At 32.7% G+C, this 65,171-nt stretch overlaps 4 protein-coding genes across 4 annotated transcripts; all 4 read right to left on the bottom strand.

Moving 5' to 3' along the window:
- Window positions 1–19,233: 19,233 nt before the first annotated feature.
- LOC134691544 (uncharacterized) lies at window positions 19,234–22,721 on the bottom strand. Its single transcript, XM_063552111.1, has 2 exons — window positions 22,415–22,721; window positions 19,234–21,653 (listed from the first exon to the last, which is right to left on the bottom strand). Exons 1-2 carry the CDS (start codon window positions 22,719–22,721, stop codon window positions 19,669–19,671), a joined length of 2,292 nt encoding a protein of 763 aa, XP_063408181.1. The 3' UTR covers window positions 19,234–19,668.
- An 8,207-nt stretch (window positions 22,722–30,928) lies between these two features.
- On the bottom strand, window positions 30,929–32,379 carry LOC134691543 (uncharacterized). Its single transcript, XM_063552110.1, has 2 exons — window positions 31,866–32,379; window positions 30,929–31,697 (listed from the first exon to the last, which is right to left on the bottom strand). The coding sequence occupies exons 1-2, from the start codon at window positions 32,354–32,356 to the stop codon at window positions 31,040–31,042; spliced, it is 1,149 nt and encodes a 382-aa protein (XP_063408180.1). The 5' UTR covers window positions 32,357–32,379; the 3' UTR covers window positions 30,929–31,039.
- Window positions 32,380–32,516: 137 nt separating this feature from the next.
- Window positions 32,517–42,914, bottom strand: LOC134691542 (uncharacterized). The gene is made up of 4 exons (XM_063552109.1): window positions 42,828–42,914; window positions 33,758–34,080; window positions 32,685–33,015; window positions 32,517–32,616 (listed from the first exon to the last, which is right to left on the bottom strand). Exons 2-4 carry the CDS (start codon window positions 34,071–34,073, stop codon window positions 32,517–32,519), a joined length of 747 nt encoding a protein of 248 aa, XP_063408179.1. The 5' UTR covers window positions 34,074–34,080; window positions 42,828–42,914.
- A 12,387-nt stretch (window positions 42,915–55,301) lies between these two features.
- LOC134691541 (uncharacterized) lies at window positions 55,302–58,993 on the bottom strand. Its single transcript, XM_063552108.1, has 2 exons — window positions 58,924–58,993; window positions 55,302–57,271 (listed from the first exon to the last, which is right to left on the bottom strand). The coding sequence occupies exons 1-2, from the start codon at window positions 58,991–58,993 to the stop codon at window positions 55,302–55,304; spliced, it is 2,040 nt and encodes a 679-aa protein (XP_063408178.1).
- Between the last annotated feature and the right edge of the window lie 6,178 nt (window positions 58,994–65,171).

Genomic DNA, 65,171 nt, shown 5'->3' with positions numbered 1-65,171 from the left:
ATATATGTTGTGATGGTATGATACTAAAACCTAACGGGAAGGATTGTGCCTAATATTCATATGATAAAATCATAATCTATCAATCAGTGTAATTGAAGTCTGGAGCTGGCATGTCAGTTAACTGCTAGTAGTCTGTTGTTATTTATGTATTATTGTCATTTTGTTTATTTTCTTTGGTGACATCTTCTGACATCAGACTCGGACTTCTCTTGAACTGAATTTCAATATGCGTATTGTTATGCGTTTACTTTCTGCATTGGCTAGAGATATAGGCGGAGGGTTTAGATCTCATAAACATGTTTAATCCGCCGCATGTTTGCGTCTGTCCCAAGTCAGGAGCCTCTGGCCTTTGTTAGTCTTGTATTAGTTCAATTTAAGTTTCTTTTGTACAATTTGGAAATTTGTATAGCGTTCATTATCACTCAACTAGTATATATTTGGTTAGGGTCAAGCTGAAGGACGCCTCAGGGTGCGGGAATTTCTCGCAACATTGAAGACCTGTTATGGACCTTCTGATGTTGTTTTTTCTATGGTCGGGTTGTTTTCTCTTTGACACATTCCCCATTGCCATTATCAATTGTATTTGTCTATACTATCCAAAGTGTTATATGGAAATAAACTAGTGAGTATGGTTTTCAAAAAGAAATAAAAGAATTTGAAGATATTTTTCAGCAATTTTATTAAAATCATCAACAGAAATAATTTCTTTCCAATGCAATTGTTCTTTTGTTTTACCTCTTATAACAAATCTACAAATTTCTTACAATTCATGTGAAAGGAAACTATGTATTTGTATAAATAAAAGCAAATAAAATGACAGCCCAAAACATATAATTAGTACACGACACGTTCATTTAAAACAGGGACAGTTACAATAATAACATATAATATCGATTTAAAGATAAACTGTATCATAAAGCGAACGTAAAGCAACAAAATAAAACAATACAACCAAAGCAAAGCATACACTTTAAATAGAGAACAGCAGATATTCAATTGTCTATATGCGAGTTTTCTAACATGTGTACATACATAGAAAAACAACAGTTTGAAAGCAATTTGGAAAAACAACAAAATAGTCAATTAGTGCAATGTAAATAGAAACTTGGAATCAAAAGAAAAAAGAAGTGAAGAAAGAAGTTCACCAAAAAATACAAAAGGGGCTAGTATTGTACGAATACAACGGATTAGTTTATCACATATACATATATGAATATGTACACTCACATGTAAATGTCTATGTATTTAGACTTTCAAAAGATTTTGCCCATAGATTTAAGGAGAAACATTTTCTCATTCGATTTAAAAAATTCAATTCAAATTTGTGTATAGCCAACATACATCTCTTCTTCTTGTTCCACGTTGATCAGTACATCTTTATCTAATAAATGCCGGGTACAGACAAAACTCTACTACTATACTGTGAATAATATGATATCGCTATGACATAGAATGTAATACACATATAAGTTTATAAATTTAAATATTGGTTAAAACAAATATAGATATGGACCAATTCAAGGACACCTTATAGGGTGTGCTCGACTTAGGTGTTCAGAACGAGGTCATTTGGAATTTAAAGGTTGTCTAGAATTTTTTTGTAAACAATAAACGCTATATAAAGCACATCATTGAAAAACAAGTATTATCTATGTTAAAAAATTATAACAAAAATCTCTATATTAAAGTGGATGTTTTTACAAAAAAATTGGTTTTATTTTTACCAAATGCCATTTAACTATTAATGATAGTTTCCACTTGGTATATGTACAAAATAAGCGAACTCTAGTATTCATTATCTCTATTGTTTTGATACTATTGCTGTCTGGAAATATCGTTATTCACAGGTCATCGAAGATAAACATTAATAGATGATTGAGATATTATATTGCTTATTAAAGCCAACACACAGCGACTATACATTAAACTACACATAGTTTTCTTCTATTATTAGTTGCATCTGTAGTATTAAAACATCAGAACGAGGTTCATCCACTTCAACGTGAAGTTCGTCCTCGTCAGGGGATACTACATATTCATTAGGTGTGTTATTCAAGTCTTTATTTCCAGCAATTTAAAAATTCAGTTGGACATTGGCGTGTTTGAATTTGTGATGAACGCTTTCTTATTGAATTAATGATGACACGTACGAAAACCCCTGCAGAAAATAAAAAAGGACAACACAGGATACATAGCCTCTTCTTTCGATTGCCATATGTGATATCACTTGCTGTTTGTTGTGTAGAAGTGTTAATTCCTTCAAGAAAATCGGATGTGATTTGATCTTCTTGTATTTGAAGCGTTTTGTCAAAGTTAGAAGGATTGCAAAGTGTGTCTACTTAAAGTGCTGGTATTGCACCAGAGAAGAACATTGGGAGTAGGGAAGTTGTAAATGCATCATTTCCTGCTTTGTCCATGTTGTCTATACTACCAATAATGACATATATAATTACACTAGTGAGTATGATTTTCAAAAAGAAATACAAGAATTGATGTCAATAGGGAAGATATTTCACAGCAATTCTATCAAAATCATCAACAGATATAATTCTTGTATTTCTTTTTGAAAATCATACTCACTAGTGTAATTATATATGTCATTATTGGTAGTATAGACAACATGGACAAAGCAGGAAATGATGCATTTACAACTTCCCTACTCCCAATGTTCTTCTCTGGTGCAATACCAGCACTTTAAGTAGACACACTTTGCAATCCTTCTAACTTTGACAAAACGCTTCAAATACAAGAAGATCAAATCACATCCGATTTTCTTGAAGGAATTAACACTTCTACACAACAAACAGCAAGTGATATCACATATGGCAATCGAAAGAAGAGGCTATGTATCCTGTGTTGTCCTTTTTTATTTTCTGCAGGGGTTTTCGTACGTGTCATCATTAATTCAATAAGAAAGCGTTCATCACAAATTCAAACACGCCAATGTCCAACTGAATTTTTAAATTGCTGGAAATAAAGACTTGAATAACACACCTAATGAATATGTAGTATCCCCTGACGAGGACGAACTTCACGTTGAAGTGGATGAACCTCGTTCTGATGTTTTAATACTACAGATGCAACTAATAATAGAAGAAAACTATGTGTAGTTTAATGTATAGTCGCTGTGTGTTGGCTTTAATAAGCAATATAATATCTCAATCATCTATTAATGTTTATCTTCGATGACCTGTGAATAACGATATTTCCAGACAGCAATAGTATCAAAACAATAGAGATAATGAATACTAGAGTTCGCTTATTTTGTACATATACCAAGTGGAAACTATCATTAATAGTTAAATGGCATTTGGTGAAAATAAAACCAATTTTTTTGTAAAAACATCCACTTTAATATAGAGATTTTTGTTATAATTTTTTAACATAGATAATACTTGTTTTTCAATGATGTGCTTTATATAGCGTTTATTGTTTACAAAAAAATTCTAGACAACCTTTAAATTCCAAATGACCTCGTTCTGAACACCTAAGTCGAGCACACCCTATAAGGTGTCCTTGAATTGGTCCATATCTATATTTGTTTTAACCAATATTTAAATTTATAAACTTATATGTGTATTACATTCTATGTCATAGCGATATCATATTATTCACAGTATAGTAGTAGAGTTTTGTCTGTACCCGGCATTTATTAGATAAAGATGTACTGATCAACGTGGAACAAGAAGAAGAGATGTATGTTGGCTATACACAAATTTGAATTGAATTTTTTAAATCGAATGAGAAAATGTTTCTCCTTAAATCTATGGGCAAAATCTTTTGAAAGTCTAAATACATAGACATTTACATGTGAGTGTACATATTCATATATGTATATGTGATAAACTAATCCGTTGTATTCGTACAATACTAGCCCCTTTTGTATTTTTTGGTGAACTTCTTTCTTCACTTCTTTTTTCTTTTGATTCCAAGTTTCTATTTACATTGCACTAATTGACTATTTTGTTGTTTTTCCAAATTGCTTTCAAACTGTTGTTTTTCTATGTATGTACACATGTTAGAAAACTCGCATATAGACAATTGAATATCTGCTGTTCTCTATTTAAAGTGTATGCTTTGCTTTGGTTGTATTGTTTTATTTTGTTGCTTTACGTTCGCTTTATGATACAGTTTATCTTTAAATCGATATTATATGTTATTATTGTAACTGTCCCTGTTTTAAATGAACGTGTCGTGTACTAATTATATGTTTTGGGCTGTCATTTTATTTGCTTTTATTTATACAAATACATAGTTTCCTTTCACATGAATTGTAAGAAATTTGTAGATTTGTTATAAGAGGTAAAACAAAAGAACAATTGCATTGGAAAGAAATTATTTCTGTTGATGATTTTAATAAAATTGCTGAAAAATATCTTCAAATTCTTTTATTTCTTTTTGAAAACCATACTCACTAGTTTATTTCCATATAACACTTTGGATAGTATAGACAAATACAATTGATAATGGCAATGGGGAATGTGTCAAAGAGAAAACAACCCGACCATAGAAAAAACAACATCAGAAGGTCCATAACAGGTCTTCAATGTTGCGAGAAATTCCCGCACCCTGAGGCGTCCTTCAGCTTGACCCTAACCAAATATATACTAGTTGAGTGATAATGAACGCTATACAAATTTCCAAATTGTACAAAAGAAACTTAAATTGAACTAATACAAGACTAACAAAGGCCAGAGGCTCCTGACTTGGGACAGACGCAAACATGCGGCGGATTAAACATGTTTATGAGATCTAAACCCTCCGCCTATATCTCTAGCCAATGCAGAAAGTAAACGCATAACAATACGCATATTGAAATTCAGTTCAAGAGAAGTCCGAATCTGATGTCAGAAGATGTCACCAAAGAAAATAAACAAAATGACAATAATACATAAATAACAACAGACTACTAGCAGTTAACTGACATGCCAGCTCCAGACTTCAATTACACTGATTGATAGATTATGATTTTATCATATGAATATTAGGCACAATCCTTCCCGTTAGGTTTTAGTATCATACCATCACAACATATATGTGAAAAACATAACCTGTGTAATGCCAACAACTGGTTTTTGAATAAATGTTTAGTTCCGATGCAACGACCCTATAAGTGGATCAATATTAACACAAAATATGCAATCTTTAATGACCTTGTTAATAAGTCTATTTAAAGGTTTTGAGGTGAATACTGACATATTTGTGTTTTATACAGAATATTTCCATTAAACATAGGATGTAAAACACCTGAACGTATATGAAGTCTGCAAGTCGAGCTATATTTACGAATGATGTCCTTATAACGATGATAAAATTTAGTAAATGTTTTGACTAGTTTTTGATTTTTTTCAGTAATATATAAATTTCTCTCGTTAAAATCTTAAACAATGTTACATACACGAGCGAATCGTACAAGTTAAGATATATAAACACCGTAAGATGGTAACAAAGGAACGTCACCATCTAAAATTGGATAATTAACCATAAGAAATGAGAAATCATCTCTTTTATCAAACATTTTATAATTAAGCTTTCCGTTAGTGATACAGATATCAGGATCAAGGAAAGGGCAGTGGTCATTGTTAGTATAAGCTTTTTTTAAAGTAAGTTCAACAGGATAAATTTCTTTAGTATACATACTGAAGTCGTCATTATTGAGAGTTAATATATCATCCAAATATCTAAAAGTATTATTAAAATTGTTTATCAGATGTTGTTTCGATGGGTCTTTGCTGATTTTTGTAATAAATTGTAACGCATAGCAATACAAAAAACAGGTCCGCAATAAGTGGTCCACAGTTAGCCCTCTGGTGAATTCCGATAACATGACGATATACGGAATCTCCAAAGCGACGAAAATGTTTAGGAGGCAACAATTCAAGGGCAGATATAGTATCAAAGCATGTCCAATTGACATAGTTTTTCTGTTTATTGCTACAAAAAATAACATAAAAGAGTTTGAATATGATAAATTTACAACTTCCTTACTCCTTATGTTACTCACTGTTGCAATACCAGCACTTGTAGACACACTTTGCAATCCTTTTAACTTTGACAAAACGCTTCAAATACAAGAAAATCAAATCTGATTTTCTTAAAGGACTTTACCGTTCGGCACTATAAACAACAAGTGATATCACAGATGACAATCGAATAATGAGGCTAGGTATCCTTTTATATCCTTTTTTCTATTCTGTAAGAGTTTTCCTATGATTCATAAATAATTCCACAAAAAAGCGTTCATCACAAATTGAATCACCCCAATGTCCTACTTAATTAAATGTCGCTGCAGAGACTTAAAAAAGGAAAAGGACACACTACTGGTTTAATCATTCACATGCGACGACTAATAGCGGCAAATGAAAATAAAAATTCGATGTAGTTTGATTAATATTTGCTGTTTATTGGCTTTTGTGATATAGAGAACATATCAACTTATCAACCTTTATAACCACGAAATCAATCATGCAATTTATACGTACATTATATGTCTCTTTCCTTTTTTATTAAATTTTAAAATGTGTTATATTAACACTAGTTACAAAAATAATGTCAGCTGTATTTAGAAACATATAATTCTATGCACATATACATATCCGTACATTCACAAATAAGGTCACGACTTAGTTTATTATCTTAAAATAAGTTTTTCAAATTAAAAGAGAGAACAATTAAAAGTTTAACAGTTTTGTCGACATTGTCAGGGGATGTTAGTAACAAAACAAATAATCGAATTATGATAGAGATGTGAATAACGTTCACATAGTTTTCAATCTCCACAACATTTCACCTTGAAAATTACATTACAATGTACGACAAATTTACTGTTTCACACAGGATAACTTTTTGTTTAAAGACTTTTATTTATTGTAACCTATACGTTGGCACTACATGTATAAACACACATATTTGTATAGTCGCATAGCCACTTAATAGGCATATTCTAAATAAATAAATCAAACATTGTTTTAGTTTTAGAAGCGTTTACGAGCTCGAGCCAATCCTGAATACCAATACTGATAGCTGACTGTATATATTCTACACAGCTACGGTACAACCGCAGGAGAATAAGATCCCTCTGAAATACGACTTGATGTACATTATATATTTATCGCTTTTATTTTATTCGTAGCAAACATTAGTTTTATAAAGATCAAATATAATAGAAAGAAGAAGCGGTATGATTGTCATTGAGAAAACTCATCACTATTGACCAAATGACACAGAAATTAACAACTATACGTCATAAAACGGATTTCAACAATGAGAAACATTCATACAAAAAATAAGCTATCAAGGGCTCCGAAATGACGAATGTAAAAAAAAAACCGAGAAAACTAACAGCCTGATTTATGTACAAAAGCTTCCGTGACATTTGTTTTATTTCTTATTAAATTTGTAATTTGTAAATTTGTAAGTCTGACTTCAGAGGTTTGAAAACAACGGTACCGTCACGGTATCCAAAATTGCATCGAGTACAAAATTTGCAACTATTTAGCAAAACTAGCAGCGTAAATCTTACAAGATTTCCTAGAGACTAAACAATTTTTATTTTCATGATTTGATATTATGCACTTCTTTAAACATATTAAGATATTTATACATAAAAAGTTTTCCGTATTTATCAAAAGATGAAGTGTCTACTGAAAAAAAAAGTTACGGAGACGTCGAAATAGCTAATTACCAGTGGATGATATAATTTACATTTTTCTTTTTGGTCAGTCATCTAGTAGGGTCCACACTAGTTCACCTGTATGTGTGCCATTTGTTTTCCTAATTCCGTTTTTTCATCGGCTTTTGACTTGGTATCTTCTTATCAAATAATGTCTGTGAAATTTAAATATCATTTTGATTAGACATACGTGTGAGTTTCTTATCATTTCTACTTAAAAAAAAGTCATTTGGCAATGTTTTAAAAAGAATAACTAATCAAAGAATTCAAATGGGTTGCGCGACTTAGCAAAGTAATGTGTTGGTCGGTCACTCGTTGAATATTTTTCTCTTTTTAAATTCTTCGATAATTCATTCTATCAATTTCATTTTGATTACAATTGTACGTACATATGTATATATGTTTGCTCACTGGACAATTTTTCTCGATCTTAAAATCAATTATACGTACTTGTCTTTGTAATACCTATACATTAAAGAGTTAGGCACTTTTGTTATATGCTTATTACAGAAAACAACATGCAAAACATTGAACGTTTGAAGTTGAAAGTTGTGTTAAAGCTTGCGGAAGAATATCTCAAGAACGTTTAGCGACAGTCCCGGCAAGGACCGGTTACTCTCTATACGTTTTTTAGCGGGAAAATATGAATGGCTTCTCAAACAAATGTATCTAATATTTTAGAACATCGATTTTTTACAAAAGAGTGTCCACCATGCACTTGCACTGCACTATTATTAGAATAGTAGAATAGCATGATCTCTACATTAGAAAATGCCTGTACCAAGTCAGGAATATGACAGTTGTTATCCATTCGTTTGATGTGTTTGGACTTTTGATTTTGCCTTTTGTTTTTGGATTTTCCTTTTTGAATTTTCCTCGGAGTTCAGTATTTTTGTGTTTTTACTGTTTATGCAAATGGCTGAAAATTATATATATAAAAAAGAAGATGTGGTATGATTGCCAATGAGACAACAATCCTCAAAAGACAAAAATCACACAAACATTAACAACTAAAGGTCACCATACGGCCTTCAACAATGAGCAAAGCCCATGCCGCATAGTCAGCTATAAAAGGCCCCGATAAAACAATGTAAAACAATTCAAACGAGAAAAATAACGGCCTTATTTATGTAAAAAAAATGAACGAAAAACAAATATGTAACACATAAACAAACGACAACCACTGAATTACAGGCTTAGTCCTGACTTGGGACAGGCACATATACATGTAACTGTTATATTACTAATATATATAACAACAAACCAGTGCATTCTCTGGCAAGTTTATTATATTATTATAATAGTACCAGGTATACTAATTTGTATCACAACTATATAATAGTTATTACAGTGTGGTTGAATTTACTGCCATTTATTCAAAATCCACACACAAATTTGTCTCAGAAAAAAATATACTCTGAACATTATGTCAGTTTCAGGTATAGAAGTGTAAATTTTTTTCTGTGACATGTGCTTTTGACCATCCACAAGAATGTGCGGTCATCCGATGTTCAGTACTTTGATTAAGTTTGAAGTTTTCAGCTCAACATCAATTCATGACTTTTTGGGTGAAAATATGATTTTTGAAATATCAATTATTGCAACAACAGAAATCGCGTATGTGTCTTCAATAGTTTTGATAAGAACATAACATTTTGTAAATACGTTAGGACCAATTGGCCTATTATTTTCCTTATTACAGTGTATCCAATTTTATTATATACATTGCCTTGTATTGTTTCTTGCGTACGTCCGGAACCATGCATGAACTATTTGCCACTGAAGTCCAATCAAATCGTTTCCTTTGTTGACTGGTATACATAAATCGATTGAAGCTTGTTTATATCAAGTGACTAATCACATGTAATATTTTTTTATAAACTGTTGTATCAAAGTATTAATTATTATTATGGACTTTTGCCAGTAGTTATTTCATATCCATGCATGTTAAACTTTGGTACACCATTTTTACATGTCTGCCCTCTTCCACTATAATACCACTCGATTTTGGTTAATGAGTTGAAAAGTTAAATTGAGTTTATTGTAAGTTTATTGTAGTAAGAGAACAAAGACGAGTTTAAACAGAAGGGTTTTGAAATCAAAGATAAATGTGCACCTTAGTACGATCAGTTTACGTTTATTAGTCGTCAATACGTATACCTAAAGTCCAGACTAAAAATAAGCATACTAGGTACTTTGATTCAAGGACGAAACAACGATGTCTTGTCTTACTAAAAAATATAATCAATATTCCAACTCTATTAATACAGTTTAGAACAGATTATACCCATGTCATATCTTTTATCTACCTCTGGCATAGATTACCGTATATAGCTGTATTTGGCAATACTTTTAGGATTTTCGGTCCTCAATGCTCTTCAACTTCGTACTTTATTTGGCTTTTTAACTTTTTTGGATTCGAGCGTCACTTATGAGTCTTTTGTAGACGAAACGCGCGTCTGTCGTATAAACAAAATGTTATCCTGGTATCTATGATGAGTTTAATTATCACTTGATCAAGAAATCATCGAGTCTTGTCATTGTCAGTGGCGTTCTTTGATAGGGCGTGCAAGATGTTCACTCCCCCTCCTTTCATCGAAATAGACATAAAATAGTATGGTTCTCACAGTTATATTTATCCAAAGGATAAAGTAGTCCTTCACCTAGCTCCTCTCGCCAGTATGAATTGCCTTTTTGGGATTTACACTCCCTTTTCACATTTCATGGATTCTCCCTGATTGTACACACTATTGTACAAAAATGGAGTTAAATCAGTCTAGAGAATACTTAAGACTACGTATATGCAACGTACGAGAAACAGAAACGTACCAGACAGAACGGATGTCGAACGTACATCCAACGGACGAGTACCGCATAAAACGTAACCTAACGGAAGCGTACCGGTTAAAACGGATGAACAAGATATACGGAAAATCAAAGGCGACAATAATAATACATGTAAATCGCATGTCTGGCCTGAATAAGAGCTGCTTGATTGTGAAGACGTGCCTATACTCTAAGATAGATTATGTATAATAAGAATTCACGAACCTTAAGAAATCTGACATACCAATAATTGGCATTTCTGACGCGAAATTTTTAATTGGCATTTATCCGCTGCAGATCCGTTCATCGTCCGTTTTATCCATTATACGTCCAGCATGAGTCCGTTGCCCATCCGTTCAACATCCGTTTTATCCGTTAAACGTCCGGTAGAAGTCCGTTGGTGAATTTATCTCCAATGGATGTTTAACGGACACGTAACGGATACAAAACGGAAGCGAAACGGACGAGTACCGTACAAAACGGACGTACAACGGATATTGTATCCGTTGGACGTCCGTTCAAAATTTTGACCATGCTCAATCGTTTTACACCGAACAGAACGGACGTCAACGGATAAAACGTACACTTAACAGACATGCAACGGATTAGGACGGACGTCTAACGGATAAGAACGGACTTGAACGGATTGAAAAAAATTATCCGCTAGGCGTCCGTTCGAGCGATCCGGTAAGGTGTGACCGAGGCTTAATGTTTTAAGAAAAATAAGTATTAAGTTTTAATTAAATTTGTATTATCACAACTGCATATGACTTTGTGTTCTTTTGAAAATATTACATTTACTGTAGCATGTCAGATTCCTAACCATTATATCTATAGATGAAGGCTTGGGAACCGTCGTGTAGTGCATTAATTTTTTGCTCGCGTAATTAACATAATTTAAAAAAAGATGTGATATTGTTGTCAATGAGTCAACTTTTCACAACAGACCAAGTGCCACAAAAATCAACAACTTAAGGTCACCGTACGACCTTCACTAATAAAAAAAAAATACCAAACTACAAAATCAGTTACAAAGCCTCGAAATGATAGGTAAAACAATTTAAACGAGTTTACAAACATCCTAACTTGTGGTTAAATTGGTGAACGTCAAAAAATTGAATATACTTCATATGAAAATGCAATATTTTTATGGCTGATACGAGGGTGTTAATTTACTCTATCACATGGCTGAGAGGGTGACCATTTTTTTTAATGTTACCCTCTCGTCTAGATAGTTTAAAGGACAATGAATTGAATTTTCATCAAGTAAATACAAACAAGGCTAAAGTTCCGCTACGTCTTGGCTCAGCTATTATTGACTGTCAAAAAAAACACCAAGAGTTTAGACCGTTGGTTTTCCTGTTTGAATGGTTTAGCACTAGTAATTTTAGGGCACTTTATAGCTTGCTGTCCGGTGTGAGCCAAGGCTCCGTGTTGAAGGCCGTACCTTGACATATAATGGTTTACTTTTATAAATTGATACTTGGATGAAGAGTTGTCTCATTGGCACTAGCACACGCCACATCTTCCTATATTTATGTATATTATATGAATAGAAAAACTGATTATCAAAACAAGATGAATAAAAAATATCAAACAAGACTAACAAATTCATCATTTCGTGAAATATTCCATGTGGAACACATAATTAAATTATTATTTAGCAAAACAATATTGGGAGGAACATATATTAATTTGCATATAGGAAAACAACATTAAGTTAACATCAAATACAATGTATTTTTGAGGAACATTGAAATTTTCCTTTAGGGAACACATTATTAAATGGTCTTCAAGTGAAATGTGCCAATTTTCACCATTGAAGTGTTCTGTTAGGGGAACATACAAATATTACACTAAGAACACATTTACATTGTACAAGTTACAGTTTAGTAAATAATTATCTAGGGAACCAACACACCTTTAAAAAGACACATATTTATGGTAAACACATACATGTATCACTTAAAAATGAAGCGATCCCACATATCCCGTTATTTCCTGACAGAGGTAAAGAAACATGGGGAGGGAAAGGGGGGTTAGCGGGCGGGCAGTTGGGGTCAACAGATTAGGAACTGGGTGAAGAGAGGGGGTAAAAGATGAGATATTCTGGTGAAAATTATTTGACGGATTTTCGTATAAGAGTAATGGGGATAAGAAAATTGAAAGAAGGCATCATATCATCCCTCTTTTCTGTAACGTCAAACGTGTGTTTTTATAAATAATTTAACGACCGAAAATAGCAGATTTTATATTAACGTGTACATACATTATAAAAAAAGAAGATGTGGTATGATTGCCAATGAGACAAATATCTACAAAAGACAAAATGTATGTTATAAACATAAATATGTTTAACCCCGCCACATTTTCGCGCTTGTCCCAAGTCAGGAGCCTCTGGCCTTTGTTAGTCTTGTATTATTTTTAATTTTAGTTTCTTGTGTACAATTTAGAGTCTAATATGGCCTTCATTATCACTGAACTAGTATATATTTGTTTAGGGACCAGAACTAAGAATTTCTCGCTACGTTGAAGACCTTCTGATGTTGTCTTTTCTGTGGTCGGGTTATTGTCTCTTTGACAAATTCCTCATTTACATTCTCAATTTAATGACTTCCCCAAGTTTTATAATCAAAATGGAAAACAATGTTCATGCACGCAACTTTTGTAGATTTGCAAATTAAAATGTTACTACAGTTTGCGGATTCCGGAGTGGGGGTGGGGTGAGGTTCCGGGGGTTGAACCCCCCTTTTTTTTTTACTATTAATGCATTTGAAGTGGAACATATGGTTGGACCCCCCTTTTTGAATGGCTGGATCGGTCCCTCAAGTATACGTAATGTTAGGCTTCATTGCAAATTTATAGTGTAGTATTTGAAAACAACATATTTTATACAACATTGAAAATATATGTCAAAGTTCACCAATATTAACCGCAGATAGAAAAAGGCGCGTTGTTGAAACAATCAAATGTGATTATCAAACAAGATAGGAATGTTAAAGTTAGGCTTGTTGCTAATTAAAATAAACAGGCTGGGAGTTCCGAAAATAAATCTCAGACAAACGCTCCAACTAGACTGTCAACAATTGAGATTTTCTGTCGAAAAAATTATCTGCTATACTAAAGAAGAAATGCATGTGTAGGACGTTATAAAATGCGAGTTTAACTTTTGTATACTAGCTTTTTACAATTTTTTTCTAAATCATTAATATAATATTACCACACATAACTTTTAACTGATTCGCTGTAATTAATTGTTATTTTCTTTACGTCCAGACACAAATATTTCGAACATGTTCAAGACGAGAACATATAATTCATAAGGCAACAACCAACTAATTTTGACAACCCCCCCCCCCCCCCCCAAAAAAAAAATCAAATGGTTGCTGCCTAAGTACAACATGTAGGTCCTTTATGCAACTGAATGGAGTATAAACATCACACAAGCTTTTAATTGTTTTGAAATAATTCTGACTCTGACCATTTAGATATTGACAAATATAATGTCTATCAATATAAGAATAGTATAAAGCATGTTATTCTCATTGGAAACTTTAGATCTTAAAATTGAGAATGAAAATTGAGAATGTGTCAAAGAGACAATAACCCGTCCAAAGAGCAGAAAACAGCACAACGCCACCAATTGGTCTTCAACACAGCGAGGATATCCCACAAGTAAGATTTTGCTTGCATCTAAACAATATGTTTGTATCCAAGTTCAGCAAATATGAAATTTAATAAAAAAAAAATCTCCGAAAAAATATAAAGGAACCAAAATAAGTAGTAAAAAAAACCCAATCATACAAAACTAACATAGGCAAGAGAATCCCGAGATAGATAGCCGCACAAATGCGGCATGTATATATATATATATATATATATATATATATATATATCTGTGTGTAACTTGTTAAGTGAAATCTGACCCCCCATTTATACATCTATCTTATGTGGAATCAACAAAAACAAACCAATATGCATAGTCAAAAGAAGTCCGGAACCGATCTTAGAATAGGTAACACAAGAATAGTTTAAGACACGTACGAAAGGCGGCTATTGTGATTGTGTCAGCTCGACAGGGACACATTCAAATGTTTGAATGTTGCATAACTGCACGAAAAACGTATCGCATGTAACACACCCACGAAGAGGCTGCCCATGAAAACGGCAATAAACCCGAGTACTGAAATGTATTATAACAACAAAAAACAAAGAGTCTACACAAAACAACACTAAAGACTGAATAACAAAACTCCTACAATAAAAACAACAGAAAAATAAACAGATGAATGCATCTCCCGCAAACAAAAATTATTGTTTAGCTCTACCAAGATTTATTCTGAAAGTTATAGAATTTTGGGGGGATTTAAGACTTGTGTCTGATCAAACCTATAAATTGAAAATCAGTATTTGCTGCTTTTCCGCTTAACAGGTGTAAAAGAAAATATTGTCCGCCAGGAGTCAGACTAATGTATTCGAGTAGGAACTCTTTAATTTCGGACTTTATTCGATCGTCACTGATGCGCCTTTTGTAGACGAAACGCACGTCTGGCTCAAATACAAAATTTCAAACCTTGTATCTACGATGAGTCTATTAGGCTTACTGCGAGTACTCTCATATCTGCACTACGTTTCTATTTGTTTTTGGGATGTACAAGTACCCGGACACGTCCACGTGTATTTTCATGTAGTATTTGTATCTTTTTATCATCTGTCGAGTTAACCCCCCCCCCCCCTTTTCCCTACTGGATCCGCTCCTGAGTTGCCACTGACACATTGAGTCTTTTTAGTTTCATGCTCTCTTAATCAACTCAAGATCCAGAAAACTAGTAAATGGTACATATAAGACTGTACTTTGACTTTCAATGGTTTATCTTTAAAAATTATGACTTTAATGGAGAGTTGTCTCATTTGCACTCATATGTTATATTCTTATATCTATAAAGGTCATGATGTTACTTTCAACTATGAGTAAAATAGTGTGCTATATGAAAGACCCCAACATTACAAATGATAAAACAATTCAAACGAGATGCATTATGAATTTAGTTTTTTTTTTTTTCAATCCAAGAAAGTATTTATAACTGTGTAATATAAAATTTACAAATTGCCACTATCTCTTTTTGCGCTCACCAGAATTTTGCAGTTTTTGGCTATCATCTTGAATATTACCATGCATGAAGAAAACCTGTTGACAGCAAAAAGGTCTACAAAAAGTAGTTATTGCCTTTTACAGTTAATTTCCCACAATTTGTCTTACATTTTGGTAATGTCTAGCTGCTATATTTCTTTTTTCCTCTTTCAGATTGTGATTACTATGACGAAAAAATTATCTACGACACACAATCAGTACATTCAATGCTAAAAACTCAAAAAAGCACAAAAACCGCACTTTAATTGCTCGTCTTCAACTTGAAATATTAGTTAGGACTTCGATATGGGGAAAATATCACACAAGTTCAAGAAAAAACAATTTTCACTGTGTAAGTGATTCTTGATGGACAAGAGACCAAATGACATAGAAACTAATAATTATAGGTCACTGTACGGTCTTCAATAATGAGCAAAACCCATTCCACATAGTCAGCTATAATAGGTTCCGAAATGACAAATATAAAACAATGCAAGCCTAAATTACGTAAAAAAATGAACGAAAAAACAAATATGTAATACATGAACAAACGACATCCACTGAATTACATGATCCTGACTTGGGACAGCTTGTTTGTAGTTCTTTTGTGTGATGAATGCACTAATATTGAAGGTCGACTTGTTACTTATTTTGTTTTCCTGCAGGAAATATGAATTCTTTACCGAATTATTAGAATATATTTAAGCAAAAACTTCTAGAAAGGTTTAATAAATTAATTGAACATAATTATGAACAATACTGTTTATGTTTAAAGAAAAATTACAATAAAAGTATTGCAATACAATTAGATGTGTCATGTCATGTTAAAACCGACCCGTCAGTTTCGTGTTGGCACATTGAGATTTCCAGTGACACGAGAACAATCGAAAAGTCACTCTTCTTATGAAAGAGATAGAAAAGGTAAAAAAACAGGAGAGACAATTTACGCATACAAACCGATATGCATAGGGATGAATATCTCTTAAAACACAAAACCATTGAATAACTTTTATATAACCACTATAAGTACTTTACGTATATGTTAAAGCTAAATTTGTTAATATATGATTTTTTTAATTGCCAAACATGCTGTTAATTGAACAATCTATTGTTCAAAATAGGGGTGTGTAAAAAACTGCCAGATTTGACTGCATATTTTTCCTTTTTTTTTTTTGGAAAAAATATATATCAAACCTCAATAGTGTAGCTTTCTTAGTATCCAATTTTTAACGTGTTCCGAAATGTAGTTTCGTCACAAGAATTTTTCAAAGTTGTGTCATTTTGTCTATATGAATGTCGGTAAATTCGTATGATCGAGCACACCGACAAGTATATCGTTGGGACAACTCGATATAATGTAATCAATATGCGTGACAGATTACCTAATGTGAAGTTTATCAAAATCATCATAACATAATTGATCAACACATTATGTTTGAAAAACATGAGTCCTATGATATAAGAATTTAAAGTGTCATATCATTTACATTCAACGTTTTTATTGGATTTTTTTTGTAACCTCGGTGTTAAACTTTGATTGTTAAAAAAAGTCCCAGAAAATTTTTGAATGATAGGGTAAATGATATTAACCTTCGAATTCTTATAAAATCGAAATAGAAAATATGTGATCCGAATTTACCATGCACGTGTGTTACAGTAGATTATGCACTTTTATGATGTACTAGGGGTAAGGTTTTGTTGTACTTAAACAATATTATGACTCCAAAGTTAATGAATTTTGTTGGCAATACTTTAATACAAACACTACTTATAGGAAAGTATAAAATTATGTTAAATCTCAATGTATTATAATTAGGAAAATGTTTGACTCGGTAAAAATAACTCTCCCCTCCCCCAGTTTTGCATGTTATGGTTGAAACCTAAGGGGATTCGCACTAACTGCTTAAAAGGGGGCCCACTTAATTCTTTAATCGGTGATTTTGTTTACAATAAACAAAATATTGTCTCACACTGAAAGGGGCGGCCGGGCAACCTGCACAGCCCAGCTTATCAAAACAACCAGGATTTACAATACATGACCAACACAAACCTTTAGTTGGGCAATCTTACTGGAATCTGATTATCTGGCATTCTCTACTGATAAATAATGCAACATTTATGACACATTTAAGTTTTGGAATGATTTAATTCACAAAGATTTGTTCTCATTGGTGTACATTTCTATGCTCTTGCCTTTTCAAAGTTTATATTGGATATTAAAAATTGCTGCATGAAAGAGACTAGCTCCACATTTCTATGCATATTGGTTTATCCGTTTGAATGGTTTTACACTAGTAATTTTGGGACCCTTTATAGCTTGTTGTTCGGTGTGAGCCAAGGCTCCGTGTTGAAGGCCGTACTATAACCTATAATGGTTTACTTTTAAATTGTTACTTGGATGGAGAGTTGTCTCATTGGCACTCATACCACATCTTCCTATATCTATATATGATTGTCATATGCACGAGAATCGTTCCATAAAACATAATACACTGTTTTATTTTGGAAAAGATGTCCTTGTTGAGGGGTAAAGGATATAAGCCTTTTTTACAATATGCTTTTCGATAAAACATATTCTTTCGAGTACATTATATTCGTTAAGGTGGCTCGTGGGTACAAAAATTTTAGCAAAAAATTAAACCTTTATTTTTTCATTACAAATTTTATTTATTACACTATTAGTTGTAACTTTATGATAAGGTACAAAACACAACCCAAAAAAATGATTTGGTTTGGCCCCAAATGACTTTAAAAATTGAAAAAGCTCCAAATTATCTCCCTTTGGTGCAAAAATGCCATTTTTTGGCCTTAAATTTGAAATATCTTTTTTAACTCATCGGTGACCTATATTTTTTATTATTATTTTCAAATAAGCTGTACATAAACTAAAGAATTGTAAAATTTAAGCGATTTCTTATATTAGGTTATTTTTTTATTTTTTTATTTCGATATTTCCTCTTTTTCTCCTATTAGTTCAACAGAAAAAAAGGACATTAACAAAAATGTATGCTTCTTCCAGAGGCAGATTTTAGCTTAAATGAACGGTGACCCCATTTTTTAATTTCATTTTTCTTTTAAGTATATGATAAAGTTCATTTATGAAAAAATATAGCGAAATCTTATATTAGAAAAAAAAAATCATTTATACCCAGGAGCCCCCTTAAGAACGCCACTTTCTTATACATGTTATATATGGTGTGGTTCGGCGGAATAAATAAAAAATGTTCGACCATGTTTGCACTTTCCATATAGGAATAAACAGGTACAATGCAGTAACAAAATATCTATACTGATTACATTCATATATTGTATGATAAATTAAACAAATATATTTAGTGAATAAAAACTATTCCAGAAATAATTTAATCATCATTCTTTTTTAAAGAGATTACATTATTTATATATATATATATATATATATATACAACTCGTCTAAACATCAACCCAACAATGTTAGATCTGTAAATTTGCTTTCGCAAATTTTTGGTTCTTCCCTCGCCGGGATTCGAACCCATGCTACTGTGATATCGTGACACCAAATCGCCTGCACTGCAGCCGTCCCGCTAGACCACACGACCACCTGGGCTCTCAAAAAAAGAGCTTCCGGTGGGCATGTGTTACCTTTCCACGTCAGTTTTAATCTAGTGGCGTACTACAGTACATGATATATAAGGCATGAAGATGTTATTGTTACAGATCAGCTATATTATCTATAGTAAAGGATCCTACAAATTAATGTAAGATACAGTCACAGAAAATAATTATATTCATAAGTACGTCTGAGACAGTGACAACCCTACAACAGATGTATCCATATATATATATAATTTCCTTTCAGAATGAATACGTGTATATCAACTTTCGTCGACATTATTTCCATACATTATTGTATCGTGATATAATTTAAATTAAGCAAGAAACTAACATTCATTTCAAAGTGCAGCTCGATAACACATGTATATAAGGTTTGTCCTTAAGGGTCATAGTAAGGTTCAATGAGACATTATCTCTGCATGGATACAACTTTGATTTAGACATGTTAGATGTTTAAAAGTCTTGACTTCCTGTTTTCTGCTGTGGTACATATAAACCTATCACATTGCAAAGCTTGATCATAACATTGAAAAGCTGTGTCCTTATCACCGGATATTTGACAACATACTCCAATTAGTGTATATGTATTAGAGAGTGAACACATTGATTCATAACGTGGTAAAAATAAATGACGTAATTCCTGTTGTCTGTTGAAAGTATCACCAATATGATGATAGCATAGAAATCTTAGACAGTGAGACATTACAATAGGTGATATTATAAATAAATCGTATTCTACCTCCAGCTCTAGTTCTTGTGGTATTAATGATGAGTATTGTAAGTATATGATATTATCTAAAACATATGTTTTCATCTTTGCATTCAATGACATTGAATAATGTACACGATGTCTATAATTATCTATTACTGATTCACTGTAATACGATTCTGTTAAACACACTATATCGGGTAAACATTTTGATAGCACATACTCCGTAAGTCTGAGTGTTACATTGTACTGTTCTGTTACATAATAAAACGACGCGTATAACAACCAACCTGTCACAGCATCACTCTGTAAACCGTCATGTAAATGTCTATGGTAACTTCTACGTATTTTATAATTTGTTTTAATTTGTTTTAGTGTCGGTAATCGTTGTGCAGCTTGTTGACTGATGGAAGCATAATGATACTTACAAACACTTATATGAAATGTAGACGATTCAGAATTTTGTAAAAATTTAATATTTTTTAGTACTTTATATATTTTTGTAAGATTTGACGTCATTCTCGAACCATTCTTCAACAAATGAGGAATTCTGTAAAACAGAAAGTCTAACATTATTATTGATTGTACGCTGGTTTCACTATATGGTGGATAACACTTTTTTTTACAAGGATAAGAATGAAATAAATTCTGCATCAATCCACTAATTCCACTATACTTTATACTATTCAGTACACTGAGTAGTGAGTAATTGTTATATTGATTGATCTTTCCTAAGAACATGTTGTGTTCAGGTATGAAATAGTTTGGACAGTAACAGGTGTTTACCCATGATATCAGCTTATTTAGGCAAAGAGAAAAACAAATACACAAGTTAGGTAATTTAAATGTGTCAATATCTACTTCCTCTGAGACCCAGAATAAAGCCGTCTTCAAAAAGTAAGAACACAACAAATCTTTGACCACGTCGTTTGTGTTTACAATACGCTTTAATGTTAATTTAAGAAGACCGTAACACAAGAGTTGAGTGAAATTAAACGAATGTACAAGTTGTTTTTCTGCAACAGAGAAAGATATTCTCCATAACAAATCACAATTTGGCATAATCCTGGGTCCAACAGGTACTAACAAACAACCGTTATTTATTATCCTGTCAATGGTGACATTAGGGGGCCATTGCCGTCGATAACGGAATATCCAGGGCAAAGAATTGTACGGCAAATATGTACTTCTTAGGCAGCATGCAATATCAAAAGTTTGATTTTTATCTGATAAGCAGGGACCGTGTGTTGTGAAATTCTGTCGATGCTTCTGGTGTTTCTGCTTTAGACGATTTACAAAGGTGGTCGTTGATAAATATTGACCTGTGTGTGTACTGACAAAACATTTCGGAGATAGAAAAGTGCTTTTTCTTGTCCCTCCTGCTACCAACCTGAGTCTAGTAAATCCAGGATGATCAGCATCTGTCTCCATAAATACTTCAGTACGTTGTACCGGATGTTTAATATTTCTTTTAATCCGTGTTACGTTTACTATTTCATCGACAAACATGATATCTATGTCACTTCCAGGTAAATCCAGTCCTTCTGCTAAACTCCCACTGGATATTTGTGTTAAATTTTCGTCATTTGCATTGGATATTATATCATGTAAGATAAACAAAAGTTGTCTTTTACGTATGTCTATTTCATTACCTATTGTTCTTATCAGGTGTTTAACCAAGTGGTTGTTTATAGAATCATTTTCAGTCCAAGACAAAAACTCTATCAAATAAATAAAGAAATATAAATATAATTCTCCATATTTATGACGTATAATGACGTTTGTAATATATAGGTACATACCCCGAGATGCGTTACATAATGACAAATATGGAATCTTACAACCAATTGAACAAACCGTATTGTTGGATGTTTTGCCCCTGGCGTATCATCGGCCTATTACTTAACATGAAGATGAAGAACTATCATTCAGTTGTTTATAGTAAATTCTATTGTTCTCTAAATTGGTTTTTTTTTTAGTCTGGTTGTCTGTTAACATGGTTAAGTTTTTGTCTTTGTACATTTACATAAGAAGAAAGTAAACCGTTAAAGTTCAAAGAACGGTTTGCATCACGGACGCTTGGCTCAAATCAAACAGCACGCTGTAAAGGAACCCAGCACATTTTAGTGTAAAACTTGTCAAAAAAGAAATCTAACAGTCCAATCTATACAAAAACTAGAAAGGAAAAATAGGCCATGGTGTTGTTATTACAATAATCAAGGTTTTTCAAAATAGCGTTAAGCAAAACAATCGATTGTTTGGATAAAAAAATTAAACAAACAATCAATCAATAAGTATGATGATATACAAAGACAAAAGACAACGCATGAATGATATGCTCCTGACTCTGTTTGTGTATGACTTACAGTTCTAGATTAACACATGTTTTTTTATCTTTCAAGATTATTGCTATATTTGTTCTACATCAAAATTTTAATAATTCCAATTCTCTATTTTGTGATAAAAACGAAAAACAAGTTACCTTTATTGCAGTCTGTACACTGATCTAAGTATTCCAGATATTCATTTGAAGTTTTGTCGGGATATCGAAGATTCATTATCCAATTTTCGTGTGTTTTTCTTCTATCTAAACAATCTTTATACATGCGTTCAAACTGTCTGATTGTCAATCCGAAAATGTCATTTGAGATAACGATTCCTCCATTATCAGCCTGGTAAACCAATGGGGTGTATTTGCGCTTTCCACGGTAAGGAAAACGTTTAACCCCATATGTCTTCCAGTATGTAAGTTTTCTTATTCCAATCATGTCGTCATTTGCCTGGTCCATGATAAATCTAAAAAAAGAAATTATCAAAGTTGAAATCATAAACTAACATTATTTTACAAGAGCAGTGTATTCGAGATGTGACAGCCCTGTTGGACATTTACAATTCTTGTTCATAAAGAAACTTTCATTGCTTATAATTTCTTAAATACACAGAAGGATACTTATTATAAGTGTTTAATACTAGTTTAACTGTACAGTGAAGAAATAAAATGGAGTGAAAAACGTGTTGCAATTATGATAAGTTTATTTTGCGATGTTTTAAACTTTCATTGTGTTCATGGGATGATGTTATTTTATTCCAGTTGTGCATATACACTGGTTTGATACAGATACGAAACACAGTATAACACTTTTAATTAAATCAATTTAAGGACAACGCATGAAGATATACATAAGATTGGACTAAACAGTTTCTAAGTTAACAGTTTTCAAAATCATACAAATATGTAGTATGATAGTTATTGAGATAATTCTCAACCTGAGAATAATAAGCAAACATACCCCGTTAGTAAGTTGGAATAGGCCGCGAAAATACAAATGTAAAACAATTAAACGAAAAACATTCATTGGAGTCCTGGATATATAGTTATCAAAGGTACCAGGATTATAATTTAATACGCCAGACGCGCGTTTCGTCTACATAATACTTATCATTGACGCTCAGATCAAATAAATTTAAAAGCCAAACGAGTACAAAATTGAAGACCATCGAGGGCCAAAAATTCCAAAAAAGTTGTTCCAAATACGGCTAAAGTAATTAACTTCTGTGATATGCAAATCCTTAGTTATAATCATTTGTTTGCTTTCCACCTCTATATCTCTTGAAATATGTATAGCTGTCGGTTAACAGGTTGAGCAAGGAGAGAACAAAAACCTTCCTGGTTGAATAATTTTGAAGCACTTGTTCAGATGATATATAAAAAGTAAAATCTCAAAAAAATACTGAACTTGGAGGAAAATCTATTCGGAAAGTCCATAATGACATGGCAAAATAAAAATACAAAACGCATTAAAAACGATTGAACAAGAACTGTCATATTCCTGACTTGGTAGAGGCATTTTCAAATGTAGAAAATGGTGGATTAAACCTAGTTCCATAATACTAACCCACTTACTTTGATGACAGTCTCATCAAATTCCGTTACATTTACAATGATGCGTTTACTAAACAGACACAATGAATAAAATAGTTAAATAAAGGCAACAGTAGTATACCGCTGTTCAAAACTCATAAATCCATGGACAAAAAACAAAATCGGGGCAACAAACCAAAACCGAGGGAAACGCATTACATACAAGAGGAGAACAACGACACAACATCGAAACGCAACAGCACACAGAAACGGACCAAGCAACAGACAATACACCACGAGGATAACAAATATAACATCAAAACCAAATACATGAAAACATGGGAACAGCAGTGGTCACCGTGTAACACTTTTAAACGTAACAATTTAACAGAACAAAAAAACATCTATCTACAAACACATTCATTGATTTTATTGTTTTTGTTTAAACAATCAAATTGAAAACCTGATTAACTGAGTAAATCACTTATATCAATGGACTTAACCGCAACATCTCTTCTTTATGATTCATCTGTCGAATCCCAACTCCATTCTTATTTTTATACATACCTTTCCCGAAAATCGCATAAAAGAGTCCATTGATTACTTCATATTTTATTGATACAAATATACACGTGTAATAGTGACACACATTGTTTGCGATTCTGTTCATTTCAAACCAATAACGAAGAAATAACAATAATGCGATATGGTATGTCAGAATATGAAACTAACAGTAATAGGCCGTCTTAATAATTCAAATTGAAATATGAGTTGAAAAATGATCGTACTATTGAGATAACTCACTACCTACATACTCTAGCTTCGCCACTACAAAAACGACAACTGAAAGAAAACACATGTGCTGACAAGACACATAAACAAGATATGGTGGAATTAAACAAATTGTCGTTGATATTTTTCTATTTTCTGTTTGTACCACAATGTCGGGAAAATTTAGAGGTGAACATTTTACAGGGCCCCAAAATAAACAAAACATTTAAAATATGATATCACAAGCCCAGTAGTCAGCACTTTTTTTTCAAATAATAAGGCTTTTCTACCTCAGACAGTATCGTGGTTAAAATGACCCTGCCCTCCACAACACTTCTATTATTAAACGAGGCAATTGTAGATGAAAACAAAAATAGAAAATCTTCCTGCTGGAAATTTACAAATTTTGCCCCTAGAGAAATTTTATTGGCTTATAATTTAATAAATATATAGAAAAATACATAAGTGTTTAATACTTGTTTAAATGTACAGAAAGGAAATAAAATGAAGTGAAATACGAGTAAAAAATAAGATTGGTTTATTTTGCGATGTTTTAAATTTTTATTCTGTTTAAAGGATATTTTTATAAATGATATTTTTTTTTCGAGCTGTCCATATACAACGGTTTGATAAAGATACGAAAAACAGCATACTACTTTCATCAAATCAATTTAAACGCATTTAGATATAAAAAAATTAGATTGAACTAAAAAGTTTATGAATAGTTTTTAAAAACGTACAAATATGAAGTATAATAGATAATGAGTCAGTCAGGTTACAAAAATGAGAACGGAAATGTGGAATGTGTCTAAGAGATACCGACCCAACCATTGAAGAAACAACAGCAGAACATAAAGATATTTAACATTGTTTTAGGAAACCACATGTAGATACAAATGAACAACAAATATTAAGTAGTTTTTACAGTTTTAGAATGATTACAGATGTGGTATAATTGTCAATGGATCAACAAGTAAGTGAACTATTAAAGTGCCTATAAAATAAAAAAATAAAAAATTTAAAAGAAAATTAAATTCCTTGAATTATAGCTAAACAATTGTTTCTTACTAACCCAATACATATACATAGGAAGATGTGGTCTGAGTGGCAATGAGACAACTCTAAATCCAAATAACAATATATAAAAGTAAACCATTATAAGTCATTATAGGTCAATGTAAGGCCTTCAACACGGAGCCTTGGATCACATTGAACAAATAGCTATAAAAGGCCCAACAATTACTTGTGTAAAACCATTCAAACGGAAAATCCAACGGTCCAATCTATATGAATAAAGAAAAACGAGAAACACGTATAAATTACATAAACAAACGACAAGTATTGTCAACAGACTCCTGACTTAGGACAGGTGCAAAACATTTGCAGCGGGACTAAACGTTTTATTGGTACCAAACCTCCACCCTTTTTATGAAACAATAGCATAACATCACAACGAAGAAAACCACACGATAAAATTTCAGCATGAATTACTTGAAGCAGTCATTTAAAGAAGCTGAAACAAAAAAAAAGAGAATCAAATCATCCATTGTTCATATATCTAATTGTTTTTATTAAAACAAAGATCTGAAAAGCTGCTGCGCAACAGTCATGACAGTGAAAAACACTTACATCAACGGAAATTGAAGCATACCTTCATTTTTTTTTTAAATGATATATACAATCATTCTTTACACGAATATAGCAGCATCTGCAGTATTGAAGACGTTTAGGTGTCGATAGACATCAACAGTTATATCGCATTTCGGACAAGGCCAATGCAGTTTTTCCGTATTGACCAATTGGCTACTATGGGATATTCATTTCCGGTTTCAACTTGCTTATGCCTACATTACTTAGATTTTGATAAGATAGTATGATAGTTAATGAGATAATTCTCCACCTGAGACCACAAGACATTGAACATTAGCAAACTAGGTAACCGTGCGGCCTATACAAATAAGTAAACAACCCTCGTTAGTAAGTTGTATAAACATGTAAAACAATTATCAGGAAAACAGTCATTGGAGTTCTGGATAACATGTGTTGCGGTCTACCTCTACATATCTACATCATTTAAAATAGTTATAGCTGTCGTTAAAGGAGTTGAGCAAAGAGAGAGAACAAAACTCTCCTTGTTACATAATTGTAAAGCACTTGATCATATGATATAGCTTATTGTTTTTATTTAAACAAACCAATTCAAAACCTGATTAACAGAGTAAAACACTTAAATGAAGACTCTAAAAGGGAAACATATATTCATGAATCATCTTTCGAAATCCCACTCAATCCTAACTTTATACATTTATTTCCGGAAAATCATACGAAATAGTCCATTGAATGCTTTATATCTTGTTAAATGTACCTGGGTTGCGTTCAATATCGTAGCTGCTACATAGGGCTATGTAGTTTTAGGAATATTGAACGTGTAGCGGGCCTAGCTGCTACATATATATTGAAAGAAGCTAGGCTAGCTACCTGTTCAGTAGACAAAAATATGTGTAGCCGCTACGATATTGAACGCAACCCTAATAAACCTGATACAAATGTACACGTGTACTAGTAACACACTTGATAAAAGACTTTGTTCATGTTCAAACCAATAACGGACAAATAACAATAATGATAAGTTAGCATATGAGACAAACAGTAAAAGGCCGTCATAATATTCCGAAGTGAAATATGAGTTTAAAAAATGTACGTCATTTTGAGATAACTTACCACCTATATTTCTAGAGTTGCATGATCATCATTATTTGTTCCTGGTCTTATCCTTTTAATAAAACAGCAGTGGCTTATTTTCTAAACGTTATAAACAGATACTGGCTGTTTTGAACTTTTATCGGAGTTCAGTAACTTAGTTATTTTGTTTCATACTAAACACTGTATCAATTGAAAGGACAACACGTATGATACCATTACTGACGTTTAGTTGTGATATAGATTGGTTTTATTTTGATGAAACATTTCAAAAAAGGATATTTATCTCGATATTATCAACCTTTATATATTATTTGAATACTTAAGTTTGATTGTGACTGACAGTTGAAGCTGATGTAAGACTTAAATATTCGCATGTTATAATCAATGCAATGCCAGTAGGCTTTGACATGATATACAAAGTAAAAGTTGTACATGCAATGTGTTTTGAATTTGTGATAACATATCAATCCACTATTTTCTACGTAAGAAAATGCATTAACTTATCTATTGTCACTGTATCCTAGGTTTAATTTGCTTCTTATCCACCAATGTGTACCAAATCAGAAATATGAAAATTAGAATTGTCACTGAAATGTGTTTTTGATCTGAGATAACATATCAATCCCCAATTTTCTACGTAAGAAAATACATAAACTAATATATAGTCACTCTATCCTAGGCTAAATTTCTTTAAGACCAGGTTTAATCCACCAATGTGTACCAAATCTATTGATATAACGTTGTAGTTGTTGGGAGATGAAGTCGTAGAAGAAAGCAAGCGAAAGAAGAAAAACTTCCTGCTGGAAATTTACAATACTTGTCGTGGAAAAATTTTCATTGGTTCATTCTTTAACAAATAGGTTGAAAAATAGTTATCATAAAAGAGGGACGAAAGATACCAAAGGGACAGTCAAACTCATAAATCTAAAACAAACTGACAACGCCATGGCTAAAAATGAAAAAGACAAACAGAAAAACAATAGTACACATGACACAACATAGAAAACTAAAGAATAAACAACACGAACCCCACCAAAAACTAGGGGTGATCACAGGTGCTCCGGAAGGGTAAGCAGATCCTGCTCCACATGTGGCACCCGTCGTGTTGCTTATGTGATTACAAATCCGGTAAATAGTCTAATTCGGTAGGTCACATTCATGAAAGGAAAGGGGATTGTAGTTACGACGTAGGGAACATATCCGATATCATTTTTGAAACGGTTATTCCATAACGGTCAACCAACTCGTGATGGCGTCCGTAAAATTTACGAAGGGATGATTTCAACTTCACCAGTTGGAACTCTTGGTTTAATAGTTTCCTTGTGAGCAGTAACCCTCTATCAAGAAAAATCATAAGTGTTTATTACTAGATAAACTTCACAGTAAGGAAATACAATGAAGTGAAATAAGACTTACAATTATGTTTAGTCTATTTTGAGATGTTTCCGATTTTTCTTGCGCTTATACATAAAATGATTTTATTTTTATCTTAGTTTCTGTTTTTTTTTATGCCATACTTCACTTATTATATGTTTAGAGAGTTAAACTTAAAAATATTTATCATCACTCAGATAGCAAAATTGAGAACAAAAGAACAGACAACAGCAGAACATAATGATATGTAGCATTGTTAAAGGAAACCACATGTAGATACAAACGAACAACAAAGATTAAGTCAATTTTACAACTGTCACTGTATCACCCTCTGCATGATTTTTAGGTGGAGCCATACTTAACAACAAAGATTAAGCAGTTTTTAACAGTTTTTAGAAGGATTACAGATGTCGTATGATTGAAAATAAATCAAATTTCCAAGCGTCACTACATAACATACAATTTAAATAACAATAGGTATTCGTGAGCCCACCAACAATTGGAAAACAAATACCGAGTAAGGAAACTATAAAAAAGCTTCGAAAATTAAAAACAATAAATCCTTGAATTTTAGCTAAACAATTGTTTCCTACTAGCTCAATATAACATAAATTACTTGAGGCAGACCTTTAAAGAAGCTGAAACAAACAAAAAAGAAACAAACCATCCTTTGTTCAGAAGATATATATTTTTATTGTTTTGTTTATAAAAAAAACAAAAAGATGAAAAGCTGCTGAGTATAACGTTGTAAAACATAACTTCATTTTTTTAAAATGATATATACACCATCCTAAATACGAATATAGCAGCATGTGCAATACTGATGGCGTTGGCTTGTTGATAGAACTCAATAGTTTATATTGCTTTTCGGACAAGGCCAATACAGTTTTTCCATATTGGTCCATTGGCTATTACTGGACATTCACTTCCGGTTTCAACTTCTTTACTTCGCTTTTGACTTGTGGTTATGCATACATTACATTTGTATTATATATGTTAATTTATAATCGTCAATTGTTTAAATAATTTTTAGTGTTTTGTTACATTTTAAAACGGAAATAGTTTACATGCTTGGGGGTACGACTTTCGATTCTTATCATTGTGTCATTTGCGGTGATCCATTATTAGAACGCAGACGAGTAAAGAGCAATATTTGTTAATTTGTCTGATTTATTATTGTCAAATACTTAATATTCGCATAATACAAATTAATTGTAAACAGCATAAGACAAAAAATGTTTGGACGTATAATCAGAAATTACATCTAACAAAGTTGACAAAAATCCACCCTGAATGTTACAAGACAAGTTCAGATAATAATTTTCTTGTATCTTCTTCACGGTAGGTTTCATAGTGTAATCGGAAAATAAGAATCATTTACTAATGTATAATGAGCTGGCTGTGTCTATATCTGCCATGTTATATATTCAAGATAAGCTACATTGACCACTTGCTATTTGAGTCTCTCCTAATTAGCTTACTTCGAGTCTTTCACACTGTCTTCTTCACGGTAGGATTCATAGTGCAATCGAAGAAAAGGAATCATTTAAAAACGTGTAATGAGCTGGCTGTGTGTATATCCGCTACGTTATATGTTTACGATAAGCTGCATTGACCTGTTACTATTTGAGTCTCTCCTAATCAGCTAACGTCGAGTCTTTAGCACACTCAACACAGAAAAAGCAAGTTAATTACACAGGATTTCTATCGCAACTCAACTCCATTTTTGTTTATACATTTATTTCCCAGTAATCACATGTAACAGTTAAATAAATGCTCTATATTTTCATTCTGGTACCTGATCAGTTTTATCCAAATGTACACGATGAATGGAATCACGCCGTGTAGAAACTGGTTTTACTTGTTTGAACCAAATAACGAGTTGATAGCAATTAGGTAAGTGTCAATGATTCAACTAGCCACAGAGCAAAGGGCAAATGTTTGATATATCTGAGGTCATTGAATGGACTTCATAAATGAGTTAAATCCATCCGCAAAGTACGTTTTTCAGGACCCAGTCGACAAAATGAGACACCATTTATAATATAGCTCGTGATACACCACGGTTTTATCATTTTCTACATAAGAAAAGATATGTACCAAGCCAGGAATATGACAGTTGTTATCCACTCGTTTGATGAAATAATTAAATCATCATTCTGTTGTTAAAAGATCACAATTTTGTATAATTTATTCGCAACATAAGAACGTACTATGTACATATCAGATTTTTTCGACATTTTATCTATACATTATTGTTTCGTGATTTAATTTCAATTAAAAAAAAACTAACATCCATTACATTGTGTAACTCGATAACACATGTATATTTAGTTTGGCCTTATAGATAAGAGTTGTCGATAGAACGACATTATCATGCAGCGATACAACTTTGATCTAGATGTTTAAAAGTCTTGACTTCCTTTTTTCTGCTGAACTGCATATGTAACTATCGCATTGCAAAGCAACATCATAATAATGAAAAGCGGCGTCCTTATCACCGGAAATCTCAAAACATACTCCAAGTAGTGTAAATGTATTAGATAATACAATAGTTGACATATGATCATCGAAATGTAAATGACGTAGTGCCAGTTGTCTGTTGAAAGTATCACCAATATGATGATAGCATAAAAATCTGAGACAGTTAGACATTATAAACGGTGGTATCAAGAACACACTGTCTTTTACCTCCATCGCTAGTTCTTTTGGTATTAATGATGAGTGCGGTATGTACAACACCTTATCTACAACAATTGTTTTCATCCTTGCATTCAATGACATAGAATAATGTACATTATGTCTGTAATTATCTATATCTGCATCACTGTAGTAAATCCCACCTAATTGCACCATCTCAGGAAAAAATTTTGATAGGACATACTCTGTAAGTTTGAGTGTTACATTGAACTGTCCTGTTACATAATAAAACGACGCGTATAACAACCAACCTGACACAGCATCCTTCTGTATACCGTTTTGTAAATGTCTATGATAACTTGTGCTTATGTTATAATTTGTATTCGGTGGTGGTAACAGTTGTACAGCAAGTTGACTGATGGAAGCATAATGAAACTTACAAACACTAATATGAAATGTAGACGATTCAGAATTTTCTAAAAAATTAATATATTTTAGTACTTTATATATTTTTGTAAGATTTGACGTCATTCTCGAACCATTCTTCAACGTATGAGGAATTCTGTAAAACAGAAAGTCTAACATTATTATTGATTGTACGCTGGTTTCACTATATGGTGGATAACACTTTTTTTTACAAGGATAAGAATGAAATAAATTCTGCATCAATCCACTAATTCCACTATACTTTATACTATTCAGTACACTGAGTAGTGAGTAATTGTTATATTGATTGATCTTTCCTAAGAACATGTTGTGTTCAGGTATGAAATAGTTTGGACAGTAACAGGTGTTTACCCATGATATCAGCTTATTTAGGCAAAGAGAAAAACAAATACACAAGTTAGGTAATTTAAATGTGTCAATATCTACTTCCTCTGAGACCCAGAATAAAGCCGTCTTCAAAAAGTAAGAACACATTAAATCTTTGACATCGTCGTTTGTGTTTACGATACGCTTTAATGTTAATTTAAGAAGACCGTAACACAAGAATTGGGTGAAATTAAACGAATGTACAAGTTGTTTTTCTGCCACTGAGAAAGATATTCTCCATAACAAATCACAATTTGGCATAATCCTGGGTCCTATTGGTACTAACAAACAACCGTTATTTATTATCCTGTCAATGGTGACATTAGGGGGCCATTGCCGTCGATAACGGAATATCCAGGGCAAAGAATTGTACGGCAAATATGTACTTCTCAGGCAGCATGCAAAATCAAAAGTTTGATTTTTATCTGATAAGCAGGGACCGTGTATTGTGAAATTCTGCTGATGCTTCTGGTGTTTCTGCTTTAGACGATTTACAAAGGTGGTCGTTGATAAATATTGACCTGTGTGTGTACTGACAAAACATTTCGGAGATACAAAAGTGCTTTTTCTTGTCCCTCCTGCTACCAACCTGAGTCTAGTAAATCCAGGATGATCAGCATCTGTCTCCATAAATACTTCAGTACGTTGTACCGGATGTTTAATATTTCTTTTAATCAATGTTACGTTTACTATTTCATCGACAAACATGATATCTATGTCACTTCCAGGTAAATCCAGTCCTTCTGCTAAACTCCCACTGGATATTTGTGTTAAATTTTCGTCATGTGCATTGGATATTATATCATGTAAGATAAACAAAAGTTGTCTTTTACGTATGTCTATTTCATTACCTATTGTTCTTATCAGGTGTTTAACCAAGTGGTTGTTTATAGAATCATTTTCAGTCCAAGACAAAAACTCTATCAAATAAATAAAGAAATATAAATATAATTCTCCATATTTATGACGTATAATGACGTTTGTAATATATAGGTACATACCCCGAGATGCGTTACATAATGACAAATATGGAATCTTACAACCAATTGAACAAACTGTATTGTTGGATGTTTTGCCCCTGGCGTATCATCGGCCTATTACTTAACATGAAGATGAAGAACTATCATTCAGTTGTTTATAGTAAATTCTATTGTTCTCTAAATTGGTTTTTTTTTTAGTCTGGTTGTCTGTTAACATGGTTAAGAAGAAAGTAAACCGTTAAAGTTCAAAGAACGGTTTGCATCACGGACGCTTGGTTCAAATCAAACAGCACGCTGTAAAGGAACCCAGCACATTTTAGTGTAAAACTTGTCAAAAAAGAAATCTAACAGTCCAATCTATACAAAAACTAGAAAGGAAAAATAGGCCATGGTGTTGTTATTACAATAATCAAGGTTTTTCAAAATAGCGTTAAGCAAAACAATCGATTGGTTGGATAAAAAAAAGATAAACGAACAATCAATAAATAAGTATGATGATATACAAAGACAAAAGACAACGTCTGAATTATATGGTCCTGACTCTATTTGTCTCTGACTTATGGTTCTAAATTATCACATGTTTTTTTTAATCTTTCAAGATTATTGCTATATGTGTTCTGCATCAACATTTTAGACACAAATCAAATTCTCTATTTTGTGATGAAAAACAAAAACAAGTTACCTTTATTGCAGTCTGTACACTTATTTAAGAATTCCAGATATTCATTTGAAGCTTTGTCAGGATATCGAAGATTCATTATCCAGCTTTCGTTTGTTTTTCTTCTATCTAAACAATCTTTAAACATCCGTTCAAACTGTCTGATTGTCAATCCGAAAACGTCATTTGAGATAACGATTCCTCCATCATCAGATTGGTAAACCAATGGCGTGTATTTGCGCTTTCCACGGTAGGGAAAACGTTTAACCCCATATGTCTTCAAGTATGTAAGTTTTCTTATTCCAATCATATGCTTTTTATCGTCATTTTCCTGGTCCATGATGAATCTAAAAAAAGAAATTATCAAAGTTGAAATCATTAAATAACATTATTTTATAAGAGCAGTGTATTCGAAATGTGACAGCCCTGTTGGACATTTACAATTCTTGATCCTAAAGAAACTTTCATTGGCTTATGATTTCTTAAATACATAGAAGGATACTAATCATAAGTGTTTAATACAAGTTCAACTGTACAGTGAGGAAATAAAATAAAGTGAAAAACGTGTTGCAATTATGTTAAGTTTATTTTGCGATGTTTTAAACTTTCATTTTGTTCATGGGATGATATAATTTTATTCGATTTGTGCATATGAGACAATATCTGAAAAAAGTCAATTTTTTTGCAATAAAGAAAAAAAAATAATAATCTTTAGACCCGGTATTTTAATAACACGAATCGAAGAACACACATTGTGGATCTAGGAACTGTTGTCTGTAATTCAAACAATTGTGTACCAATTTTAAAAAGTTTCTAAAAGGTAACGAAATAAGTTTAAGACACTATTTAGGGTTTACTAGTATATCCTGCAATAGTTTATCAAATGCCAATTATTGATTTTAGAAATACACTTAAATATAGTCAGATATGTCGGTAACATGAAAGAATCTTGAGTTACAGGAAAACGGTAACAGGACAGAGTTTTTTTCTGCTTTATTTTAAAGTTTAAGAAAAATACATCATTTCAAATTGGTCACAATTGGAAGATAACAGCAAACAATGTCATTTATCCTTTGAAATTGTATTTGCAAGATGAAAAATCTGCCTAGGTAATGAAAAATTCTAAAATAAATTCCTTGATGTTACTATCTACTATACTAGAATTGCACAATGTTCTCTGCTGTTATCAAAGGGAAAAACTCTATTTTTTTATTCAATATACTGTGTATTATTTTTAAATTTCTGGATAAGGTGGTGATAACATAAATTAAAGGAAATGGTTGGCATATAGTAGATAAACTTTTCGATTCTTTAGTGAAATTGTCTTAAGCATCCTTCCTGTTACTGATGATGCTTATGCTCTTACTTTTTATAAGGAAACATGACAGAACGTAACAGAATGGAATTACGCGATAGTTTTTGTCCTTTTTATCACATTAAATGTAAGTGTATTTCCTGTGACATATAACATTTAAAAAGATGATATAAAAACACTTATGTTGTGGTGCACACATAAAATTATTCTCAGAAAGTGTAAGAAAAGGCTATAAAAGGATAGAACACCATAAAGTATTTTTCTATAAATTCGTACTTTGGATGGGCTTGAATTTTCAAACCTGGCCGCCTTTCCATCTATTTCTTTGTACTAATGAATTCAGGAAATGATGCTCTTCAAAATACATAATGGGAAAATTACTCTTGGTCTTGTAAACGTTTCAACAGGTAAAAAATCTTGTGGTAACAGGAGGGAAATCACCCCTGGGGACAAATTGTTTTGTCTTAAAATTCGCAAAATTTTATTACATGCTCTAGTTATAATATAAAAAGACAAATGAGGGGCAAGTTTATTATATAATATAATTATCATATATGAGAGAATCGGACGCCTGTTGAATTAATTTGGATATGATTTGAATGATTTATTTTTCAAAAAAAAACACAGGGGACAACATGATTTTAGGGGGGTTGAACATTTAAATTACAATATTTTATTGGAAGAAATACAAGAATGAGTGTTTAATTGGCAGAAGTTGATGCATTAAATAATTTAGTTTATACTGAAATTTAATATTTTTAAAAAATATGGTTGAATAAACAAATAATTGCTGGTGAAGTGGGGGACATGGAAAGTAGACTTGTTCATATATTGTCTCATATACACCGGTTTGATACAGATACGAAACACAGTATAACACTTTTCATTAAATCAATTTAGGGACAACGCATGAAGATATAAAAAATATAGGACGAAACAGTTTCTAAGTTAACAGTTTTCAAAATCATACAAATATGTAGAATGATAGTAAACGAGATAAGTCTCCACCTGACAATAATAAGCAAGCATACCCCGTTAGTAAGTTTGAATAAGCCCCGAAAATACAAATGTAAAACAGTTAAACGAAAAACATTCATTGGAGTCCTGGATATATAGTTTTCAAAGATACAGGATTATAATTTAGTACGCCAGACGCGCGTTTCGTCTACATAAGACTAGTCAGTGACGCCTAGATCAAAACAGTTAAAAAGCCAAACAGCTCAAAGGTGAATTCCATCGTGGGTCCAAAATTCCAAAAAAGTTGTTCCAAATACCGCTAAGGTAATTTACTCCTGTGATAAGCAAATCCTTAGTTATTATCATTTGTAACCTCTGTATCTCTTGAAATATGTAAAGCTGTCGGTTAAGAGGTTAGGCAAGGAGAGAACAAAAACCTTCCTGGTTAAATAATTTTGAAACACTTGTTCAGATGATATATACAAAGTAAAATCTATAAAAAAAATACTGAACTTAGAGGAAAATTAATTAGGAAAAACCATAATAACATCACAAAATTCAAATAAAAAACGCATTAAAGGGAATGAACAAGAACTGTAATCCCTGACTTAGTAGAGGCATTTGCAATTGTAGAAAATGGTGGAATAAACCTAGTTCTGTTATGCTAACCCACTTTCTTTGATGACAGTCTCGTCAAATTCCGTTACATTAACAATGATGCGTTTACTTAACAGACACAATGAATGAAGTAGTCAAAACAGCAGTTGTCACCATGTAACAATTTTAAACGTAACAATTTAACAGAACACAAAAAACATTTATCTACAAACACATTTATTGATTTTATTGTTTTTGTTTAAACAATCAGATTGAAAACCTGATAAAGCGAATAAATCACTTATATCAATGGACTTAACCGAAACATGTCTTCTTTATGATTCATCAGTCGAATCCAAACTCCATTCTTATTTTTATACAAACCTTTCCCGTAAATCGCATAAAAGAGTCCTTTGATTGCTTTATATCTTATGTATACAAATATACACGTGTTATAAAGACACACTTTGTTTGCGATTATGTTCATTTCAAACCAATAACGACGAAATAACAATAATGCGATGTGATATGTGAGCATATGCAACTAACAGTAATAGGCCGTCTTAATAACTCAAATTGAAAGATGAGTTGCAAAATGAACGTACTATTGAGATAACTCATTACCTACATACTCTAGCTCCGCCTCTACAAAAACGACCACCGAAAGAAAACACATGCGCTGACCAGACACATTAACAAGATATGGTGGAATTAAACAAATTGTCGTTGATATTTTTCTATTTTCTGTTTGTACCAAAATGTCGGGAAAATTTAGAAGTGAACATTTTACAGGGCACCGAAATAAACAAAACATTTTAAAATGTGATATCACAAGCCCAGTAGTCAGCACTGTTTGTGCTGACATAAATTATCATTGATATTGTTATATTAATAAATTAAGTGTATACAAAAGTTTAATTTGTTTTTAAATAAAGCGGCGTTTCTTAGATTGCTTTAGCTGTATTTTGCCAAACTTTTAGGAATTTTGCATCTTATGCTCTCCAAATTCGTACTTTATCTGAAGTTTTAATTTTATTTAGTAGACGAAACGTGCTTCTGGCGTATATACTAAATTTAGTCCTGGTATCTTTAATGAGTTTATATAGCTCCTAAGTTGCATGATCATTGTCTTGTCCTTTCAAGGGAACCGCAGTGGATAATTGTCTAAACGTTATTCACACATACTTTCCAGTTTGAAATTTCCTCGGAGTTCATTTATTTCTAGAATTTGATACTTAATACTGAACACTATATCAATTGAAAGGTCAAATACATATGACACCATTACTGACTTTAGATGCAGACTTTACATGCTTTTATAAAACATTTAAAAAAAAATACCACTGGAGATATTCAACGTTATATTCGTCTTAATTGTTATATTTGATTTGTGATTGACACGTGAAGTTAAAATGAATTATCAGTATTGTATTGATGTAATGACAGTAAACTTTAACGTGGCTAAACAGACCCTGCCCTCCACAATACTTCTATTATTTAAAACAAAAATACAATATTTTCCTGCTGGAAACTTACAATTTTTGTCCCTATTGGCTTATAATTTAATAAATATTTAGAAAAAATACATAAGTGTTAAATACTTGTTTAAATGTACAGAAAGGAAATAAAATGAAGTGAAATACGAGTAAAAAGCAAGATAGGTTTATTTTGCGATGTTTTCTAATTTTCATTCTGTTTAAAGGATATTTTTATATTTTTTATGAGTCTTATGTAGACGAAACGTGCGTCTGGCGTATAACATTATAATCCTGGTACTTTTGATAACTATTTATGAATGATATTTTTTGTTCGAGCTGTCCGTACACAACGGTTTGATAAAGATACGAAAAACAGCATACTACTTTCATTAAATCTATTTAAACAAATTAAGATAAAAAAATATAAAAAAAATAGGTTTGACTCAACAGTTCATAAACGTTTTTTTAACAAAAAGACAAATATGTATGTGACAGAAAATGGGTCAGTCAGGTTACATGAAAACGAACATGTGGAATGTGTCTAAGAGACACCAACCAAACCAAAGAAGAGACAACAGCAGAACATACAGATATTTAACATTGTTTTAGGAAATCACATGTAGATACAAATGAACAACAAAGATTAAGTATGTTTTACAGTATTTAGAATGATAACAGAATTGATGTTGTATAATTGTCAATGGATCAACTCTCCAAGGTACACTACATAACATACAATTTAAACAACTATAGGTCATCGTGAGGCCTCCAATAATGAGAGAAAAGAAAATACTAAGTAGGTGAACTATTAAAGTGCCTAGTATAAAATAAAAAAAAGAAAATTTGAAAGAAAATTAAATTCCTTGAATTATAGCTAAACAATTGTTTCTTACTAACCCAATACATATACATTGGAAGATGTGGTCTGAGTGGCAATGAGATAACTCTAAATCCAAATAACAATATATAAAAGTAAACCATTATAGGTCAATGTAAGGCCTTCAACACGGAGCCTTGGATCACATTGAACAAAAAGCTATAAAAGGCCCAACAATAATTTATTACTTGTGTAAAACCATTCAAACGGGAAATCCAACGGTCCAATCTATATGAAAAAAAGAAAAACGAGAAACACGTATAAATTACATAAACAAACGACAAGTATTTTCAACAGACTCCTGACTTAGGACAGGTGCAAAACATTTGCAGCGGGACTAAACGTTTTATTGGTACCAAACCTTCACCCTTTTTATGAAACAATAGCATAACACCACAACGAAGAAAACCACACGATAAAATTTCAGCATGAATTACTTGAAGCAGTCATTTAGAGAAGCTGAAACAAAAAAAAAGAGAATCAAATCATCCATTGTTCATATATCTAATTGTTTTTATTAAAACAAAGATCTGAAAAGCTGCTGCGCAACAGTCATGACAGTGAAAAACACTTACATCAACGGAAATTGAAGCATACCTTCATTTTTTTTTAAATGATATATACAATCATTCTTTACACGAATATAGCAGCATCTGCTGTATTGAAGACGTTTAGGTGTCGATAGACATCAACAGTTATATCGCATTTCGGACAAGGCCAATGCAGTTTTTCCGTATTGACCCATTGGCTACTATGGGATATTCATTTCCGGTTTCAACTTTCTTATGCCTTCATTACTTAGATTTTGATAAGATAGTATGATAATTAATGAGATAATTCTCCACCTGAGACCACATGACATTGAACATTAGCAAACTAGGTAACCGTGCGGCCTTTACAAATAAGCAAACATAACGCGTTAATAAGATGTAATAGGCCTAAAATATAAACATGTAAAACAATTAACAGGAAAACAGTCATTCGAGTCCTGGATAAACATGTGTTGCGGTCTACCTCTACATATCTACATCATTCAAAATATTTATAAAGGAGTTAAGCAAAGAGAGAGAACACAAACTTCCTTGTTACATAATTGTAAAGCACTTGTTCATATGCTATAGCATATTGTTTTTATTAAAACAAACTAATTCAAAACCTAATTAACAGAGTAAAACACTAAAATCAAGAGACTTAACGGAAACATATACTCATGACTTATCTTTGGAAAACTCAAACTTTATACATTTATTTCCAGAAAATCACACGTAATAGTCCATTGAATGCTTTATATCTTATTCAATGTACCTGGGTGGCGTTCAATATCGTAGCGGCTACATAGGGCTAAGTAGATTTAGGAATATTGAAATTGTAGCGGACCTAGTTGCTCCATAGATATTGAAAGAAGCTAGGCTAGCTACTTGTTCAGTAGACAAACATATCTGTAGCCTCTACGATATTGAACGCAACCAAAATAAACTTGATACAAGTGAACAAGTGTACAAGTAACACACTTTGTATAAGATTTTGTTCATTTTCAAACCAATAATGGACAAATAACAATAATGCGATGTGCTAAGTTGGCATATGAGACAAACAGTAAAAGGCCGTCATAATAATTCAAAGTGAAATATAAGTTTAAAACAAAATACGTCATATTGAGATAACTTACCAAGTATATCTCTAGAGGTGCATGCTCATCATTATTTGTTCCTGGTCTTATCTTTTTAATAAAACCACAGTGGCTAAATTTCTAAACGTTATACACAGATACTGGCCGTTTTATTTTCATCGGAGTTTAGTAATTTAGTTATTTTATTTCATACTAAACACTATATAAATTGAAAGGACACCACGTATGATGCCAATACTGACGTTTAGTTGTTATATATAGATTTGTTTTATTTTGATGAAACATTTCAAAAAAGGATATGTATCTCGACATTATCAACTTTTATATATATATATTTAATAATTACATTTGATCATGGTTGACACGTGAAACTGATGTAAGACTTAAATATTCGCATTTGATAATCAGTGCAATGCCAGTAGGCTTTGACATGATTTATTAAGTATAAGTTGTGCATGCAATGTGCTTTTAGTTTGTGATAACATATCAATCCACCATGTGTTACTCTATCCTAGCCTAAATTTGCCTTAAGACCAGGTTGAATCCAACAATGTGTACCAAATCTATAGTTACTCTATCCTAGGCTAAATGTGCTTTAAGACCAGGTTGAATCCACCAAAGTGTACTAAATCTATAGTCACTCTATCCTAGGCCAAATTTGCGTTAAGACCAGTTGAATCCACCAATGTGTACCAAATCTATAGTCACTCTATCCTAGGCTACATTTGCGTTAAGACCAGTTGAATCCACCAATGTGCACCAAATCTATAGTTATTCTATCCTAAGCTAAATGTGCTTTAAGACCAGGTTTAATCCACCAAAGTGTACCAAATATATAGTCACTCTATCCTAGGCTACATTTGCGTTAAGACCAGTTGAATCCACCAATGTGCACCAAATCTATAGTTACTCTATCCTAGGCTAAATGTGCTTTAAGACCAGGTTGAATCCACCAAAGTGTACTAAATCTATAGTCACTCTATCCTAGGCTACATTTGCGTTAAGACCAGTTGAATCCACCAATGTGCACCAAATCTATAGTTACTCTATCCTAGGCTAAATGTGCTTTAAGACCAGGTTGAATCCACCAAAGTGTACTAAATCTATAGTCACTCTATCCTAGGCTAAATTTGCTTTAAGACCAGGTTTAATCCACCAATATGTACCAAATCTATATTCAGTCTAACCTAGGCTAGATGTGGTTTAAACCAGGTTGAATCCACTAATATGTACCAAATCTATAGTCACTCTATCTGAGGTTATACTTGATTTAAGACCAGTTGAATCAACCAATGTGTACCAAATCTATAGTCACTCTATCCTAGGTTAAATGTGCTTTAAGACCAGGTTTAATCCACCAAAGTGTACCAAATATATAGTCACTCTATCCTAGGCTACATTTGCGTTAAGACCAGTTGAATCCACCAATGTGCACCAAATCTATGGTTACTCTATCCTAGGCTAAATGTGCTTTAAGACCAGGTTGAATCCACCAAAGTGTACTAAATCTATAGTCACTCTATCCTAGGCTAATTTGCTTTAAGACCAGTTGAATCAACCAATGTGCACCAAATATATAGTCACTCTATCTGAGGTTATACTTGCTTTAAGACCAGTTGAATCAACCAATGTGCACTAAATATATAGTCACTCTATCTGAGGTTATACTTGCTTTAAGACCAGTTGAATCAACCAATGTGGACCAAATCTATAGTCACTCTATCTGAGGTTATACTTGCTTTAAGACCAGTTGAATCAACCAATGTGTACCAAATCTATAGTCACTCTATCTGAGGTTATACTTGATTTAAGACCAGTTGAATCAACCAATGTGTACCAAATCTATAGTCACTCTATCTGAGGTTATACTTGCTTTAAGACCAGTTGAATCAACCAATGTGTACCAAATCTATAGTCACTCTATCTGAGGTTATACTTGCTTTAAGACCAGTTGAATCAACCAATGTGTACCAAATCTATAGTCACTCTATCTGAGGTTATACTTGCTTTAAGACCAGTTGAATCAACCAATGTGTACCACATCTATAGTCACTCTATCTGAGGTTATACTTGCTTTAAGACCAGTTGAATCCACCAATGTGGACCAATCAGAAATATGAAAAGTGTGATACATTCATTTGATGTTTGAGCTTTTGATTTTGACATTAAGTTAGAAACCTTCCGTGAAATTTACAGTATTTCGAAGAATATTTTTTTTCCAGAAATGAGAGAAATCTTACCTTCCTTTCAATGGAGATACATTTACAGTTGTAATCCCTGACCACCACCCACCTCGATGATATAACGTTGTAGTTGTGAGGAGATGACGTCGTAGAAGAAAGAAAACGAAAGAAGAAAAACTTCCTGCTGGAAATTTACAATACTTGTCGTGGAAAATTTTCATTGGTTCGTTCTTTAACAAATAGGTTGAAAAAAATTTATCATAAGTGTTCATTACTTGATAAACTTCACAGTAAGGAAATAAAATAAAGTGAAATAAGACTTACAATTATGTTTAGTCTTTTTTTAGATGATTTCGATTTTTCTTGTGCTTATACGTAAAATGATTTGAATTTTACCTTAGTTATTGTTTTTTCTTATGTCATACTTCACTTATTATATGTTTAGAGAGTTGAACTTAAAAAATTGTATCATCAGTTAGATGGCAAAATTGAGAATGGAAATGGGGAATGTATCTAAGAGACACCAACCCGACCATATAACAGACAACAGCAGCACATAATGCTATGTAACATTGTTTAAAGAAACCACATGTAGATACAAATGAACAACACAGATTAAGTAGTTTTTACAACTGTTTCTGTATCCCCATCTGTATGATTCTTAGGGGGAGCCATACTTAACAACCAAGATTAAGCAGTTTGTTACATTTTTTATAATCATTACAGATGTGGAATGATTGTCAATGAATAAACTCTCAAAGCGTCACTACATAACATACAATTTAAACAACAATAGGAATCGTTAGGCCTCCTACAATTGGAAAACAAATACCGAGTAAGTCAACTATTAAGAAGCCCCGAAAATTGCAAAATAAAAACTATTGAATTTTAGATAAACAATTGTTTCTTTCTAACTCAATATAGCATGAGTTACTTGAAGCAGACATTTGAAGAAGCTGAAACAAACAAAAAAGAAACAAACCATTCGTTGTTCAGAAGATATATATATGATGAAGAGATGAAAAGCTGCTGCGTATAACAGTATAAAACATTACTTCAATCTGTATAAATGATATATACAATCATCCTAAATACGAATATAGCAGCATGTGTAATACTGATTGCGTTTGCCTGTTGATAGAAATCAACAGTTTATATTGCTTTTCGGACAAGGCCAATACAGTTTTCCATATTGGTTCATTGGCTTTTATTGGACATTCACTTCCGTTTTCAACTTTCTTATGCCCACATTACTTAGCTTTAGACGCATGGTTATGCATACATTACATTTGTATAATATGTGTTAACTTAATATCATCAATTGTCAAAATAGTGTTGAGTGTTTTGTAACATTTTGAAACGGAAAGATTTCACATTCATAACGAGTTAGACTTTCGATTCTTATCATGTGTCATTTCGTTGATCCATTATTAGACCTCAGACGAGTCAAGGGTTATATTTGTTAAACTGTCAGATTTATACTTGATATTCGCTTCATAAAAATTAATTGTAAATATTAAATTGGTAAACCAACGGTGTGTATTTGCGCTTTCCACGATAAGGACATATTTTTCTTCATATTTCTTCCAGTATGTAATTGTTCTTATTTCATGCATATGCTCTGTATTGTCACTTTCGTGGATACTGTGATCTGTGTCCATGATGAATCTAAAAAGATAAATTATGCAAATTTTTACGTGATTTAATCAGAGCAGTGTATTCAAAGTTTAACAGCCCTGTTCTGTGTTTCACGTCATGTATCATTGTTAATTTAGGGATTGTTTGCATCGACCTATTTATAATGTTTTACATGTAGTGAACTCAGATTTAGTTGTCTTCGTTGTCAGCTTTCTGAGTATAAGTTTTGCTTAAATCTATTTTTTCATAGAATCTATGGAATAAACAGCTATACTTTAATTCATAGTCCAACACTTAAAACAACTGATCCTTTATTAACAAAAGGGTTAATTCTTAAAGTGTTATTATTTAATGTACTCAATATAGACTGACAACTGGACAGTATGCAGACATGTTGTCAAAGTACTATTTTTGATTTCTGCGGTTGTCGGGTAATGCTGTCTGCCAAGTTGATTTCTGCGGTTGTCGGAAAATGCTGTCTGCCATGTTGATATCTGCGGTTGTCAGTTATGCTGTCTGCCATGTTGATTTCTGCGGTTGTCGGGTAATGCTGTCTTCCATGATGATTTCTGCGGTTGTCGGGTAATGCTGACTGCCATGATGATTTCTGCGGTTGTCGGGTAATGCTGTCTACCATGTTGATGTCTGCGGTTGTCGGGTAATGCTGTCTGCCATGTTGATATCTGCGGTTGTCGGGTAATGCTGACTGCCATGATGATTTCTGCGGTTGTCGGGTAATGCTGTCTACCATGTTGATGTCTGCGGTTGTCGGGTAATGCTGTCTGCCATGTTGATGTCTGCGGTTGTCGGGTAATGCTGTCTGCCATGTTGATGTCTGCGGTTGTCGGGTAATGCTGTCTGCATGTTGATTTCTGTGGTTGTCGGGAAATTCTCTCTGCCATGTTGATTTCTGCGGTTGTCGGGTAATGCTGTCTGCCATGTAGATTTATCAGTCATGTAGTACAATGAGATCAGTAAGATAAAATTAAATATAGTATTATGGTAAAATTCACATATCATGAATTTGTCCTAACACTTTCAATATTCCATCGTTATTAAACAGGATTACAAATACCTTTTCCGAATAAGGCAATGATGTTTAACTGCACTCTTTCTACAGGTAGCAACGATTCAAACTCTCATTCTGGCTGAAAATTGACGTGTTGTTATACATCCCGCAAATACAAATGAACAAATACATTTAGCAACGATTTGACTGATGGTTTAAGAAGACCAAGGGCTACATATATTTACACATCCTAGTCAACTCGTGAGGTTTATAAGATGAAAGCAGCGGTACCATCTGGAGAACCTATTTGATAGTACGAGCATTACAAAGCAAATTTGGGCTGACATGATTTGAAAGGTTTAGAAAGCGTCTAGTGTTTCTTAACATCCAAATCCGGCGTGTACTCATGTCATCTTTAGAACTTTCAAAAGAGGGGCGAAAGATACCAGAGGGAAAATCAGAACCATAGATCGAAAATTAAAAAAAACCAACATCATGGCTAAAAAACAAAAACAAAAACAAACAAACAATAGTTCATACGACACAACAATGCACAATATAAAAAAAAATAAAGACTAGGTTTCATCAAATGAGATAAACGGTTCTCGTGAGGTATCGACCGTTCATTTGTGTTTGTTTGTTTTTGGCAGCAAAAAAGAGTTTTGTTTACTTCAAGCTGAAACATTAGTACAAAAAGTACCTTTCAAAAACATACATCAATTGTTTAAAACTCAATGTAGAATTTATTTTAAACCCTTATTTTTATTGAAATATAAATCTTTATTTCACTTCTGAAACATTTTTTCTTAAAGAAATGTTGAATAAAAAATATATTTAAATAACAACCCTTTGTAAAAACAACAAACATACGTACATAATATCTGGTTGTAGATAAAAAGATTTAAAAAAAATATACGCCCACGAGCCAGAATATGAAGCTAAAGGTCGAGTGAGCGTAGAGAACGAGACTTTAAGCTTCATATTCTGTCGCGTGTCTATACAATCCACATTAACATAACATTTTCATCATCTTGCAAAGCAATGTTTTTGATCAAAATTTTTTTTTTAATAATTTTGCGGGAATTATTATTACCGGAGTGTCTTTGATGAAACTAGATATATATAATGCATATATTGATGTATACTATTTGAAGATCATACAAACAAACAAAAAACAACCTTTACAATAGATTGAAAGATCGAATTATTTCATATCACCAGAAGAAGAAAATTTCTATTCGCTGACTGCTGATCAACTGCTAAGCATAAGCGACACTAAAGAAATCCAGCAAGATCGCATCAAAATGCTGTTTGTATCAAGTCTGAGAGTACATATAGCTGTTATTAGTTACGAGAATGTAATTTAAAAAGACAGGTATTATAACATGTATAAATTGTCCTTTGGAAGGTAGGTGTTATTTTTGAACATACTTCATTGGCGGAACCAGGGGTGGTTCTGGGGGTTGAAAGCCCCCCCCCCCCCCCTCCTCCTTGTTTTTGTCCGATCAATGCATTTGAATGGGGACATATTGATGGATCCCCTTTTTTGTCCTAGGTTGGGAACCCCCCTTTTTTAAATGGCGGGATCCGCGACTTCCACGAATTAGGACAGTATTTGGTTCAAGTTATAGGGTACCATTTCCTATAAGTACTTTGCCTTATGCTATAATTGAGGATAACATATTTTCCGCGGGTACTTTCTTCCCTGGTAAAATAAAGGAACAATAACAGAACCAGATCACTTGAATTTCTAAATGTTTTTAAAGACTGCTTAGCTGCATACTGTTAGTCCTTGAACATTAATCTTTTTCGTAACTTTGAGTTAAATTATAAGATACATCGTCTTTATGATTCTTGGAGAAATGTATTCAACTAGGTGTCTCAGGGGTCAGAGCCTCTCTTTATGGGAAGGCCTTAGGTTCAAATCCTAACTTAGTTACACTGAAACAGTTAACACTATGAATGGAATATAACATGTTTAACATGTATTAATCATTTAATGTGTTGCCTTCTTGAGTCTATATCATGTGAATAAGCAATGTACATATAGCCAAGGATTTGTCTTTGATATAGCAAAAAATATCATGATTTACACCAGTTTTCACATTGTTACTTGCAACTGATATTTTATATCAATATGCATGATATTTGTAGAAAACTAGACCGAATTACAGATGGGTGCGGTCCTAACCTTGACAAAAGTTAACTTAGAGTTAACTTGTTGACTGCTTTCTAAGTTAACTTGAGAATTTTTAAGCAGTCAAGCAAGTTAACTTCGTCGTCGGTGGACCAGACCTACGGTCTGCATTTTTAGGACTGCTGCAGACCTATCGGCAAGTCTGCTCCAGACCAGACCTGTGGACAAGTCTGCTTTTGACCAGTCCTGAGGACAGGTCTGCCCCAGACCAGACCTGTGGACAAGTCTGCTTTTGACCAGTCCTGAGGACAGGTCTGCCTCAGACCAGACCTGTGGACAGGTCTGCTCCTGACCAGACCTAAGGACAGGTCTGCTTTTGACCAGACCTGTGGACAAGTCTGCTATTGACCAGACCTGAGGACAGGTCTGCTTATGGCAGATTATCGTTATAAGAATTTTCTTATCAGACTTGAGCTTTCAATAAAATATGTAAACAACATTCGCATGGTTTATCCACAGATATCATTTATTATTTACTCGCTAGACTCTACTAGATATTATACAAATGCTCTCTTTTATTTGATATACATGTATTCTTATATAAATAAAAAATGGCTATACGATCACACAGAGTTTTTTTTATTAGAAGGCGGATAGAAAGGTTATCCAACGCATCGGAACAATATTCTTATATCACGGGATATCGGCAACATTGTCTGCGTTACTTCGTTCCCCGTTGTTTACCTGTCCCTTCCTAAATTTCACTTTATGCATAAATTTATACTTGCATGGATATTTCATTGATATTCAACTTGTTTGCCTTGGATTTACTATTCTATTTCCCGCAGAATATTCTAACAGAAATTGTACAGTGTCCGTAAGCATACGGTGTGGTAAAACTATCAACAATCTCGTCAAATTCGTCAGATTTGTCATTGCCGATATTTATATGGGACGTCCTAAAATTATACTCAATGCGCATTTTAATGAAATAGTTTCCACTTGTCGTTTAACTATAAACAAAATCAATCAATAGACATAATAGATTCCAAGAAGAGAACCTCGTATACTTTTTACTACGTTGATGGAGTACCCAGGTCGACAACGACCCGTTCAGCGTAAATAGTACAAATGAATTCAGACATGTCAGTGTTGGTACGGATTCGTTGGTACTTTGATGATGTGGCAAAATAGTTTTGTTTTACACGTACACCATCATGAACTCCTATATATGATGTGACTGTTATTATGAATAAAGAGATGAAATTCGGACATTCTCAATTTATTCAGAATATTTTTTGCATTAATAGTTTTCCAATATTATTGATTACGTGTACATTTACGGTCCTACTAAAATGTGAACAGGAGCACCAGGAGAAGACATTAAGGCGCTCGGTACAATACTATGCGGGTATATAGATTTGCAAATAAAAGTGCACATATGATCAGTTTTGGTCAAATAGTTATGTTTTCCAAGTCAGCATGAGGTATTAAAACTACTGAAATTTTGTTACGTATCAATATTTTGAATAAAAGGAGGACACGCTGGTATCCTAAATTTATGCGAACAAAAATTTGTTGTTATCAAATTGCAATATTGCTGTCCATTGTCATGATTGTATTATACATTGAATCCTGACATATAAAAAATATGGCTGATTTACTATGCTGGTATATAGATTTACAAATTAAAGTGCATATATGGTCAGTTTTGGTAATGCGGTCAAATAATGTTGTTGTACAAGTCAACTGGAGGTATCAAAACTACTGAAATTTTGTTACCTATCAATATTTTGAATAAAATGAGGACATGCTGGTATCCTAAATTGATGTTAACAAAAATTTGTTGTTATTATATTGCAATATTGCTGTTCATTGTCATGATTGTATTATACATTGATTCTGGCATAAAAAAATATGGCTGATTAACTATGCGGGTATATAGATTTACAAATTAAAGTGCACATATGGTCAGTTTTGGTGGATGCGGTTAAATAATGTTGTTGTACAAGTCAACTGGAGGTATCAAAACTACTGAAATTGTGTTACGTATCAATATTTTGAATAAAATGACTCTATTTAATGAGGACATGCTGGTATCCTAAATTTATGCGAACAAAAATTTGTTGTTATTATATTGCAATATTGCTGTCCATTGTCATGATTGTATTATACATTGAATCCTGACATAAAAAATATGGCTGATTTACTATCATGACTATGCGGGTATATAGATTTACAAATTAAAGTGCACATATGGTCAGTTTTGGTGGATGCGGTCAAATAATTTTGTTGTACAAGTCAACTGGAGGTATCAAAACTACTGAAATTTTGTTACGTATCAATGTTTTGATTAAAATGAGGACATGCTGGTATCCTAAATTTATGCGAACAAAAATTTGTTGTTATTATATTGCAATATTGCTGTCCATTGTCATGATTGTATTATACATTAAATCCTGACATAAAAAAATGACTGATTTACTGTCTGGGTATATAGATTTTCAAATTAAAGTGCACATATGGTCAGTTTTGGTAATGCGGTCAAATAATGTTGTTGTACAAGTCAACTGGAGGTATCAAAACTACTGAAATTTTGTTACCTATCAATATTTTGAATAAAATGAGGACATGCTGGTATCCTAAATTGATGTGAACAAAAATTTGTTGTTATTATATTGCAAATTGCTGTCCATTGTCATGATTGTATTATACATTGTATCCTGACATAAAAATATGGCCAAATAATTTTGTTGTACAAGTCAACTGGAGGCATCAAAACTACTGAAATTTTGTTACGTATCAGTATTTTAAGTAAAAAAAAGGACATGCTGGCACCCTTCATTTAGGCGAACAAAAATTTGTTGTTATTATATTGCAATATTGCTGTCCATTGTCATGATTGTATTATACATTGAATCCTGACATTAAAAATAAGACTGATTTACTATGCTGGTATATAGATTTACAATTTAAAGTTCACATATGGTCAGTTTTTGTAATGCGGTCAAATAATTTTGTTGTACACGTCAGCTGGAGGTATCAAAACTACTGAAATTTTGTTACGTATCAATATTTTGAATAAAATGAGGACATGCTGGTATCCTAAATTTATGCGAACAAAAATTTGTTGTTATTATATTGCAATTTTGCTGTCCATTGTCATGATTGTATTATACATTGAATCCTGACATAAAAAATATGGCTGATTTACTATGCGGGTATATAGATTTACAAATTAAAGTGCATATATGGTCAGTTTTGGTGGATGCGGTCAAATAATTTTGTTGTACAGGTCAACTGGAGGCATCAAAACTACTGAAATTTTGTTAGTATCAGTATTTTGAATAAAAAGAGGACATGCTGGCACCCTTAATTTAGGCGAGCAAAAATTTGTAGTCATTATTTAATTGTTGTTTGTTTTTTTGTTTTGGGGTTTTGTTTTAAGCTCGCTACACAGTATGTATTTTGATCATTGTTAAAGGCCATATACACGTAAATTTGCTTTCATCTCGATTTGATAATCTTTTGTATTGGTGTTTTTATATTGCATCTTTTTATTTGTTTGTTATTTGCAGACTGGTTTCAGGTTTTATGAAATAAATTGAAGCTAGTAATAATAGGTGTATATGCAAGATGATTTGTTATTGGTTAATTTGCTCTCTTTGCAAATACATTAAATCATAATTGCTTAAAGCAAAAGTATTTTATACATGTAGCATCTGGAGAAATTCATATTATTTTAGCAATTGATGTGATACATAAAATACGATAATAATCAGATATGTATTGCATTTAAATTTAAAAAATTGTTAAAGCATACCGAGTAATGAAAATATTGGATAATCCAGCAACCAATAAATAAATGGAATGATTATTATGTTTTAGAAATCACTATCACTGTCACTGTCAAGTATGCAGAGACGCTTATTTCGTTCTTTTTGTTGTCATCTAATAGTTGTTGATCTGAAGTCGATGATGTCCAATTGTTAAAGGACAAATTTAAAATTCCACCTTGGAATATTGCATTGGTGAAAATACCACTCATTGCGGGATGTAATTTTGAAAAATTAGAATTTCCTTTGTAAATTGACTGTTTTCTGTTGTTACTAACGGTTGATTGAGTCTGTGTTGATGCTATTGTCTCTAATACTGGTGAGGTATTTTCTTTATTACCTGATTTAGTAACTGAAGGATGCTGTAATTATCTTGTTGAAAAAAGCATTAAAGATGGGTTTTTGTTGTTCCAAGCTTGTTTTGGAGTACGACTCTTTTATTGTTATTGGGTAGTGCTTTCGTGGCAATATCACTTATTATTTAAGAAATTGATATAGTTCCTAGTCTGAGATTTTTGTACCAAAGAATTTTTGATTCATAGTTATTATCCTGAAACGTTGAAGCCTGAATATAAAAAAGGGGAATCCTCTTTTTTCATGGGTTCTGGTTTGTGACGAACTTCATTGTGTGATTTTTATATTTTATTTATTAATTGCTTATTATTCATAAACAGTAATTCATGAAAGACAGCTCACTATCTCATTGTCATGGTTTATAAAGGTATGTATAAATTGCACCCCGATTGGCACCCTACTCATTCATTTACGCGGCAGGTAAAAATCATGTGACAAGTAGCACATGGTTTTCCATACAGGTGAAGTGGTTCGGCAGAGCACACCTAGATTTTGATGTGAAAAGACATTTAGTCTGCTGCAGTTCACTTATATTTGGTGATACCTCAGAATTGTCAATTCAGGAAATGGAGTTTCACAGGACAATATAATGAATTTGCTCAGGGGTTGGTCCATGCAGTTTAATGTTCAGTTTTGGAGTGGCAACGTTTAAATGGTCGGATAACGAACGTCCCATTTATTGACACAGATCTTCCCAAATACCAGTTGTGAGGTTTAGTTCAACGTATCATACAACGGCCAATATATATATGTTATCTGGCAGAAATTACGTTTTTGTGTTTATAGAAGCTGTGGTTAGTTTCACCGGAAGTTGGTATTAGTTTTACCGGAAGTCCGTGTTTGGTTTACCGGAGGTGGCATATTAATATAAAAGCTATGCAATTAGTGAATTATTGAAGACCGTACTTTAACCTATAATGGTTTACTTTTTAAATTGTTATTTAGATGGAGAGTTGTCTCATTGGCACTCACATCACATCTTCCTATATCTATATTTAATAAGTGAATATAAAGTGAGCCATACATCTGATTGGTGTTAAAAGTTTATACAATATAAAAAAGAAGATGTGGTATGATTGCCAATGAGACAACTATCCACAAAAGGCCAAAATGACACAAACATTAACAATTATAGGTCACCGTATGGCCTTTAACAATGAGCAAAGTCCATACCGCATATAGTCAGCTATAAATGGCCCCGATCAGACAATGTAAAACAATTCAAGCGAGAAAACTAACGGCCTTATTTATGTAAAAAAATTAACGAAAAACAAATATGTCACACATAAACAAACGACAACCACTGAATTACAGGCTCCTGACTTGGGACAGGCACATACATAAATAATGTGGCGGGGTTAAACATGTTAGAGGGATACAAGTCAATATTAAATAGTGAAAGTTTAGAATAATTCAATTTGAAGTATTTGATGTTCCAACCAACGTCCTAGATCTTGACCGCAAACAGAGTGTACGGTAGCAGATTAGAAGAGACATTTTTTTCTATTAGTTTCAATTAATACTAACAAACATTTCAGTTGTTTATTTTGTTCATTTGTATTCATTTGCATGTTATAACTAAGTTTAGTTTTGTTTGATTTTGTTTAGTTTTGTTTTAGTAAAATATTATTTTTTCTTGTGTTTCTATAGATGTTGGCCAACTGACAATCGGATCATCCTACGTCTTTACATGGTCTTTTTTGTCGAAAAAGTGTATATTGAAACACAGGCCATCTGGTGCTGTCAATTTTGTTTTCTACTGCGATAAGTCCTGATTTTCTTAGATTTTATATTTTCACCCTGTCTTGTTTTTGTCTGCCTAATGGATAATACTGGAGGTATTCGTCTCCATTTGTGTCAACTTTTAGTGATGTATGACCCCAACATAAATTATAATGTTCAATTACTCATCCTTAACCTCAATGGTAATTGGAATTGATGTATATTGCTTTCATACGAGAGCGAGGGCTATTTGATCGCATAATTGTTTTCATATAACATGTTTTGAGATCGTCATCTGTCAACGGGTCTGCATCATTGGGTTTCTTACCACGACCAAGTGATTTTTAAGTTTTTAAACTTTACGCTCAGAGTCTGACGACTTTTGTTGAACTCATGATCAGTTATAATATTACATTCATACTCATTGTCCTTAAAATGTCGGTTAATGCTCTGCTGTAATGACTTCACGGATAATGATTCATATTCAATAGCACAATTTGTTTGTTTTTCTTTCGGGGCGCTAAGAAAGAAAAAACTAAGATATCTGTCCAGCTGTTGTGGTGGTATATGTTCAATGTTTCTTTTTTTTATCATGTTTTGATCTTAAGGACAATTGAAACATTTTAAAATCATACTTTGTTTTCTTTGAAGTATTGTTATAAAGTTGCTCTTGAAGGGATGAGTCTATGTCACATTTCTGAACTAGTCACTCTCTGATGCTTTTGATTTTCATTTGTAGCACTTTGTTTTTGATTTTGTGAACATTTACAGGGATATATATATCTAGTGCTTGAATTTGGTTTTGAAAGTCCCAGTAACTGCATGAAGGGCTGTCCATTTCACTTAATAATGTATTTGTGTCTGAATTGTCTACAGATTCCGATAATTCGCTCTCACTCTCGGTAGCAGTAGCCATTGTGTGTGTTTGTTTTGTTTTAGTTTGTTTCAGCAGACCTAATAAATGTTTTAGACTTGTCAGGAAAATGGTGTTTGAGCTCTGACATGTCTGATAAAACTTGGCATAATTTAATGTAAAATGTTATAGCCTTGCTGTTATTCAACAAGTGCATTTAATCAATTACGATTTAATTTGTAGTTTTACTGTGAATAATTGGTTTATAATGTGAATATAGCGGGATGCTATATCTAAAAAAGAAGATGGATTTATACCAGCAAAACCCCTCATATATTTGAATTTTTTGCATCATAAAAACGTACATATAACATGTATAAGGTTGCATCGACACTGTATCAATTCAATATTTTAGTGCGATGTAATTGAATTAAGAAAGACTAACACCTCTTACATGGTGCAGCTTGATAACACCTTAAACAAATTTAGTAATAATAATAATAATAATTAATTCTTTATTTAACGAAGGTAACTCATTTAACATACAATTGTTAATCTCATACAAGGCCTTCACACATTTAAATGAATAATTAATGGAACAATCAATGCATATAGAACAATAACAAATACATATGTACACCATTACGTATATATATATATATATATATATACAAGCATGAAAACAGACTGTAGAACAAGCATGGCAAGAAGGTCCTAAACAAGTTTGTCTACTCATTTTGTTTTATGATAAAGAGATTAGCACATTTCATCGTAAAGCTTTTTATATGTCTTAAATCCTTTATATCATTTGGCAAATTATTCCAAATGATAAGACCAGAATATTGAAAAGTCTTTTTGAAGTATTCAGACTTTGGCCTTGGTACATGAAGATGACCAAATGCTGTTTACCTAAGAGAATAACTATATAGATCACTGCACGCAGTAAAGTGAGGACTAAAATGTCGTAGCGATCTCCTTTAATTTAGATATTTAACAGTCTTAACTTCCTTTTTTCTGCTGAGGGACATATATAATAATCACATTGCAAAGCGTCATTATAACAACGAAAAGCTGCGTCATTATCACCGGATATTTCACAACATACACCAATTAGTGTATATGTATTAGATAATACATCAGTCGTCACAGCTCTTGTTAAAGATAATTGACGTAATGTCTGTTGTCTGTTGATATTATCACCAATATGATGATAGCATAGAAATCGTAGACAGTGAGACATTATTACAGGTGGTATGATGAAGAACGCGTCTTCTACCTCCAAATATAATTCTTTTGGTATTATTGATAAGTGTTGTAAGTACAATAAATCATATGCAACAGCTGTTTTCATCTTTGCATTCAATGACATAGAATAATGTACATGATGTCTGTAATTATTTACAACTTCTTCACTGTGGAAGAATTGGCTCATCCACAACATATCAGGTGAACATTTTGATAGCACATACTCCGTAAGTCTGAGTGTTACATTGTACTGTTCTGTTACATAATAAAACGACGCGTACAACAACCAACCTGTCACGGCATCCCTCTGTTTACTGTCATGTAAATGTCTATGATACCTTGTGTGTATGTTATAATTTGTATTCGGTGGTGGTAACATTTGTGCTGCATATTGACTGATAGACGCATAATGAAACTTACACACACCGATATTAAATGTAGACGATTCAGAACTTTGTAATGATTCAATAAATGTTAGTACGTTATATTTTTTTGTAAGATTTGACATTATTTCCGTATCAGTCACCATAATACCAAAAAATCTGTAAAACAGGAAGTCTAACATTAGTATCGATTGTTCTCTAGTGTCACTATACGGCGGATAACAACTAATATTACATTTATAATAATGAAATAAATTCTGCATCAATCCCCTGATACCCCTATACTTTATACTATTGAGTACACTGACTAATGAGTTATTGTTATATGTATTGATCTTTCCTAAGAACATGTTTTGTTCAGGTATGAAATAGTTCGGACAGTAACAGTTGTTTACCCATGACATCAGCTTATTTAGGCAGAGATAAAAACAAATAAACAATGTAGGTAATTGAAAAGTGTCAATATCAACTTCCTCTGAGACCCAGAATAAAGCCGTCTTCAAAAAGTAAGAACACAACAAATCTTTCACACCGTTGTTTGTGTTTACGATACGTTTTAATGTTAATTTAAGAAGACCGTAACACAAGAGTTGGGTGAAATTAAACGAATGGACAAGTTGTTTTTCTGCCACAGAGAAAGATATTCTCCATAATAAATTACAATTTGGCATACTCCTTGGTCCAATAGGTACTAACAAACAACCGTAATATACTATCCTGTCAATAATGACATTAGGGGGCCATTGCCGTCGATAACGCAATATCCATGGCATAACATGGTAGGGCAAATATTTACTTCTAAGGCAGAATGCATAATCAATAGTTTGATTTTTATCTGATAAACAGGGACCGTGTGTAGACAACGTCTCCTGCTTGTGTCCCTGCTTCATATGATTTACAAAGTTGGTCGTTGATAAATATTGACCTGTTTGTGTTTTGACAATACATTCATTAGATAGAAAAATATTTCCTGTTTTCCCTGCTGCTACCAATCTGAGTCTAGTAAATCCAGGATGATCAGTATCTGTCTCCATAAATACTTCAGTACGTTGTACCTGATGTTTAATATTCCTTTCAATCTGTGTTACGTTTACTCCATCATCGACATACATCATATCGATGTCACTTCCGGGTAAATCCATTCCTTCTGCTAAACTCCCACTTGATATTTGTATTATATTATCGTGCTTTGCATTGAATATTTTATCATTTAAAATACACAGTATTTGTCTTTTACGTATGTCTATTTCAGTACCTATTGTTCTTATAAGGTGGTTAACCAATTGGTTTTCTATAGAATCATTTTCAGTCCAAGACAAATGCTCTAAAAAATAAAAAAAAAAGATATGTAAATACACTTCTTCATATCTAAATCGTGTAATGACGTTCGTAATACATAGGTATAGCCCCGAGATCCGTTACATAATGACAAAAAAACGTCTTACCACCAATTGCACAAAACAGTATTGTTGGATATTAGTGGGAGATATTATTGACATTATTGTGCAAATCGTGATACAAGCATGAAATTTGGTATAAAGGTTGACTAAATTATACTGAAAAGAAATCCGCTGCTGGCCAGAAAAAAAATCATTTTTTTTCAAAATGGCCACTTCACATTTCATAAATGGCGACATTACAAATTGGCAATAATTCGTCAATCCTTTGAAAGGTGTGTTATATGTAAATCCAATGTTAGATTTGATAAAAATTAAATGACAGTTCCCTAAATTCCGACTAGACAATACATTTATGAAACTTAAGGTGACTTCCGGTTTCAAAATGCCGGCAAAAAGTCAAAAACTTCTTTTTTTATACTTTTAAGCAACTTTACAAGGGATGTAAATCCTTGAAAGATGTGTTATAGGTATGATCCAATGTAAGATATGATGAAACGTTCAAAACAGCTCCTAAGTACGACAAAACAACACATAAATGAAAACAAATAGTGACTTCCGGTTAAAAAATGGCGGAAAATACGTGGCAAATATTTTTTTTTATTAATTTCCATCAACTTAACAAGTGATAACACTCTTTTTTAAGTTTGAATGCCGAGTTTGGTTAGAAAGACAGGTTGCTTATCTTACAATTATCTGATAAATGCCTATACAACCCGTACAAAGAAGGCCAGAACAAAAGCATTTACAGTTACCAACACAGGTGGATTTTCGCCTCCGCATTTCAAAATTTCCTGACACGAGATGAAACGGCAGTCAAAGAAGTACATTTTGGTTTCCAACTGTCATTGAGTCTTCCTTTCATCCAACTCCAGTGATCATGACTTGTAACATGTACCTGTCGAATACATGAATCAGACTGAGCCCAAGAAATTCCTCCTTGATATACTTCTCTTGTGATGTGCTCTGGAAAAGAACCTCTTGTAGGCGGAATTACATCACAATGCCGCCGCTTCCAGGCAAACAATTCACATCGTGTCTCGCTTCATACTTAAGCCACAAAAAAAATCCTTTACATCTGGAAAACCTTACATTGTTAGCCAAGCTGACCTCTTCCCTTTCTCACGACAATTCGACAAAGCGCCACATCCACTGAGTGCATGGGCGAAAGAAAGAGCAGCTACACATGGAACAAACGCATTTGATATGTCACGTACAGGAAGCCATCAGAAGTCGTTATTCCTGCCATAAACTATCAACAATTTGGTCTACCTGATTTTGCGATTGATGCAAATCTTGATACTTTTACATCTGCGTCAGTACTACCTAAAATTACATTTTACAACACTTTTCATAATCATGCCGAACATGGACAAATATTCGTGTTTCTGCTTCTTCATGATTACCTGGGGATAGATAGGAAGTATCTTTGTGAAATTGCAAAGAATATTTTCACCATGAGTAACATACACATTTTTTTAAGTCTCTTAAGAAGCAATTTTGTCAGCAAGAAACTTGAACAATTTCGTTTCGTTGTCATCTTCACAGAGAAAACTACTACAAACCCTTTGTGTTCTACCAGAACTAACATTTTTCCATCTGGCACAAGAACCTTGCCTTTGTCTTGGCACAGCCTTTAAATTATTCATTTAGTAAACATCAAACACAATGTCTACTTTTGAATACTTATCGATGCAATATTTTATATAAGGCAGTATGACATCATTAGCATAATCATCAAATATTTTTGCCCAACTTTGTGACCTAGAATAAACAATTGCTTCCCCACCAACGATAAATGCGTCCGAATTTGGATCAGCAAATCGCAGAATGTTTCAAGTAAAACCCATTTACAGCGATTTAATACCACTATTTCAAGTGACATCCTGAGATAAAGACAGAGGAGCAGGTTAGTTTTTATGGATAAAGAAATATTCCAAGAAAACTGTCTACTGTGATAAAAAAATGAAAAGTCTTGGAAAGATATCGCAATCACTTTTAAGGTTCTCTAACTTTGTTTTTGATAAAGACGTTTCCAGATTAATTTTATTTTGGTTATAAAAAGCAGGTTCTACTTCGTATAGCATTTGCTTCAAAAGATCTTCGTATTGTTTGGACCAATATCTTTGAGTTTATTTTACATATCTTACCTGTTTCCGAATCAACAATATTTTCTAAATGGTGTATTTTGTTTTAAATCTGACGACTGTTCTATAAATGAATTTCCAGACTCATTCATCACTTTCCAAAGCCTTTAAAGCTGTTTAAAGAAATCTTATTGTGTTTTCGTAAAGTCTTCATTATGTCGTTGGTCTGTTGTAGAATTCATCTTCTAGTATACTGACTCCTGGTCCAGCAACCATCCATTCGCCCTTCACAATTGCATGATTTTGTTTTTGTGTCTGATCAATTGTGTTATAAGAAAGAAATTCGCTGATCTTACGTACAGTGAAATTATCCTTTTCAAAATAAAATCGTGATGTGCGGGACGGGAAGTCATATCTCGGAGACGGGTCGGTAGCAATCGAGCATAATTTACACGATCAAAACAATACGCTATCATGCTTTATATAGACTGTTTGAAAAGTACAAAATTTCACTCATGAAATGAGCATAATACTAAAATCAGATGAGGTTCTTAATTTATAATTGAACGCCAGGAATTAAACTGTGTTCGAGATAAACATTTTTCCTTACACCAGTCTTTTAAATCATTGAACGCTACAGAGTCATGACAGTATTATATATTCTGAGTTTAGCTTTCATAATCCGAAATTAACAATTCAAGCAAAATACAAGCGCCTGTCTAGTTGAAGGTACATTTGAACATACATAAAAAGAATCTGCCGTTCTTGGTGTTGCAATATTGGCTTCAGTAAGACAACATGTCCATCCCCTATTACGCAATATATCACCCAGAATTTTACAACAAGTCATTTCAATGTGCACTCCATCAAACAAGACTATACACATATCTTTTCCTTACAAATCAGGCCATTCCCACTGAATTTGCTTAGGCATTTTCAAAAGTGGCTGATCTACAGTTGCAATTAATATTTATCCGGGATTAACCACATTTTCGCCTTGACCATCGAGTACATGAGAATTGCCTGGTAGTGTATGCAAATCGCTCTTGATTTCTATAAATAGTTCGCACATGAGCAAAAGTGTTAAACACATGTGTATCATAACCTTGAAAAACGTTATTAAACCAATTCATTATATTATTAGAAATCCAAAAACACTAACCATATGGTAAATAGGTCAAATGTTTTCGAAAGAATTTTGTTACATTTGCGCGCATGCGCAAATACTGGATATGTCCAACGTTCATTTTTAATAAATATGTGATGTTAGGAAGGTATCCACCAAACCTGGTAATTGGTTTTCACAAAAAGAAGTCCAAAGGAAAGTTTTCCAGAAAAAATCAGTATTTTCAAACCAAAGAAAACAGCCATTTTAGAAAATATTTTTTTTTATTGGCCAGCAGTTATTTCCTAAAAGGTATATAATAATGATGGTTTGTGGTAATTTTCGTGCTCACAATTCCCTCAATTTTGCTTGCTAATATCTTCCACCATATATCGCCTTCTGTAGTATCATAGTCCGTTTACTTAAGATGAAGATGACGAAATATCATTCGGTAGTTTATAATAAATTTTATTGTTTTTTAAATTTTCGGGTTTTTCAATCGTTTTCTGTTAAGTTTTGTCTTTGTACATGTAAATACGAAGAAGTGGCATAAGTGCCGATGAGACAACTCTTTCAGTCACAATTTGTAAAAGTAAATCCTTATCATAATTATAGGTCAAAGAACGGTCAGCATCACGGAGGCTTGGTTCACATCGAACAGTAAGCTGTAAAGGGTTCCAGCACATATTAGTGTAAACCATTCACACAAGGAAACCAACAGTCCAATCAATACAAAAAACGAGAAGGGAGAAACAGTTTAGAATATGCTTTGCTTCACTCACAGTCTTTTCTGTTCTTTTCATAAGGTTCAACAAATGTAGTATATAATGAAACATTGGGGTTAGAACCCAAGGTTAGGAAAAAAAGGGGGGTAGGTTTATTTTAAAAAATATCATATATGTACAATCTTGAAAAGATAACGTTTGGTCCGAGAGCCTGATTATGAATAGAATAATGATAATGAATAGAATAAATTTTATTTTCAGAAATTTCATATACATGTATAACATCGATATAGCTTGGTTTTAGCTTCAGAGCTTAGTTAGTATTGCAGTTCAATCCCGACTTTTAGATGTTTTGTTAAAAAATACTAAAAACATTCATTTTTTTCGGAATCATGAAGTATTGTGAAATTAACAAATTTTCTCGTGTGTTTTTCCAAAAATGAGAAATATGTTAATCAAAGCTTGCATTGTAGTAACAAAGTTTAAATACTATCTGACCAAAATAAATAAAACATTGTGTGGGGCTCTCTTGAATTTTATCACCATGTTAACGTATTTTCTCCTTTGAAACATAGTTATTATTTGTTGAATTCTGCAGTATAGGGAATGTTCGGAATTGTTTCTTAACCTTTATGAAAAGACATACATTGAAAGATATATAAGCTCTTAACTACAATCATTAAGTATTATTACAACAGTTGCCCCTGTAACAAATTTCACCCATAACAGTCAATAAAATCATATATAATATAGTTTATTTAAAAAATTACATATAATTATGTTAATAATGTTCATTTTTCTAATGGGAATATAACTGCATGCTTTGCTTTGTTTCACTCCCATTACTGTCATGACTGTCTTTGCCCATTGAAAAGACTCAACAAATTCAAATATATACACTGTTGCATTTTTGGGGAGGATTGGAGGTTTGGTAGCTTTTGTTTGAATCGTTCTTAGATTAGGATCATGCACAGCTAAGGTGTACATTAACTACCTCAGAAAGGTTCAAATGTACTTTTAACTTATCCTCGACTTTGAAAGGGGTGTAATTCCATAAATTAGAAATAAACAGCTGCGCCATGAGCACATGTTATGCCCGTAGCTTTTTCAAAAAATAATAAAAATGTAATAACTTCTCAATGTAATATCACAAATTTGTGAAAAACTAAAGAGAGATTATGTTAATAGATATATTTTAAAACCCGTCACTAAAGTTTCATAACTGCTCATAACTGCTCAAAGCAATGTCTGAAAACCGGAATATTCCCCCTTTTTTATGAATAAAATCACTTTTATCCGTGACCTAAAAAGTATACAAATTAAAATTAAATATAAACAATTTATTGAACGAAGAATGGGAAAAAAAATGGGGAGAGTTTAAGATTGGAAAGTGAAACTTTTATTTAACTTTCTAAATTGCTGGCAACATTAAGATTGCAACAATACTAGTAGTTATAGGTGTCTACACAATATGTCAAATTCTTAATCATAACTAATTTATCTATTTAAATATTTTCTTGGGGATTAATTTATATATAGTTGGTATACTGCTATATATTTAATCCCGCCACATTCTCTATGTATGTGCCTGTCCAAAGTCAGGAGCCTGTAATTCCGTGATCGTTGTCTGTTTATGTGTTACATATTTGTTTTTTCGTTCACTTTTGTAAATAAATAGGTTTTCTTGTTTGAATTGATTTACATTGTCATTTCGGGACCTTTCATTGCTTACTATGCGGCATTGGCTTTGCCATATGATAACCTATAGTTATTTCTGTGTCATTTTGGTCTCTGGTGAAGTGTTGTTTCAATTTGGCAATTATACCACATCTTCTTTTTGATATTAACAGAAATGATATAAAAATAAATACAAGAAAGTCGAAAAATATCATATGGTATGTATGACAGAAATAAGGGCTGCAGAAAAGTTTTCCTGAAAGATCAAATGGTCACTTTTAGAATTTTTTTCACTTAACCAGGTCATTTAAGGTTGACTATACAGTTCTAAACTCAGTTGCGGATCCAGAACTGTATGTAAAGGGGGAGGGGGCGTTCCAGTCACACTTCAATGATTCCCTTTATGAGCAACCAATTTTTTCCACAATATGGATGGGGCAGCCCCCCAACCCCCCTCCCCAGATCCACATATGAAACTGATCTGTTTATCGGTTGGAACAATTTTTAAAGTATAAAACAAAGAAAAGTAACGCAAAACGAGCATAACTCGGAACATTTAAAGTGAGGCCAACTGAATTCAAATTGATCTCTGTTTTGTTGTAATAAGCATTGTGTATATGTTTCATAACATTTGGTTGAGGCAAACTAAAATTAGAAAATGGAAACCAACTTTGTGACGACTAAAGTACTGACGGACATGAGTGAAACTTATGATATGAGAAAAATCTTCACGATTGAAACAGAAATAAATAACCAAAAGTCACCATACCACCTTCAACAGTAAGTAAAGCACATACAACACAGTACCATATGAAGGCTTTGTAAACAGATATCAAACTAGTTTAAATGAAAATTACTTAAAATAAAGGTGCATTCCCTCTATTCCCATGTTTTATAAATCTGGTAAGAAAAGGTAAAATTTCATGTGGGAATTGAAGGAAAACTTGTGCAAACAAAGGATGGTACTATACAAACATTTTAAAATCAACTGGTAATTGACCAATGTTTTTTTTATTATAACAGGTAATAAAAGAGGGATGACAGATACCAAAAGGGACAGTCAAACTCATAAATCTAAAACAAACTGACAACGCCATGGCTAAAAATGAAAAAGACAAACAGAAAAACAATAGTACACATGACACAAAATAGAAAACTAAAGAATAAACAACACGAACCCCAACAAAAACTAGGGGTGATCTCAGGTGCTCCGGAAGGGTAAGCAGATCCTGCTCCACATGTGGCACCCGTCGTATTGATTATGTGATTACAAATCCGGTAAGTCGTCTAATTCGGAAAGACACATTCATGCAAGGGAAGGGAATTGTAGTTACGACGTACGGAACATATCCGATATCATTTGTGAAACGGTTATTCCATAGCGGTCAACCAACTCGTGATGGCGTCCGTAAAGTGTACGACGAGATGATTTCAACTTCACCATTTGGAATTCTTTATTTAATAGCTTCCTTGTGAGCAAAATAAGTTATTTTGGCATCTATGAATTCGTTTTTTTTTAAACAAAATAAATATGAAAGAAATTAAAACAATTAAATGAATTATTTTTATTACTTTTATAACACAAATTTAACTGTAGATTCAAGCAAGCATAATATAAAAACAAATTATACAACAGCACTAATAAATATGGCACATTGTAGCAAAAACATTAGACAATCACTGCATACAAGTCTATTAAAGCTTATCAATCCATTCCACGTGAAGAAGGCGGGGGGCTGTATCACCAAACTCTACTGTTGTGACTTCCTGGGTGCATACTGGATCATGGTCAGGGCGTTGAAGGCTTCCTTATATTTCAGAAGTTTAATTTGTTTAAAAATGTTTGGATGTGGATGCATGCCATGATTCTTCAGCTTGCTGTACCATCCCTTTAGATGATTTGTTGTCCTTAGTTCTTATGTTAAGTAGTGGTTCCAAAGGTGACTGTTCTGTTTAACCCAATATGTTGTTACATAGTGTGTAATTGCTGTGTAGTTGATGTTTGTATCAATCTGATATATGTCTGTTAGGGCATTTAACCACACATTTGCAATCTCAGCAAAGGGTATAAGTGGAAGAACAGCAGCACGGCATACTAGTTGATGAGTATTGTTGTCATCCTTGTATTAAATCTGAAGACCTGTTTCTTGTACTTTTCTCCAGATACATTGCGTGTTGTTGAAGAAATAGCATTTTGCATTGATGCCAATAAATATGTATGCTGCATTTTAGA

The sequence above is a fragment of the Mytilus trossulus genome, chromosome 11 (genome assembly GCF_036588685.1).
Source record: "Mytilus trossulus isolate FHL-02 chromosome 11, PNRI_Mtr1.1.1.hap1, whole genome shotgun sequence".
In the NCBI taxonomy this organism is placed as follows: Eukaryota; Metazoa; Mollusca; class Bivalvia; order Mytilida; family Mytilidae; genus Mytilus; species Mytilus trossulus.
This window is presented reverse-complemented; position numbering and strand designations above follow the sequence as displayed.

What these genes read in the sequence shown, in the direction of transcription:
- LOC134691544 (XM_063552111.1), bottom strand. Translation starts at nt 22,721, where the DNA reads ATGGACCAGGCAAATGACGACATGATTGGAATAAGAAAACTTACATAC. An exon ending in GTGTACAGACTGCAATAAAG is followed by an intron (nt 21,654 to 22,414) that starts GTAACTTGTTTT and finishes TTTATTTGATAG; the next exon opens with AGTTTTTGTCTTGGACTGAA.
- LOC134691543 (XM_063552110.1), bottom strand. Translation starts at nt 32,356, where the DNA reads ATGCCAAATTGTGATTTGTTATGGAGAATATCTTTCTCAGTGGCAGAA. An exon ending in AGCGTACAATCAATAATAAT is followed by an intron (nt 31,698 to 31,865) that starts GTTAGACTTTCT and finishes TGCTTCCATCAG; the next exon opens with TCAACTTGCTGTACAACTGT.
- LOC134691542 (XM_063552109.1), bottom strand. Translation starts at nt 34,073, where the DNA reads ATGGACCAGGAAAATGACGATAAAAAGCATATGATTGGAATAAGAAAA. An exon ending in GTGTACAGACTGCAATAAAG is followed by an intron (nt 33,016 to 33,757) that starts GTAACTTGTTTT and finishes TTTATTTGATAG; the next exon opens with AGTTTTTGTCTTGGACTGAA. An exon ending in CCTGGATTTACTAGACTCAG is followed by an intron (nt 32,617 to 32,684) that starts GTTGGTAGCAGG and finishes GTACACACACAG; the next exon opens with GTCAATATTTATCAACGACC.
- LOC134691541 (XM_063552108.1), bottom strand. Translation starts at nt 58,993, where the DNA reads ATGAATAATTTAAAGGCTGTGCCAAGACAAAGGCAAGGTTCTTGTGCC. An exon ending in ATGGAAAAATGTTAGTTCTG is followed by an intron (nt 57,272 to 58,923) that starts GTAGAACACAAA and finishes TTTATTTTTTAG; the next exon opens with AGCATTTGTCTTGGACTGAA.